The sequence below is a fragment of the Gossypium hirsutum genome, chromosome A01 (genome assembly GCF_007990345.1).
Source record: "Gossypium hirsutum isolate 1008001.06 chromosome A01, Gossypium_hirsutum_v2.1, whole genome shotgun sequence".
NCBI classification, from domain to species: domain Eukaryota; kingdom Viridiplantae; phylum Streptophyta; class Magnoliopsida; order Malvales; family Malvaceae; genus Gossypium; species Gossypium hirsutum.
This window is the reverse complement of record NC_053424.1, coordinates 115296407-115367986: the sequence shown is the minus strand read 5'-3', so window position 1 is coordinate 115367986 and position 71580 is coordinate 115296407. Positions and strand designations below refer to the sequence as shown.

The 71580-nt window shown below is 33.6% G+C and overlaps 5 protein-coding genes, 1 long non-coding RNA gene and 1 pseudogene across 8 annotated transcripts in view; 4 read left to right on the top strand and 3 right to left on the bottom strand.

The window, feature by feature from the left end:
• LOC107925677 (uncharacterized) overlaps positions 1–789 on the bottom strand; it is a 1685-nt gene extending 896 nt beyond the window's left edge. The window contains exon 1 of the mRNA XM_016856389.2: positions 303–789. Within this exon, the coding sequence (XP_016711878.1) occupies positions 303–614 (312 nt within the window). The 5' untranslated portion in view covers positions 615–789. The remainder of the gene's footprint in view (positions 1–302) is intronic.
• A 1196-nt stretch (positions 790–1985) lies between these two features.
• On the bottom strand, positions 1986–5588 carry LOC107925661 (uncharacterized). The gene is made up of 4 exons (XM_016856371.2): positions 4762–5588; positions 4161–4316; positions 3397–4062; positions 1986–3269 (listed from the first exon to the last, which is right to left on the bottom strand). Exons 1-4 carry the CDS (start codon positions 5098–5100, stop codon positions 2187–2189), a joined length of 2244 nt encoding a protein of 747 aa, XP_016711860.2. The 5' UTR covers positions 5101–5588; the 3' UTR covers positions 1986–2186.
• Positions 5589–42105: 36517 nt separating this feature from the next.
• LOC107925580 (UPF0051 protein ABCI8, chloroplastic-like) lies at positions 42106–44081 on the top strand (annotated as a pseudogene).
• Positions 44082–52749: 8668 nt separating this feature from the next.
• On the top strand, positions 52750–56135 carry LOC107925692 (50S ribosomal protein L22, chloroplastic). Of its 2 annotated transcripts, none has more exons than XM_016856408.2 (7): positions 52750–52919; positions 53090–53241; positions 53486–53565; positions 54020–54181; positions 55015–55125; positions 55370–55436; positions 55526–56135. In XM_016856408.2, the coding sequence occupies exons 2-7, from the start codon at positions 53115–53117 to the stop codon at positions 55810–55812; spliced, it is 834 nt and encodes a 277-aa protein (XP_016711897.1). In that variant the 5' UTR covers positions 52750–52919; positions 53090–53114; the 3' UTR covers positions 55813–56135. The 2 variants fall into 2 exon arrangements, with proteins under 2 accessions (XP_016711897.1, XP_016711898.1); XM_016856409.2 differs by having other exon boundaries at positions 52751–52919; positions 53085–53241.
• A 1451-nt stretch (positions 56136–57586) lies between these two features.
• LOC107925537 (iron-sulfur cluster co-chaperone protein HscB homolog) lies at positions 57587–61112 on the top strand. 2 transcript variants are annotated; one of them, XM_016856257.2, is made up of 8 exons: positions 57587–58217; positions 58304–58400; positions 58477–58566; positions 58959–59024; positions 59132–59200; positions 59818–59960; positions 60289–60357; positions 60791–61112. In XM_016856257.2, exons 1-6 carry the CDS (start codon positions 57763–57765, stop codon positions 59953–59955), a joined length of 915 nt encoding a protein of 304 aa, XP_016711746.2. In that variant the 5' UTR covers positions 57587–57762; the 3' UTR covers positions 59956–59960; positions 60289–60357; positions 60791–61112. The 2 variants fall into 2 exon arrangements, with proteins under 2 accessions (XP_016711746.2, XP_016711747.2); XM_016856258.2 differs by having other exon boundaries at positions 57730–58217; positions 59874–59960.
• Positions 61113–64120: 3008 nt separating this feature from the next.
• LOC107925508 (fra a 1-associated protein) lies at positions 64121–66062 on the top strand. Its single transcript, XM_016856230.2, has 2 exons — positions 64121–64408; positions 65512–66062. The coding sequence occupies exons 1-2, from the start codon at positions 64230–64232 to the stop codon at positions 65873–65875; spliced, it is 543 nt and encodes a 180-aa protein (XP_016711719.1). The 5' UTR covers positions 64121–64229; the 3' UTR covers positions 65876–66062.
• Positions 66063–66564: 502 nt separating this feature from the next.
• LOC107925512 (uncharacterized) lies at positions 66565–67895 on the bottom strand. Its single transcript, XR_001692018.2, has 2 exons — positions 67258–67895; positions 66565–66951 (listed from the first exon to the last, which is right to left on the bottom strand). It is a non-coding gene; the product is annotated as an uncharacterized lncRNA (long non-coding RNA).
• Between the last annotated feature and the right edge of the window lie 3685 nt (positions 67896–71580).

Genomic DNA, 71580 nt, shown 5'->3' with positions numbered 1-71580 from the left:
ACACTTTTACTGCTTGCTATTCTGGTAGCAAATATGATTTCTTTTCAATAGCAAAATGTGCAATCAGAACGGTATTGCTTTCATTGTTTTCTCAATTCTAGTCAACTAAGATTTAACTATTATCTCATTTTGCTTTTTTGCAACAAGCAAACACAAAATTGGACCATAAAGATCAAAGTAAACTTAAAAATTACATTAATTCTAATCCAAGGATCCTCAGATCCAATCATTCCAGAAATTCTAGTAATTGAATATTTCAAATAAATTATTAAACAAAGATAGAATAAGAGTGGATGGCTGACCGGAGTAAAAGAGGAGGTGTTAATGGTGAGGAGAGAGATCTCATCAACTTTAGGTCTAAACAGAGCGAGGCGAGAGTTGGCGTTCGACAGAGAGAGTCGGCGATCGCAAGGGGACAACTGAAGTGAGCTGTTGAAGAAGAATGATTGTCTCGATGCGAACGCGATTCCAAAAGTGAACCCATCCGAAATCTGGACTTTCGTGTCCGAACACGGTAAGTACGCGTGGTTCGTGTCGTCGCTTGACTCCACCAATAGTGATGGCGTCGCCGCCGTCATCAGAAAAAGAAGAAAATAAACCGCCGATTTCGCCATAATTTTTAGTAATTTGGTTTTTGGTGGATCTGATCTGATGAGTCGTTGAAGTAAAAGCTCTTTTTTCCAAAGAACCAACTTGAATGTTAGTTTGGATTTGGCCCGTTTGTTTAGATTAGTTTTGGGCTACGCATATCAAGCTTATGAGTATTATTGTATTTGGTCAAAATATGCTGTTAGTCACTCTACTTTGACAAAATTTTAAATTTAATATTTTTACTTTAAAAAATAAAAAATTAAGTCCTTTTAGTTTTTTAATTTAAATATATCAGTCCTATCATTAACATTTTTACTATTTTCCGTTAAGGTCTGTTACCTTATCATGTTGATTAGGCTATCCTTATAAATGTTGCATATACTCGACGGAAAATAAACATATTAAGATAACAAATTTTAATAGAAATTCCTAATTAAAGTTTTTAAATTGAAAAAGTAGTGGGATTGAATTTTTAAATAAATCTCAATTTTTTAAATAAAAGACTAAATTTTAACCTTTTATTTACTATATCTATATTAATAATATAATAATGCATGAAAAAAATAGTAATAGTAGGTAAAAATATAGATTTTTTAAAAGCAGGTAAAGTTATAGCTGGGTTAAAAAGAACGTGAGGAGTTTCTCTAAAGAGAGTTGTTTTTTATTTTAAAATTATACATGACAAAAAGTTTTTTTTATTATTTTAAGATATGAATTTTCAAGTTTTATTAATTAATTTGATGTTCGATTAATTCGGAATACCATATTTAATCAAGAGTTTTAAGTTATAAATTTTACTATAATGAGTTAAACAAATATAGGAGGTTATTTTTTTGGTTATTTTTGTTTAAGTTTACGTTTTGGTTTCTAACCTTATTTTATTTTGTAACAATTTAACCATCTTTTAAGAATGGGATGAAATCGAACATGGCAAGATGGCAACCATAAATGGCCATGACACCCGGTGAATATAGCTGCTAATTTCGCACGAAAGCAGGCTCATAATCTCCTAGAACGACGGGTTCTTGATAAAGACTGTATAATTTCAAATCTTATAGAATCAAAGACTTTGACCAAACATACAAATAGCGATGGCATGCGCCCCATCATTGTCAATACTTTTCTGTGTAAGGGTTACATGATTTACCATTTAAGTCAACCCAAAGTTGCTCAAATGTTGGCTAAAAGGAACAAGTCAAAAGCTTACTTTCGTCATGCCACATGAAAACTTAAACAAAAAAGAATCCTTTTGCTAAACAATTTGGAATAAGTATTCAACTTGGTCTCAAAGGAATCAGAAAGATGAACTTTTAGAAGCAAGTTTCTTGAAAAGTACCTCTATACCTTTGTGCAGGATACAGAAAAAAAGAAAAGAATATCTTGACACCAATTCATATGAGAAAGGTTAATGTTATATTTCCATTTTCCAGAAAACTTGAGACAAACACAAGTCCTTTTCGCCAAACTGATCGAAACAAGGAAAAAAAAAAAACTCAAATGGGTTCCTCTTTGTTAAACCCAGTTCACAAAACAAAAAGAAAAATGAAAAAGAACCAAGTTAGAGTAATCACTTCCCTAGAATTTACAGTAACTTCCTATGCAGTGACTTCAGTTAACTGAACTTCATCCGAGTGTGGCGCAGAAGATGTCTTGGGTAGTGGTTGTAACAACTCGGTATAGTGGAATTCAATCTGTAGTCGGTGATGTAGTGGTGTTGATGCCATTAAACCCTTCTTGATATCTGCTTGCAACTCCCTAATAGGTATAGCAGCCAAAAAGCTCTTTATGTATTCCTTGCAGGATTCCTTGCCTCGACAAACAACCTCCTCGTTGCCCTCAGTCTTGATCAGTTCCTCAGGTTTGGTAACTACAGCTCCTGCAATGGAACCATCCTGAACCTGTGCATTTTTTGGTTCAACAGCTGCCGTTGGTACCAGCTGATTGCCATTTGATTTATCATCTGACGGTTGAGCAACATTCGGTTGTAGCTTGTGGATTATTGTATCACGGTCAAATTTCAAGATGTAAGCCTGATTGCATCCCTCATAAAGCCTCTCTCCTAATGTGTCGATGATATAATAAGCTTCTGGTTCAACCTTCAGGATAAAAAAATGGTCATTCCAGCTAACAATGAAAACCTGAGGTTCAGCACTGTTCAGACATTCTGCACGACTAATCTCGTCCCAGATGTTATCGAATGACATTGCACAATGCAAAAAGTCAAATTGTCCCTCATCCATCCCCTCAGGATGGAAAAACCCGATAAAGGACTTCCTTGGCACTACGGAAAGAGGACGTATTTTAGCTTGTAGAACTGTCTCGAGATCGAAGTGTTTGTCAGGGAACCGTTCCCTATAGATTTCGTTTTCACAGAGGTACCTCCATTCCAATGAGCCTTCTCTTATCAAACTATCAAATTGAGACTTAATGGGCATCAAATCACAGTTTTTCTGAAACCAATCAGCGATAACAGCAACAAGGGCTGTACATGCACTTTCACCAGCGGCTCGCTCACTCCTTTGATCGATAGAAGCAAAGAAGACATGGGATTGAAGCTTCAAGAGTCCATCACGGCTTACCACTTCTTTCTGTTCCCAACTGCCAACCGCAAAATTGTCCTCCCCAAATTCAGAAACTGATGTACGGTTTACAGATGAATCTTCATCAGTTTTGTGCCACTGCCAAGACAAATGGCAGCTAAATTCAGAACTTAAAATACTCAACGAAATTCAGGATTAATAAGTTAAATGATGATCAGACAGTTTACATGTGAATTGAACTAAAATATCAATGAATTATTCTTACCCCAAGCGATTCATCAGAACTAAGCTGACGGCGGTCAAAATCAATGTCATCTCCACCTTCTTCTCCATAGGCTTTCTTTAACAGTGGTTCCCCTTTCACTTTAGGAGACCTGAAACTCAGCTTCCTTTTTCTCCAAGGCAAAATACTGCGCTTCGAAGTCTGCAGAAGCGATGGCTCTGACATCAATGCAGCAGAATCCTCAAAGTTTGAGCAGCCGACATCTGATTTCCGATTGCTGTAGTACACCCAATCCTCACTGATCCCCACGCTGGAGTAAAATGATCCCCCAGCATAATTCGAATGTGCCAGAGTACCATAACTAAATGACTTCCTAATGGTGGAGTCATCCTTTACCTCGTCCGATTCTACTTCCTCAAAATCATCTAGTGAATCGGTGTCCAGTGGATACTCACCATCATCACTACGAGCAGAACACCTTCCTTCACTACCTTCATCCTCTCGACAAGCTTTTTTTGCTCTCCTAGTAGAAACGTACTCAGTAAAGATTTTCACTTTTCTAAGACCAGCTTTAATCGCAGAAAGCTCATCCTTTTCCATTGTGACACTTTCTCCAGACTGAAGAGGTGATGCAATAGGCACTACAGCTCTCTGTTCCGGCTCACTGGTTTCTTGAGTAGTTCTTAGTTCCAACAGGCTAAGTGATATCTACAGGATGAATAACAACTTAATAATTATAACATGAAAAAAAAACATACATCTCCGAATGAAGAAAAAAAAAAGAAACTTTCGCAAGAGGCACATACGTAGAGTTGGGGACTTGGCTCAGCGGCACCAGTGGAAAGTGTGAGCGGTATTTTTATCTCAAACTCTTTATCTTCAGCCACAGATGCATATTCAGCAAGATTCAACGATGCCGTCCCAACAACAGTAGCCTTGTTCTTTGGTCCCTGGTTCAGCCCCTGTATCGAGAAAGATAACCTCTTGAAACGGACAACAGTACGATGATAAAAGAAAAACATAACCTTCCATAATTTAGACCAATCAAAAAGATCAGACAGAAGAATTAGTAAGTCAAACAAGAAAACCAATGATGGAAACAGCTGTTTCTGATGTTTCCTATGGAATAAAATTAGCAATGTTTCAGAACATGTCCAACTGTCCTATAGTCAACAGTCATAAGGAAACAAAACAATCAGATGAATAGCAAAACTGGTTCGAAACTAAATTCTATTCTATGGATTTGTATAAAAACATGGATCAGATAAAAAAAAATCTTCATTTCAATTTCAGACCAATTGAACAACCAAAATAACATACCAAACAAAATCAAAGAGTAATAAATTGAATACCCAAAAGGCCAAAAACACTTAACTCTTCAAAGAAACATGTTCTTGTGAGACTTACATTCAAGACAGAGAAAGCGATCTCCCAAGGATGAAAGACATTGTCTTTATAAGCCGATAAGCTACAAAGGGTTTGAAACTCTTCATCCCATATAATGACGCCGTTCTGGCCAACGCCGCCGTCGACTTCTTTAGTGAAATTCCTCTTAACCGTTCGCCTTAAAGAACCAAGCGAAGCCTTTGGACCTTTCCATCGAATCTCCACCGTTAATTTCTCCGGCTTCTCCTCACCTTCCCTTTTCAGATCCCACCCTTCTAATCTCCTTACAATTAACTTCACCTCGTACTTTTTCGAAACCAGAGGCGGCCATGGTCGCCACCTCATCATCTTCACCACCATTTCCCAAACCCAAAATCCAACAACAACAAAGAAACAACCTTAAATTCGTGGAATTGTAAATTTTCTCGAAATCCCAGAAATTATATATGTTATCTTTCTGGGTTTTTGAAATGTAAACCCCAAACTACCCAAAAAAAACAATCTTGAGGTTCTTGAATCAAAATAGAGAAGGAAAAGAAAGAAAGGTAGTTAAAAGAGAGATTAAAAAATGGCGATTTTAATAGTTAAAAGGGAAAATGATTTGATTTTGAAAGGAAAAGGGATTACTCTCTTGGGGACAGAGTACAGAGACAGAAGGGAAGGGGGTCCCTATTTATAATAATAAAAATGAAGGGAGAGAGTGGACATTGATGAAGGAAGAAGGTTGAATGAACTTAGGCTCAGGGTCCGGGGTTAATAGGGTAACTAGGGTTAAAAGTGGGGGAGGCCAACAAAGACAAAAGGGTTAAACTTTAAGTAAGCAGAGAGAGAGAGAGTGAGAGACAATGATTCTGGTATCGACGGGGGCACGATGTAACCGCGTAATAACGATATTTTTTTTTTCTACAAAAAGAAAAAATTAGAAACGCATACTATTGGTAACATTCACAGTCAACCTTTGAATCCACTCACAAACGCACACTTTGATCCCTCTTACTTATTAGAGTCAATCCGTCCGACAAAATTGATTTATTGTTTAGAAGCGGCTCAAGGTACATTTACTTTGAATTTTGATAAAATTGTAAATACTTCATTCATGTGTATTTTCACCCAGATAATTATCATAAATCTTTAAGATTAAAATATAGAGAATTTAAATACTTTAGGACTTTTTTATTGTAGATGTAAATTAATCTCAGCCATTAATATAATTTGATTTATATTTTTAAATTTAAGAAAGTTTAACTATAAATAAAAATTTAAGATTATGATCTTTCAAAAGTTAAACTGAGTGTGTGATTTGTCAAACTAAAGTTCTAAAATCGTAACATTAACCCTTACTGTTTTATCAGTATTCAACAAAAAACAACCTAGCGAAGGAGAACAACCTAGCGGAGGAGGCTTCCAAGCGATTCAATGAGGACCCTGATGGATACGTGAAACTAGGGATAGCCACGCTCGTTCAATATCTCAAATGAAATTTCATGCATATGCTAGCACTTCTTGTGGTGAACTCAATATTCCTTGAAAATTTTGCTTGTTCTGACACTTCCATAAACCCCATAAGATAAATGTAATCATATCCCATGGAAGCATTTGAAACTCAACAACTCCCTAGACCAACAATTACGTTCTAACCACTGCCAGAAAGGAATAAAAAAGAAATCTGATTGCATATTATTAATCCGCAAGGATATCTATACCTCTCTCGTAAAAGGACATATGCCTAAAATATGATCCATAAATTTCAAATCAAATCAGATTCCGCACAAAGAGCATTATAAGTAATATGCTTACGATATCGAAACTGATTAGAGTTGAAACAAAACAATTCTTGAGTCAGAAGATATATTTTATAAAGTAATTTTATTTTTGAGACTAATGAGATTTTTTTTCAAAAAAATTTATTTAATTACTTCATCAAAATTCTATTACTCGATGTAACAAGGTGCTTGAAGAAGCACATGACCTGGAAATGCAAGATATAACATATTATAAGTATTATTAAAGAATAAGAAAAAAAAATGTAAGAGTTTGAACATCCTTTAACATATCATGATAAAACACATGTATATGACCTACTCATTAATTTTGATAATCATATTCAAAAATAAAGATCATAAGTGTACTACCGGTAAAAGAAATATTAAAAAAATTCACAAGCAAATTTAAGAATTTTTAAAATAACTTTATTTATTATTATTTTTATTTCACTTGAATAACATAATAATCCACATATATATAATAGAAAATATTTGGTATAATGAATGTAAGATATAATAAATAAAAATTAAAAATAAATACATATATAATTTTTTTTAATGATATTGACAATATCCAGATATTAACCTATATATATAATTCAATGTCTATCAATAATCAAAAAATAGGTCATAAAATTAGGAGTGGCCCAAGATTTTGAAAGTAATATGTAATCAATAAAAGCATTCAAAATTGTGGGGGGAGTAGTGGCTAGATATGTACCCACTCTTGAAATTACATAATAGTAAAAATAACAGTAAAGGGGAAGTAGGGTCGAATCCTCAGGGATCGGATTGTACGAATTCTCGTTTCTTGAAATCCTGGACAATTTCTTGGCCAAGAAAACCTGCGTTCCTGAAAAATAAAAAAAATAAAATTAAAAATCTAGAAAAATAAAAATAGAATTTAAAGTGAATTGAAATTGCGAAATTAAATAAATTGCAGAAATTAAAATGAGGAAAAATAAATAGAGTTAGGAAAAAGAAAGTTTCTTATGTGGCGAGATTCCAGCCTCCGGTTGTCTCGTTCTGCCTTGGGTTCAATCATTGGCTTTTAAGTAAGCCTTCTCGAGCAAGATAAGTCAGTTATAGTGGAAGAGGACGCTTATGACCACCAGCTCCTAAGATTTAGACTTAAGATTTGGCAGAACCTGACTCTAACCAATGATCGCTTTTGTTGGGACTATCTTCTGCTAGATCACCACTTCCCAACGGCGAATACCACACCGTTTTGTCTCTTGGATTCGCCAACCTCTAACGCAGAAAGCCAATGAACCGACTATGTAATCTTCCCAAAACGTACAAAGCGGCCGTTCCTTGCACAAGTTGAAAAGATCACCTATTAAGGGACATGGACGAAAGCGTCAGCCCCGTAGTGCGGAGAAACAATAAATACCCTGTTGAGAAGGCTAAGCGCAGATTCTAAGCCTCATGAACCTTTTTGGGAGATTTTGACAACCTTCGGCTAGATTAGTTTAGTGGCTCATGATTTTTGGGGAAGAAATAAATAAAATAGATATGAGATTTTTATTGAAGAAAATATGGAGAGAACAAAAAGACAGAGTTTTTGGGAGAGGGAATGTTTACAGGAAAACGAGATGTCTAATATATGCCACTCCATCCCCTATTTATAGTACTAGAAAACCTATTTTATTCCTAATGAAATTCTAAAAGATAAATACTAATAAATAAAGATAATTAAAGATAAATAAAGATAAATGAAAATAAATCCTAAAATTAAATCTAAATAAAAATCCTTAATAGTTATCCTAATATAATTGAAATTAAAATAGAGTCTTGTGCTATAAAATCTCTTCTTTTACATTTTAGTCCTTAGGTCTTCCATATTTGCATTTTTGGCACCACTTCTCTCTTTCTTTGCATGTTGGCCCATTATATCTTCAAATTTGTACTTTTTGCCTTTGAATTTCCTCTTGCCTCCAATTTAATCCCTAAAAGATAAAAGACCACAAAATAATCCAAATTAGTAGGATCATACTCAAAATAATCATGCAATTAGCACATAAAATATGTCGTTGTAGAGTATTATCAAATCCCCCCTACTTAGCCCATGCTTGCCCTCAAGTATGGTTCGTGTCCACTATGAAAATTAAATCCTGCCATGAAAAAAATACTACTCCAAAGTTTTATAAAAATTAGTCAAAAATGCATATGAAAAATAAAGAGAACCCTTAGCTTGCTTTAAGTAAAATTGAAAAAAGTATTCCAATTAACACACACAAAAATTAAGATCGACTTGGATTATTTCATGAAAATTAGGTAATTTACCAAACTTATCAAGACACCCTATTCGTTTCTACCTTTAGTCCTTACACTTTATTAATATGTCTTTTTTTTCTTTTTTTCTCTTTTTTTAATAGAATTTTAATTTTATTTATTTATTTTTACTTAGGAATATATTGAACCTTTTGACGCGAAGAGAGATGACAGCCAAGCACCCCACCCCGGTAACTTAGCCTAACATACTCCTAATTTTTATTTTTCTTAAGAACATATCAGACCTTTTGACGCGAAGAGAGATGACAGCCAAGCACCTCACCTCGGTTACTCAGCCCAAAACATTCTTAAAAATTAATTCTGGTTAGCAGAGTTTTACCTAACACGTCACACAACCTTTTGACGTGAAATAGGATGACAACCCAAGCACCCTACCCCGGTTACTCAGCTAGTCACGTCTTAAGCTGCACTCATAACCATGAAAACATTATTATTATTGAACGAAATTTCAATTTTGGAGGACTTTGGAAAAACAATCAAGTGTCAAAAATAAGTTTCAGTAACCACCTTACTAGTCATAGACATATTTTAAGCATGCAATTGTATTAAGTGTCCTCTTGAATTTAGACTTAATCAAATTTACCAAAATCAAGATAGGGTTAACTCCATTAATCATAATCATTTAAACTAAAAGAAATAAAACAAGAGATGAAGTCTATCAAGCAAAATTATAATTAACTCAGTAGATAATAATCATGCATGTGGGTCAAACAGTGGGCAAGTCGTGGTCAAATTCTTGGGCATGAAAAGAGGCAAAATATTCTTTAAAAAATTTTTATATGGGCAACAACAACCCAATCAGCAATAACAACAAAAAATCAACATCTAAAATGACAGAAACAATGAGGACTCCCCCCACTTAAAACACATAATCCTCGATGTGTAATAAATAAAAGAGGTGAAAAAGGTGTAGAGGAACTCCCCGCGTTATTATTGTCGTTCGCGTATAATGGCAATAAGATCTGCTAGTTGCTGGCCAAAAGTGTCGAGCCGTGCCTCGATACGCTCAAAGCGTTGTTCAACGATCATCGAAGGTTGGGCTTGAGTGGGTGCGTTGTCATGATTTTACCGTCGAAAGACTTGTTCAGTTGGTGCGGCGCGAATGCCTAAAGGGACAAAACGGAAGGAGGATGGAGTGCCAAGAAGCAGTCCCATCGAGTCGAGACATCGAGCATCTAAAGGATCGACCTGACAAGCAACATGTAATTCTGAAACAGGAGCGTTAGTACCATGCAGAGAAAATAACGGCTGCGTAATAAAAGAGCCCAAAATTAGAGGTCGCTTTGCATTTATAACATGCTCGAATTGAAGCGCATACCAATAGCCCAAGTTTACCGGACGACCGGTATACATACACCATAACAAAAATAATTCCATCTTCGATAAGGTAGCTGGAGCATCTCGTCGGCCTGAAAAATTATAAGCCAAATAACGGTGTATGTAACATAAGGCGGGGTTACGAAACCACAAATCCTTTGAGGTTTTTGGGCTATATGTGGATTCGACATTATCAGTTAATAATGCAAAGGCCTCATTAGCTCTAAAATCTGTAGGAAAAATGCATAAGCTGTCTTTAAAAGTAGTAGGCATAGAATAATCCTCAGTCACAAAATCTAACAGCCTAATTTTTAGTGGTATCGGGAATAGAGATTTGAGATCACCAAATCCGACGGGTGAGTTAAAAATTTAATAAATTAATACCTATGAGTCAAATGCGAATATAAAAGCATTTTTGAATTAGTGAATTTGGTGATTTAAAAGAATTAATTAGGTAAATTGGGTCGAGAATGAGGTATCGAGACCTCGACTTCATAAATCGAGCCATAAATATTTTTAGAAATATTTATGGAGTGTTGGTGAGGTAGTATTAAAATTTAGTCAGAAAATTTTGACGTTTGGGTGGTTAATTAAATAAAAAAGACTAAATTGAAAAGGGTGTAAAGGTTGCTAGAAGGATTAAATAGCTCAATTGTCAAATGAGGAATGACCTAAAGTGAAAATAGTCCTAAAGGAGATTTGGGCAGCTATAGCTGAGAAAAATCAGGAAATGGATGAAATAAGGGCAAAATTGGAAAATTGCCAAAATTGGCTAAATAAAAATGGGACTAAATTGGAATATCTAGAATTCTCTTCATTTCTCTTCATATTCATTAGCTGAAAAACAGCCATAGTGGAGGGTTCAAGCTGGTTTTCATACTCTAGCTTACATGTAAGTTTAATTCTTGCTTTCTCCTTGAAATTTTTATGTTTTTGTGACTTTTACAACTAGGTCCAATTGTTGAATTCATTAGTTTTTGATTCTATGAAAGAAATTGAAAGTTGCTATGAATATGTTCTGGAAGTATATGATGATTTGGCATGGAATTAGAGCTTTAAATTATTTATATGCTGATTTTATTGAAAGAATTGAATAGAAAGTGAATGTTTGGGACCTAATTGTAAAAGAGTTTGAAGTTAGAGTTTCATATGGAAATTCTGAATTTCAATAGTTATGAAATAACTTATAATGTCTAGAAAAAGTGTTAATTGAGAAAATTATCTTAATTAAGGGGTTAATTGAGTAAGGACTGAATTGTATGAATTGTGAAATTTGGGGCAAAATAGAAATCAACATTTTGCACTAAAACTGTTTTAGACAGCAGCAGTAGTCTAACTTTGACAAATCACTAAAAATTATAGAAATCAAATTAGAGGATGAATAAAATATGAAATTAAAACTTATTGAGTCTAGTTTCTTATAAAAGAAATTATGTAAGCAATGGAATTGTAAATCATGAGATACAATAACTTTTGTGAAACAAGGTCAGAATAATTTCGAGTTCCCCTGTTCTGACTTTGGAAAATCATAAAAAATTTGGATAAAAATAATTAGGGGCATAAATTTATATGTTTAGAATCCTGAATGAGTCTATTTTCAAGAGAAACAAACGAGGACATCATTCGAATCCTGTACAAGAAGATAATTAATTTTTAGTGAAGAAGGGTCGGAACTGTCAGACAGCAGAACAGGGGAGACTTTAATGAATAAACTGTATTAATTGGCCCAACCAAAAATTATGAAATTTTTATGGTAAGAAGGTATATGAGTCTAGTTTCAGGGAAAATTAGAGGATCTTAATTTGGAGTTCTGTAGCTCAAGATAAAAATAATTTAGTAACTATGACATAGATGGACAGCTTGAATATTCATATAAGTAGATAGTGAAAATTATGGATAATGTTACCTACAAGTGTGTTGTTTATACTAAGGATGTGGAATGGAGAGGAGGAGGAGGAAAAATATGTATGAATATTCAGCTAGCATGGCTAATTTGTATGTTTTTGGCTCAAGGACTAAATTGAATAAAAGTAAAACTTTATCTATCGAAAATGACTAAATTGAAGCGAATGAATTGTTTTATTATCTAAATTAATAAATTGAATGAAATTATCAATTTAAGATTGGGTGAAATTTGGGAATATGATAAATTACCAATATGCCCCTAAATCTTGGTATTTCTGCAATTTAGTCAGGTAGGTTCGTATATCCTGCATGAGCATGTAAATATGAAATTTTAAGTATTGTATCGCATTTTATATGATATTTTGAATTGAATATATGAAAAGAATGTTACATGAAACATGAAAATGAATACTAAATAATATAAATTAATTGAAATTATTCTGAAAATCTCGGTAATGCCTCGTATCCTATCCCGGTCTCAGGTACGGGTATGGGGTATTACATTTAATGATATCAGAGCTACGGTTTAGTCGGTTCTCGGATCAAACGTAGTATATGTGAAGTCTAAAAACACATGTCATTAAAATATGTGATAGTGTGATATCTCTCGACTCTAATGAAATTTGTTTTACTTATAGAAAGAGATGTTTTATAACCAAGTTAATTCTGATAATGCTAAAAACGATACTCAAGTATACAAGTAGAAAGTTGATTATGATGAATCGGTAAAAAAAAAGGCATGAATAAAAGTTTTATAATACATGTCGATGATGAATATTATGTTATATGTATTATTAAAAGTAAATTATATTACTATATGAAATATTGTGCTGATGACTAAATTACAAAATATATAAATGTGATATATGAAGTACATGATAAGGATTATTAGAGAATTATGAATGAATAGTGAATTTTGAAATATATTACATGTATTGAAGATACAGAAGATATAAGCATATAAATTATTGGTACAAGGATTAAATTGTAAAGTATGTAAAAATATTATGCGAAAGGTGTAAAAGTGATATGCATGTATGAAATAATTTGCCCAAGTAGACAAGATTAGAACTACTAGGATGTTAAGGGACTTCAGCATGCTCTCTGAATATTAGCACGTCAGTGCTCTCTGATTAGCACATTTGTGTTCTCTGATATTTAGCACGCCAATGCCCTCTGATTAGCACATTTGTGCTCTCTGATATTTAGCACGCCAGTGCTCTCTGATTAGCACATTTGTGCTCTCTGATATTTAGCACGCCAGTGCTCTCTGATTACTAGCACACCAGTGCTCTCTGATATTTAGCACGTCAGTGCTTTCTGATTAGCACATTTGTGCTCTCTGTATAGCACTTCAGTGCTCTCTGTTCATTAGTGCATAATAATGCACCTCTGTATAAGTCCTGTATATCCGAAGTGTTCTATCTAGTCTACTGGGCCTTTGTTAAATAAAAATTAAACAATTTTCGTTACAAGATAAAGGATTATCCCTGAGTAAAAATGTTAGTTATGATGAAGCAGTACTCGTAAAAGTACGGATAAATGTTTTATAATACTTGAGAATAATAAATGTTATATGAGTAAATACATGAAAATTAAATTATGAGGCTTTACGATCTATACCCCTTTACTAATACAGTTATATGCAATGAATTTCATGAGATTTATATTGATTAAATTCAGAAGCGGAAAGTGAAAAAGTTCAATGGTTGAACAATTGATAATATAGTCGGAACTGAGAATGCGTTAATAGGTAAAGATGGGTTCTGAATAGAGAAATCAAATTTTTTCTGAAAACTAGCTGGGAGATACAGTACCACTGTTAAATAAAGAAGTTATTTATAGGAAAATCGATTTGTTCAAATATGGTATTTACAGAATGGTTAACTGAAAATTCCTTCCAAATTAATTTCTTGAGTGAACTGAATGATGTGAATTTATTGATGACTATACTAGTCAATAGATTGGTGAATAAATTGCAAAAATATTTGAATATAGCAGTTATAATTGGGTATATTATAGTAAATTTTTGGGATATTATGTGGGTATCTTATATGTACTGATATTTTCAGAGGCATATGCAATTGTTAATGTTTAGATGCTATAATAAATATATTAAAAGGTTAGATAAATATGCTAATAGATAGAAATTATCGCAAGTCTAATTGATTCACAAGCGGTACTACTCTATCTTTCTTTGGTTTTCCAAGCTAATATATGTGATAAAACACTTGATAATAAGATTCATATGATATTATCTTCTATCCCTGTTGGTAAAAGCTCTGAGAGGCAAATGTGAAAATTAAATTGAAAATAAAATGTGAAATGAAAGGATAGAAAATGGATATAAATGATAAACTAGGTAAATATGTGCAAAAAGAAACTATAGAATTATAGAAATAATGAAATTCATGATCAAAAGAAAATAGTGTAAAGTGTTTAGAGATACATGCCATATAAATCTGTGATAGAGTGATGCGTATAATCCGATCAAATTTTTATTTTACTTATAGACAGAAATACTTTTTTAGCGAGTTATTTCAGAAAGTGTTGAAAGTGACACTAATGTGTCTGAGTAAGAATGTGTTTATGATGAGTTGAAACTTGGAAAGGTATGAAAAGAGTTCATGTTATGGATGTGATGATGTATGAAATGAAATAAAAGTTTATCTTGTGATGAGCGCGCCTATGTTGTTTGGTATTTATATGATGTTATGTTGATTGATAAATGATATGTTAGATGTGTGCATATATATAAGAGCTAAAAGTCGAGGCTTTACAATCTTCACCCCCTATCATTATGGTATTATATAATAAAGTTTATGAAATTTATATTGAATAAGTTCACAAGTGTGAAACAAAAGAGTTCAAAAAAGTTGAATAATTAATAAAGTGGTCAGAGATAAGAATGGTTTAGCAAGTAAAAACGGTTCTGGAATAGATGATAGACTGTTTTGAAAATCATTCAAATTAAGTGATGCCACAGTTAAAGAAAAGGACAATCAACTTATCCAGGTATGATATCTAAATAATGTGTTATCAGGAATTCTTCAAGTTTTCTTAAGAAGATTGACATCAACAAAGTGTGGATTGTGACTGTTCAAGCTAAATTTTTATATTGATTTTCTTTTATTAGGTAATATTGATTAAGGTCAATGAGATAAATCGAGATGTGGTGTTTTGTTTGAACTAATGCCGTTAGTAAAGCTTTTTGACTAGCATGTTACGGAAATTTGTGAAAGATTATGTGATTGAGTTGTTCTAACAACTTGAAGAGGAAATTGTTTGAAAGGTTATTATTGTTTGACAGTTAAGATGGAATAAAATGTTTTAATCAAAACAAGTTATTCAGTTGGAAGGTAAATTGAGATATATGCATGTAAATCGATCATCGAGTTTGGAAATGAATTTTATGTATTCATGAGTAAATAGATGGATAGTCTGAAAAAAAAAATAAAAAAATTGCTACATAATCCCTGATTCCAAGAGTTTAAAGTGTCGAATATTACAGAAAAATTTGAATTTAAGACAGTAATGATGATTTGAGTTGTTGAAAGATTGTGAGTAGCTATCGATTAACCTTTGAGAGGAGTAAACGTAGATATGTATGCTCTGAGTAATGAAGTTTTGTTTACTTTGCGAGTGATGATTACTTAATTAATATTGTATAATGGCATTAAGAAAATTTAAAGTAATCGAGTACAGTGTAAGGTTCTTAGGCAACATTACAGGATGGAGGATTTATGCTGAAACCTTAACCTCTTTTCTGATAATATTTTCGGGGACGAAAATCCCTAAAGGGGGGGAGAGTTGTAACAGCCTAATTTTTAGTGGTATTGGGAATAGAGATTTGAGATCACCAAATCCGACGGGTGAGTTAAAAATTTAATAAATTAATACCTATGAGTCAAATGTGAATATAAAAGCATTTTTTAATTAGTGAATTTAGTGATTTAAAAGAATTAATTAGGTAAATTGGGTCGAGAATGAGGTATCGAGACCTCGACTTCATAAATCGAGCCATAAATATTTTTAGAAATATTTATGGAGTGTTGGTGAGGTAGTATTAAAATTTAGTCAAAAAATTTTGACGTTTGGGTGGTTAATTAAATAAAAAGGACTAAATTGAAAAGGGTGTAAAGGTTGCTAGAAGGATTAAATAGCTCAATTGTCAAATGAGGAAGGACCTAAAGTGAAAATAGTCCTAAAGGAGATATTTTGGGCGGCAATAGCTGAGAAAAATCAAGAAATGGATGAAATAAGGGCAAAATTAGAAAATTGCCAAAATTGGCTAAATAAAAATGGGACTAAATTGGAATATCTAGAATTCTCTTCATTTCTCTTCATATTCATCAGCTGAAAAATAGCCATGGAGGAGGGTTCAAGCTGGTTTTCATACTCTAGCTTCATGTAAGTTTAATTCTTTCTTTCTCCTTGAAATTTTTATGTTTTTGTGACTTTTACAACTAGGTCCACTTGTTGAATTCATTAGTTTTTGATTCTATGAAAGAAATTGAAAGTTGCTATGAATATGTGCTGGAAGTATATGATGATTTGGCATGGAATTAGAGTTTTAAATTATTTATATGCTGATTTTATTGAAATAATTGAACAGAAAGTGAATGTTTGGGACCTAATTGTAAAAGAGTTTGAAGTTAGAGTTTCATATGGAAATTATGAATTTCAATAGTTATGAAATAACTTATAATGTCTAGAAAAAGTTTTAATTGAGAAAATTATCTTAATTGAGGGGTTAATTGAGCAAGGACTGAATTGTATGAATTGTGAAATTTGGGGCAAAATAGAAATCAACATTTTGCACTAAAACTGTTTTAGACAGCAGCAGTAGTCTAACTTTGAAAAATCACTAAAAATTATAGAAATCGAATTAGAGGATGAATAAAATATGAAATTAAAGTTTATTGAGTCTAGTTTCTTATAAAAGAAATTATGTAAGCAATGGAATTGTAAATCATGAGATACAATAACTTTTGTGAGACAAGGTCAGAATGATTTCCAGTTCCCCTGTTTTGACTTTGGAAAATCATAAAAAATTTGGATAAAAATAATTAGGGGCTTAAATTTTTATGTTTAGAATTCTAAATGAGCCTATTTTCAAGAGAAATAAACGAGGACATCATTCGAATCCTGTACAAGAAGATAATTAATTTTTAGTGAAGAAGGGTCGGAACTGTCAGACAGCAGAACAGGGGAGACTTTAATGAATAAACTTTATTAATTGGCCCAACCAAAAATTATGAAATTTTTATGGTAATAAGGTATATGAGTCTAGTTTCAGGAAAAATTAGAGGATCTTAATTTGGAGTTCTGTAGCTCAAGATAAAAATAATTTAGTGACTATGACACAGATGGACAGTTTGAATATTCACATAAGTAGATAGTGAAAATTATGGATAATGTTACCTACAAGTGTGTTGTTTATACTAAGGATGTGGAATGGAGAGGAGGAGGAGGAAAAATATGTATGAATATTCAGCTAGCATGGCTAATTTGTATGTTTTTGGCTCAAGGACTAAATTGAATAAAAGTAAAACTTTATGGGTAATTTTGTAAAAATGTCGAAAATGACTAAATTGAAGGGAATGAATTGTTTTATTATCTAAATTAATAAATTGAATGAAATTATCAATTTAAGATTAGGTGAAATTTGGGAATATGGTAATTACCAATATGCCCCTAAATCTTGGTATTTCTGCAATTTAGTCAGGTAGGTTTGTATATCCTGTATGAGCATGTAAATATGAAAATTTAAGAATTGTATCGCATTTTATATGATATTTTGAATTGAATATATGAAAAGAATGTTACATGAAATATGAAAATGAATACTAAATAATATAAATTAATTGAAATTATTCTGAAAATCTCGGTAATGCCTCATATCCTATCCCGATCTCAGGTACGAGTATGGGGTATTACACAAAATTTAGTGCAATATTAAAATCAGTAATGGACAAGCGATGTAAGGTGCCTAGTAATCGAAATTGAACAACACTAGGTGTATCTAATGAAATATTACCGTGTCGCTGAAAATGAAATGTGGAGTAAAATTCCAATACCAATTCATAATATGCACAGTGAGTAATATCAAAATTTCCAGTCCAACCAACATTGCGAAAATAATTGGTAACATCAGGTCCAATACGTAAAGCATCCAAAACATGCAATGATAAACACTTGCAAGGTACGAGTTGTTTATGGCGTAAATAATCATACCTGTTTCGGCTAGTAGTAGTATCGAGGATTAAGTTACCCTGTAAATGGCACTCGGGTGGTAGAACAGATGCACGAGACCAGTAGGTTGGTCCACGAGTGGGCAGGGGTTGCTGGTCATCGCGACTTTCGGAGGAAGATCCTGTGGACTCCTCGGATAGTTGAGTCGAACGAGATGGTGATGAACGATGGGTCTGTCGTCGTGGGGGAGCGGGTCGCATAGGCCGTTCGGTTACATCGGCAGGGGTATGGGTGAAAGGACCCGTGAGCGCCTTTGATGGTGGGGTCGATCGACGTGGTTGACGCTGACAATTCTGGCGTCGTAGTGGCGTGGGGGACTCAGGTTCTGAGGAGTGGCTGACGCTTAACGTTGAACGAGTTGGTGGTAGGAGGCAGAGAATGGGTTCATCATGTAAAGATAGAGACGGCACCGGCGTCGTGCGAAGCAGAGAAGGGGAAGGGGAAGTTGCACCGTCATGCGTCGTAGTGTGCGATGAAGGAGAAGTTGGCTCGTGTCGGCTGTTGCAGCGGAGAAGAAGGCAGTGTTGATGTGCTGTGTGACGGGTCAGGGGAAGAGACCGGGGGCTGGCGTTCGACGGCGATTGGGGAGGGTTATATGGTGGAGAAGATGAAGAGGACGACACCCCGTCGATCAAACCGAATGCTTGGGGGCAGAGAAGCATCGCTAGCGGTGGTTTACGGTGAATGAGAGCTCAGCGGCGGCGCGGATCTTTATGCACACCATGGATGAATGCAAATCGGAGGTGAAGGGTGGGGAAGAGTGTTGCGGCGGCTATGGGAAAAATGTTGGAAAAAATGGGTGAAAAATGTTAGGGTTTGAGGTTTTTTAGTTGCTGAAAAGTGGTGTTTGGCTGTAAGTGTAAAGCTATTTGGCTGCAGGTTAGGGGTAGTCTAGGGCAGGAATAAGGCATTCTAGGCTGGAATAGGGCTAGAATAGGAGTTGTTTGGCTACAGGTGTGTCTTTCCTCCTTCCTCCCTATCGTGTCTTTGATTTACCTAGAAGAGAATATTATTAATATGAAAATAAAATAAAATTAAATTAAAAATTAAAGATTGGGTTGCCTCCCAATAAGCGCTTGTTTAATGTCGTTAGCTCGACACCGTAAATGGTTCTATGGTAGCTCTAACTGAATTTTTTTGACCGTGTGGGCCTGGAAATTTTCGTAAAATGGCTTCAACCGTTGGCCATTGACTACGAACCGCTTCTCTATTTCTTCACTCTCTATTTCAACTGCGCCATTTGTGAATACTTGGGTCATAATAAAAGGTCATTGTCACCGAGATCGAAGCTTACCTGGGAATAGCTTTAATACGGAGTTATAAAGCAAAACTTTTTACCCTTCCGAGAAATGCTTCTGAGCTATTTTCCTATCATGGAACAGTTTTGTTTTGTCTTTATAAATTCAAGCATTCTTGTAGGCAATATTGCAAAGTTCCTCCAATTCTTGAATGTCCAATTTCCTTGCCTTTCCTGTGGGCTCTAACTCCATGTTACATTGTCGAATAGCCCAATAAGCTTTGTGCTCCAGTTCTACTGGTAGATGACACGTTTTTCCAAAAATAAGTCGATACAGGGTCATGTCAATCGGTCCCTTATACGCCATTCGATAGGCTCAAAGCGCGTCATTGAGCCGAAGACTCCAATCTTTTTGGTTGGGCCGAACTATTTTTTTCCAAAATGGACTTGATCTCCCTGTTCGAAATCTCTGCTAGGCCGTTTGTTTGGGGATGGTAGGTTGTTGCTATACGATGATGAACTCCATATTTTGATAATTGTACCTCCATGACCTTGTTGCAAAAGTGGGTACCACGATCACTGATCAAAGCTCGAGGTGTGCCAAATCTAGAAAAAAATAGTTCGTTTTAAAAACTCCACAACAGTTTTAGTGTTATCATTGCGAGTAGGCTTTGCTTCTATCCACTTAGAAACATAGTCTACTGCAAGAAGTATATATACATTTTCAAACGAAGAAATAAATGAGCCCATGAAATCGATGCCCCATGCATCAAAAATCTCATACATGAATCGGGGATAGGGGCATTTGATTTCGTTTAGTGATGTTACCTGTATGTTGGCATTTATCGCAAGACTTACAGAAGTTATATGCGTCGCGAAAAATTATAGGCCAATATAGCCCACACTCCAATACCTTGTGTGTAACACCCCCTATTCGTATCCATTACCGGAATAGGTACGAGGCATTACTGGAGTTTACTGAACATTTTCAGATAATTCTGAGTCATTTATTATTCATATTTCAAAAATAATCATAACGTCTCTCTATTGGGACCTCGAAGCCTTAAACATACATTAAAAACCAAATGGAATTAAATCAAGATCATAAAAAAATTTCGCAAAATCTTAAATTTTATTTTCATCTAAGTACTTACCATTTCAATATTTCTTATAATTAAACATGTTACCATCCAATTAATAGTTTGACACTTGTCTAAGCATCAAACAACATCATTGTTAGTATACTTGCACATATTTCATATAAATTCAACATTAATATACTTATTTTCTCGACATATCATACTTGAGTTTAATAATTGTCTTTACTTACATAATTTCCTTGTATCAACATATCAAAGATAATCATATATGTACATGTCATGAAACATATCATTCTCTTACCGTTTCTTCATAAGTATATATCAATCATTTCATTATATCAATATTTCATGCTCCATCATTTCCATCTATTTTATATATATTTATTCTAGTAAAGTTTATATCAAACTTAACATAAATTATATTCCATGTACTTAATTCTTATTTCGTTTATCTATCTTAATTCTTATTTCGTTTATCTATCTTCATAATTATTTCATACAACTATTTTGTACATATATTTCCATATGACCAGTTCTTGTAAACATTTCACACAACCATTTCATATAACCATTCGTCATCTAATACATATTACCTGAATATCAATTGTTCAATAGATGTCATCGCGTCTCCCATCCACGGCCTTATTTATCTTTGACATGATGCCATAGTGTCTTTCAACTATGGTCTTACTCATTTTCTGTCATGTTGCCATGGTATCTTTCAACCATGGTCTTATTCATTTCATGTTACGTTGTCATGGTATCTTTCAACCATGGTCTTATTCATTTCCCGTCATGTTGCCATGGTATCTTTCAACCATGATCTTATTCATTTCATATCACGTTGCCATAGTATCTTTCAACCATGGTCTTACACATTTCATATCAGGTTGTCATGGTATCTTTCAACCATGGTCTTACACATTTCATATCAAGTTGTCATGGTATCTTTCAACCATGGTCTTACACATTTCATATCAGGTTGCCATGGTATCTTTCAACCATGGTCTTACACATTTCATATCAGGTTGTCATGGTATCTTTCAACCATGATTTTACACATTTCATATCAGAGAGCACACTCCCAGGAACCTCATCCTTACAGTGGGATTACCAGTCCAGGCTAAATCCCATGTAATATAAGCTCATAGAGTATTATCGGGATTACCAGTCCAGGCTAAATCCCCTGCAACGACAATTACTCTAATGAACTTGGATCTGAATTACCAGTCCAGGCTAAATTCAGACCCTAATTCAGATTATCCGTCCGGGCTAAATCCATTTACACGTATTCTTCGAGAGCGCTATATCAGGATAGGATCACCCGTCCGGGCTAGATCATTTTTACCGTCAATTCCTTTTCAGAGATCCATCGAATTTTCCTTTCATTCAACTGGGATTTCTTCCCCTTTTTATCAAATATGTTACTGTTTCATCAATTTTCATACAATGAACATTCAAATCATATTCATATAAAAAACATACATTTCAAGCATTTAAGAATATAATTCAAGTTATACGAACTTACCTAGCGAAATTGTAGAAATATCAAGATTCAAGGACATTTTGGTAATTTACCATTTTCCCAATTTTCACCCGATCTTAAATTGAAAATTTCATTCAATTTATTAATTTAGATAATAAAACAATTCATTCCCTCCAATTTGGTCATTTTAACATTTTTACAAAATTGCCCCCTAAAGTTTTACTTTTATTCAATTTAGTTCTTAAGCCTAAAACATGCAAATTAGCCATGCTAGCTGAATATTCATATATATTTTACTCCTCCTCCTCTCCATTCCACATCCTTAATGTATATCACACACTTGTAAGTAACATTATCTATAATCTTTATTATTTACTTTTAAGAATATTCAAGCTGTCCATCTGTGTCATAGTCACTAAATTATTTATATATGGAGATATAGAACTCCAAATTAAGATCCTATAATTTTTCCTGAAACTAGACTCATATATCTTCTTACCATAAAATTTTCATAATTTTTGGTTTAGTCAATAAGTACAGTTTATTCTTTAATTTTACCCATATTCTGTTGTCTGACAGTTCTGACCCTTCTTCACTAAAAATTAATTATCTCCCCGTACAGAATTCAAATGATGTTCCCATTTATTTATCTTGAAACTAGACTCATTAAAGATTCTAAAAATATAAATTTAAGCCCATAATTATTTTTTTCCAATTTTTGATGATTTTTCAAAGTCAGAATAGGGGAACCCAAAATCATTCTAACCTTGTTTCATAAAATTTATTATATCTCATGATTTACAATTTCATTGCTTACATAATTTCTTCTATAAGAAACTATACTAAATAATATTTAATTTCATATTTTATTCATCCTATAATTCGATTTCTACAATTTTTGGTGATTTTTCAAATTTAGACTACTGCTGCCGTCCAGAACTGTTTTAGTGCAAGATATTAATTACCATGTTTATAACACCCTTATTTTCTTTTTCTACACTATTTCTCATCACTTTATCTTATTTTCTCTTCACTAACATGACAAGAACATAAGACCATATATAAGAAAACTCTAAACCAACATCAATTCCATGCTTTTTCAATAATATTAAATTTAAAAATATATTGAAATCTTGATGTTCTTACCTTTTCTTATTGATTTCAATCTTTCTCTCTTGATGGCTGTGGAAATTCTTTCAATTTTTAGGTGAAAATAATAATTTTTTGGTGGAAGGACTAAATTGTAAAGAAAAAAAACTTCTTTTCTTCTTCTTCTCTTACGTTGGTTTGCATGGGAAAGGAAAGGTGATGATAATTCTTCATCTTTCCTTCCTTTTATAATAAATAAATAATAATATAATAATAATAAATATCTCATAAAAATATTAATAAAATAATATTTATCTAATTAACTAATTTAAAATATCATCAACATAATCATTACATTCTAGAATTCTCTCTCTTACTAATTGACCATTTTGCCCTTCATGATCTTTTAGAATTCCATCCTTGAGTCATCACTTAATTTGGTAAAATTACGATTTAGTCCATCATAATTTTTCACCTATTCAATCTGGTCCTAATTCATCAATTTTTCTTGGTTTCTAGATCATTTCACCCTTAAAATATTTGCACCATTAGTCCTTCAAATTTTTTATATTTACACTTCAACCCCTTAAATTTTGAGTATTTACTCTTGTGCAACAAGACTTTTCTCATATTTGCAATTTAGTCCTTTCTTGAATTAATATATCATAATATACTTCCCAATATTGACATAACTCAAAATTTCTCTTTTTATCACTTTATTTCCTTCTTTTACTATATCACGGATAATATTTTACTGTAAAAATTTTTGGGGTATTACATTGTGAGCTATCTGTTTAGGGCCGAAGCGACCTCCACAAGCTTCTGTATGAAAAAATGTAAGGATAGAGGTTCCCTCGGTTTCTGGAACACATCATCTTATTATCTGATCTGAACAGTGTTTCCACAAGTATGGGTCGTCCCAAATGTAATACCGAGCTTCCCATCTAAATTTGTCTTTCACGGAACGTGTTAACTCAGTAGGTAACGATCCTGTGGTTAAGAGTTTAACTATATCTACATACCATGGATAGTGAGCCTCGGTCGAAAATAAGCTTTCATCAGGAAACTCATCCTTTATAGGAACATCATCAAATGGAGTTTTTATCCTACTCAAGGGGTCAGCCACCAGGTTTTCACATCCCTTTTTGTCACAAATTTCGATGTCAAATTATTGGAGCAGCAGAATCCATCTAATGAGCCTTGGTTTCGTCTCCTTCTTTGCGATCAAGTACCTAAGAGCTGCATGGTAACAAAAAATAATCAATTTAGATCCCAATAAATAAGATCGAAATTTATCTAAGCGAATACAACTGTTAAGAGTTCTTTTTCCATAGTGGTGTAGTTGCTTTATGTAGCATCTAGGGTTTTGAAGCATAGCAAATGACATGAGGCTCTTTGTCTATCTTTTGCCCTAACACGACCCCCACACTGCGTTCGCTTGCGTCGCACATAATTTCAATGGGGTAGTTCCAATCTGGTGCTTGCACTATAGGAGCTATCACCAACTTCTGCTTGAGTGTATCAAAAGCCTCCTTACATTTTGGGCCGAACTCAAATTTCCTATCTTTCTACAATAACTCGCATAATGGTTCAGCCACTTTTGAGAAGTTTTTTATGAAACGCCTGTAAAATCCTGCATGACCAAGAAAAGAACGAATTTCCCTTACAGTAGAGGGATATGGCAAAGAATTAATAATGTCAATTTTGGCCTTATCGACCTCAATTCCCTTGGCAGAAACTATATGACCTAGAATCAGACCCTTGTCTACCATAAAATGACACTTTTCATAGTTCAAGACAAGATTAAATTCTATGCACCTACTCAAAATTATTGTGAGGTTTTTAAGGCATTCATCAAAACAGTTTCCATACACAATAAAACCATCCATAAAAACTTCAATAATTTTCTCCACATATTCAGAAAATATACTCATCATACATCTCTAGAATGTGGCTGGTGCGTTGCAAAGTCCAAATGGCATCCTTCTGTATGTAAAAGTGCCTAATGGGCATGTAAAAGTGGTCTTTTCCTGGTCCTCTGGTGCGATTGGAATTTGGAAGAAACCTGAGTATCCATCAAGACAACAAAAGTGAGTTTTACCTGATAAACGTTTAAGCATTTGATCTATAAAAGGAAGAGGGAAATGATCCTTTCTAATGTAAGAGTTCTACTTCCTGTAATCAATACAGACACGCCACCCATTTTGTACTCGAGTTGGTACCAAGTCACCTTTGGCATTTTTCTTTACTGTCACACCCATTTTTTTGGGCACGACTTAAACCGAACTTACCCATCTGCTGTCAGAAATGAGGTAGATTATGTCAGCATCCAGTAGCTTGATTATCTCCTTTTTTTACCACCTCCATCATATTCGGGTTTAATCATCTTTGGGCCTCTCACCTCGGTTTTGCATTTTCCTCCAAGTAGATTCTGTGTGTGCATGTCAAGGGGCTTATTCCTTTCAAATCAGCAATAGTCCAGCCAATCGCATCCTTATGACTTTTCAGTACCTAGATCAAACTTTCTTCCTCGAGCTTAGAGAGTTTGTTGGAGACTATGATTGGTATGGTATTACCTTTCCCCAAAAAACGCATACTTAAGATGTTCGAGAAGCGGTTTCAATTCTAATTCTGGAGCCTGCACAACAGAAGGTAAAATTTTAGTATTTTATGGAGACAATAACTCATTAACAAATTCATAGTCATCAGATATAAATTCAGATTTATCTTCATAAATCGACTAAAAAGTCTCATCTACTAATGAGTCGATTATGTCGACACGATTTACGCTCAAAATTTCGCTTGGATGACTAATGGCATCATAAACATTAAACTTCACGATCTCCCCATCAAATTCCATCGTAAGAGTTCTGCTTCGCACGTCGATCTTAGTGCTAGCGGTACTAAGGAAAGGTTGGCCCAACAGGAGGTCCGAAGATCCAGTAGTGTTGTCTTCCTCTATCTTTATCACATAAATATCTGCAGGGAAAATAAGTTCATTAACTTTTACCAGTACGTCCTCGAGGACTCCTTCGGGGTGCACAACAGACCTGTCTGCCAACTGAATTATAACACCTGTTTTCGTCAGAAAACCCGCATTAAGTGATTCATTAATAGAATAAGGCATAATGTAATAGGCTAAATTTTCAGTGGTGTCGAAACAGTGATTTGAGATCACTAAATCCGACAAATGAGTAGAAAATATTAATAATTTAGTGAATATAAGTTAAGTGTGAAGTTAGGAAAATTTTTGAAATAGCGAATAGTGTACTAGAAATAAAAATTTTAAAAATTAGAATCGGAAATGAGATATCGAGAGTTTGAAAATTTAAAATGAGCCATAAATATTTATAAAAATATTTATGGAGTGTTAATAAGTTGGTATTAAAGTTTCGTTAAGAAATTTTAAAGTTTCGATAGTTAATTGAATAAAAAGGATTAAATTGTAACAAATGTAAAATTATGAGAAATGATTAAATAGCTTAAATGATAAAAGAAAGAGGGTTTAAAAGGCAAATAGACCCAAGGTTTATTTGGGCTGGACGGCAAGGTGCATGAAATCAGCAGGAAAATTGATGAATTAAGGGCAAAATTGGAATATTGCAAAATTTACTTAATAAATTAGGACTAAAGTGGAATTATCTAGAATTCTCATTATTTTTCTGCATTCTCATCAGCAAAAACACCATAGAAGGGTTTTCTTAAGCTGGTTTTTCATATTTTTACTGCAAGTAAGTTCAATTCTTGATTATTTCTTGAAATTTTTGTGTTTTTATGACTTTTACAACTAGGTCCACTTGTTGAATTCATTAGTTTTTGATTCTATGAAAGAAATTGGAAGTAGTTATGAATATGTGTTGAAAGTATATGATGATTTAGCATGGAATTAGAGTTTTAAATTGTTTATATGCTGATTTTATTGAAAGAATTGAATAGAAAGTGAATGTTTGGGACCTAATGTTGAAAGAGTTTGAAGTTAGGGTTTTATGTGGAAATTATGAATTTAAATAATTGTGAAATAACTTATAATGTCTAGGTAAAGCATTAATTGGGAAAATTAGCTTCACTGAGGGATTAATTGAGCAAGGACTGAATTGTATGAACTGTAAAATTTGGGGCAAAAATCAAAATCAACATTTGCACTAAAATAGTTTTGGACAGCAGTAGTAGTCTAACTTTGAAAAATCACCATAAATTGTATAAATAAAATTATAAGATGAAAAAATATGAAATTAAAGCTTATTGAGTCTAGTTTCTCATAGAAGAAACGGTGTAAGCAGCAGAGTTGTAGATCATAAGATATAATAGATTTTGTGAGACAATGTCAGAATGATTTCGGGTTCCCCTGTTCTGACATTGGAAAATCATAAAAAATTGGAGACAAATAATTAGGGGCTTAAATTTATATTTTTAAAATCCTTAATGAGTCTATTTTTAATAGAAACAAACATGGACATCATCCGAATTCTGTACGAAGAGATAATTAATTTTTAGTGAAGAAGGGTCGGAATTGTCAGACAGCAGAACATGGGTGACTTTAAAGAATAAAATTTACTTATTGGGTAAACCAAAAATTCTAAAAATTTTATGATAAGAAGATATATGAGTCTAGTTTTAGGAAAAAATAGCAGATCCTAATTTAGAGTTCTGTAGCTAAAGATAAAAATAATTTAGTGACTATGGCACTGATGGGCAGCATTGGAATATACATAAGTAAATAATGAAATTATAGATGATATTACTTATAAGCGGGTTGAAGATAAAGTCAATACTGATAAGTGAATGATTTTAAAATGATAGATCGAGAACCCGAAGCAAGTCGAGGAAAAGAAAAAGTATCTGATTAGTCCCTGAACTTTCACAAATTTTGCAAATTGACCCAGGTAAGTTCATATGGTTGAAGTTTAATGATTATATGTTAATTTTATGAATTATATAATGTAATATGTATGATGAAATATATTTATTGATAAATAGAGAATAAAATAACAAAACGAGAATCGAATAAATGATTAAATTGAGCGGAATGTCGGATTTGAGTACTTCTGATCAGTGACAAGTGATAAGTGGTAGCCTCAGCTACACTTATCTGATCAGTGACAAGCGACAAGCGACAAGCGACAAGCGACAAGTGATAAGTGGTAGCTTTAGCTACACTTATCTGATCAGTGACAAGTGATAAATGTGATCAGTGTAAGACCGTGGCAGGACTATGACTTCAAAAGGTGATAAGTGATCATACGCAAGACCATAGTTATACTATGGCAAAGTGAAAGTGAAGTACTCAATTTTCTGTAACCATTCCCTAATTTGATGGGCCCAAAAGAATTAAAGGAAATGGATAAGTAGTAGTAAGTTTATACAAGGGAACTCACCAATGGCTGTGGTTAACAGGTGAACTTAATAATTGTGTATATTGTATAAGTGTATAAATATTTGGTAAGATTTATGTTTTATGCCTATGAACTTACTAAGCTTCTATAAGCTTACATGAGTGTAATCAATGTCTCTTGTAGATTGACGTGGAAGTATACGGAGGATCAGATCAACACAGAGGATCACACTATCCAGATTATCTCCGGTAGCTTTTGTAAATTTCTTTTTGATTTATATGGCATGTATAAGGTTTGATGATTATATAAATACTAAGACTTTTTTAAGAAATATACATTAAAGTAAAGAATGATGAATATGTTAAATAGTATAATTATAATAGTAGTATAATTTGGTATCAAATTGATTGAAATGAATTGGTTGGTTGGATTGGTCTCGGTTTTAAAATTTGCAGGGAAGGTTAGATATTTATAAAGGGGTTATATTGAGCAAAAAAAAAACTTTGGGATTTTGCGAAAAATTCCCTATGGTTTCGATTTAATTCTGGTTTGGTCTCGAAGTATGTTTTGGGCTTTGGAGGCCCATCTAAAGGACGTCATGACATGTTTTAGTAAATGAATAGTATTTAACTCGTATTAATGGAAAATTAATTCGGTAAACTCCGGTAATGCCTCCTACCCTATTCCGACGACGAATACGGGTAAGGGGTGTTACACATAACATTTATGGAGGCCCCTAAATCACACATGGCCTTCTTGATCCCCAAATTTCCTATTTTGCATGGTATAGCGAACATACCCCTATCTTTGCATTTTGCTGGCATTTTCCGCTGTAGCACTACGGATACATTCTCACTAACACTTACCTTTTCATTACCTGTTAGTTTTCGTTTGTTGGTGCAAAACTCTTTGAGGAACTTGGCATACCGCGGAATCTGTCTGATGGCATCCAATAGTGGTAAATTGATCTCGACATTCCTGAATGTTTCGAGGATTTCCTTGTCTTCCTTACTGTTTCAACACTGATTTAATCGTCCTGGGAATGGAGGTTGGATTTTCGGCAGTGGGGGTTTCGCTCGGACTTATTCGTCGTCTTCTGGTTTTTCCTGGGTGATTTCTTGGCCAAGATTTTTGCCAGGAATTAGTTCCAGTATCTTTCCACTTCGCAACTTTACTGCATTTGCATTTTGCCTCGGGTTTGGTTCTATTTTTGTGATGGCAGCTTCCCTTGAGAGTTCAACCTCTCAATTGATGTGGTCAACTCCCTTATGGACGTCTCGGTTTTTTGTTGGAAATCCTTTATCTCTCTTTGGAAATTAAGAGTTTGCTGTTGAAAATCAAGGACATTAGCTGCTAATTTATTAACCATGGTTTCTAGAGAATTACCTGAATCTCGAGGCTTTTGTGGAAACCGATTTTGGTTTGACTGGTTAAATCGTGGGTTGGCCCCATAACTTAAGTTAGGGTGATCCCTCCATCCTGAGTTGTAAGTATTAGCGTAAGGGTCATATCGCCTTTGTGGTAGCCCAGGAAAATTTTCCACAGCATCTAAACGAGTCATAGTATCATCATTCAACCTAGGACATGCATCAGTTGTATGTTCAAGGGTAGCACATATTCCGCATAACCGGGTTGTCTTTACTTTTTCTGCAACAAGAGAATTCAAAATATTAACAGTTCTATCAACCTTATCTTCTAAGGTCGAATTACTTAGCTGGTGAATCCTTCTAGGAGGTTCAGGATTGGCTCGAAATTGCTGAGAATTTACAGCCATTGTGGAGATTAAGTCTCTTGTTTGTTGTAGAGTCATGTTGACCAACGCTCCTCCACTTGCGGCATCTACCAGATTCATCTCCATGGGTTTCAGGCCTTCATAAAAGTACTGGAGCAAAGACTGTTCTGTTATACCATGTTATGGGAAACTTGCACACAACTTCTTAAATCGCTCCCAATAGTCGTACAGAGACTCTGCGTCTTTTTGCCTTATTTCCATGATTTCTCTTCTTAACTCGGCTGTAAGCGACGCTGGGAAAAACCTGTTGAGAAACAAACGAGACAATTTAGCCCAAGTCATTACAGATCCAAGAGGTAAATAAAATAACCATTCCTTAGCAGAATCTGCTAAGGAAAAAGGGAAAGCACGCAGTTTAATTTGATCCTCAGTTACCCCTTGAGGTTTCATACTAAGGCAAACCATATGGAATTCTTTCAAATGCTTGTGGGGATTTTCATTTTGTAACCCCCGAAAAGTTAGCAGTAGCTGGATCAAGCCTAACTTTAATTCAAAATCAGTATCCATAGTAGGATACGCGATGCATAGTGGCGGTTGTTCCGTCGGCGCTTCGACTAGTTTCTAAATTGTCTGAGCCATAGGTTGAGGTGCTAAATTAGGGTTTACGTTAACCCTAGCGTTAGGCACTTCTTCTGGGGAATCGACTTCTATTTTTTCGCCTTCAAAAGTTTGAGTAGGATTTTTGTTAACCCTAGACTCTGCTTTATCGTCGATTTTGATTTCTAGCAGTGGATTACTTTGAGTCCCAACCACCGCTGACTACTTTTTCTTTAGCTTTGTTTCCTTGCGATTAGCTCTCGTAGTCTTTTCAATCTCCGAATCAAACGTAAGAGTTCCTAGAGCAGATCTGGTCATAAGAAACAAAAAACAAGATTAGTACGTTACCGATCCCTGGCAACGGCGCCAAAATTTGATGCGGTCGTTGAGAGTACCAAAAATATCCTATTCGCTGTAAAATAGTAAAAATAACAGTAAAGGGGAAGTATGGTCGAATCTTCAGGGACTGGATTGTACGAATTCTCATTTCTTGAAATCCTGGACAATTTCTTGGCTAAGAAAACCTGCATTCCTGAAAAATAAAAATAAAAATTAAGAATCTGGAAAAGTAAAAATAGAATTTAAAGTGAATTGAAATTGTGAAATTAAATAAATTGCAGAAATTAAAATGAGGAAAAATAAATAGAGTTGGGAAACGAGAAAGTTTCTTATGTGGCGAGATTTCAGCCTCCGGTTGTCTCGTTCCGCCTTGGGTTCAATCCTTGGCTTTAAAGTAACCCTTTTCGAGTAGGATAAGCCAATTATAGTGGAAGAGGATGCCTACGACCACCAGCTCCAAAAATTTAGACTTAAGATTTGGCGGAACGTGACTCTAGCCAATAATCGCTTTTGTGGGACTATCTTCTTCTAGATCACCACTTCCCAACGGCGAATACCACACCGTTTTATCTCTTGGGTTCAAATTTTCACTTTTTTCCCTTGAATTTCCTCTTGTCTCCAATTTAGTCCCTAAAAGATAAAAGACTACAAAATAATCCAAATTAGTAGGATCATACTCAAAATAATCATGCAATTAGCACATAAAATATATCATTCTAGAGTATTATCACTAAAGCTTATCCAACCAAATCCTGTATCTTACAAACCAATGCTTATTAGCCATTTGACTTTGCATGTGCTCCATCTACATCTTATTTTTTATTTTGCTTCAAAGATTGGGTAGGCATAAATCCTCTTCCTTCTCATTTTATTTTAAACAAAAATGTTGCAAATATTACATTTATTATTCATTTTCTTCTCTTCTTTAAAAGACATAAATTTTTTTAAAAATATTTTTCATTTTTCAAAAAAATTAGTGAAATCGCCCAAATCCAACTTTATATTATGAGCTCTAATGGGGGGACAAGTCATTTGGCTATACAGCTTGGCTTTTGAAAACGCCTTAGAGGTTGGGCAGTGATTTGATGGTTGGGGTTACAAATTTTAAATGACAATTTGATGATGATTAGAAATGTAGATCATGTGTAATATGTAGGGTTCATTTTCAAAAATAGTTATAATTAAACACTTATGCTTTGATTTTCCTTAATTCCTATATTCCGAATATTGAATAAAAAGTGTCGTATTTCGCCATTTAATTAAATAATGTGTGACATTAATAATTAATTAGTAGATTAATAAAATTTTTAATGAGTAATAATTAATTTAAATAATTATTTTAATTAAGTAATTAAATTAAAAAAAATAAGATGACTAAAATAGGAGAGCTTAGATGTAGTTTACCTTAAAGTTTGATATGTCAATAATTTGTGTTATAGTTATTTTAAAGGCTTATATAATATATGAGGTCTACATATTCTTTTAGAATTTAAAATTTAGTGTATTTTAATTTGAAATGGTAAGTCCCCCTATTTTCTCGATTTAAAAATTTTAATCCTCTTGTCAAATATTATAATTATAAAAAAAATAAAATAATTTTTTAGCAGTCAATATTTATATTTTTTTATTAATTTGGGCCTTTCTCTAAAAGTACATAAAAATTATAAAATTTAATTTTTTTATATTTTCAATAAAAATTCAAAAAATTCAAATTTAATTTTTTAAATTCCAAAAATTATAAAAAAATTAAAAAAATATAAAAATATAAAAACTTTCAAAATTTCAAAAAATTGTGTTATCTTTTCAAAGATTAATATATTCATTCACATATTAGAATTGAATTTCAATAATTATTTTCAATTTAATTTAAAAAATTATATTAAAATCCAATTTAACATTGACTGAAGGTATCACTCAAACTTTGAAAAAAAAATATTACCATTTAAGTATATAACAATCAAAATAAAATAAAAAAAGTTATTCCACCTTTTTTATAATGCAAAATTAGATAAAAGGAATTGAGATTTTTAAATAAAATAAATAAATAAAATAAGGAGTAAATTATAAAATTTAAAAGAATACAACTGTGATTCACAGTTGTAGAGCCTGTTAACTAATTTCCTGACCTGATTTATTCATTTATGTTGTGCTTGATAGTCACAATGGAGTTATGGTTTATGGTAATGAATAGTATTTTGGTGGTGGAATCTGATACGAGCTCGTTTCGGATGTAAAGACGAGTCGTAATCTTTCCCGATCGAAATTAGGTAGTGTCGGAATTGAATCAAATTCAAGTCTTGGTGTTTGAAGTTGGATGGCTTTAGGAACAAAGGAGTTTGATGGGTTGTTGTTTGCTGGGTAATTCGATGAAACAAGATCGAACCCTTATTATCAAATAAGGACCCGGGCTTAAGGTTTCAAAGAAAGAAATGGAAATAGGATAAAAACCGAGACCCTCTATTTAGCAAAATAGGAACCTACGGTATGAAGAACGCCACACCAATGGGTGATAAGTTCGAACAAAGTCAGATTGACGCCACTCGTTGAAGATAAGTCAATTTGAGCTTTGGAGAATAAAGAGAGTGAATTTCTCACTAAAATTATATTTCATTCAGAAATTTGGCAAAAAGTCCTTTTACAAGAAATTCAAGAACTATTTATAGCTTAAGTGACTAGTAGCCGAATAGTCAAGTTCAATACTTAAAAACTAAGTAAACATTGAACTAATTTTGAGCTAAGATCCATGAATGGTCTTGAATCAATGTTCGGCTGAATATAGACCAAGGAAGAGCTTCAACGAACTTGGAAAATTGGCAGCAGCTACATTCGGCCAATGGAGTTTAATAAGGTCAATAATGAAGCAACTCTTGCTGAAAAATTACCATCATTAATTAGCAACTTGAACAGTCATTTGGAAGTGTGAATGGACGGTTTTGAATGACCATAAGGTGTGAACATCATGAACCGAATAGCCACAATGTACCCAGCAATGTGAAGGAAATAAATGGCAGCTTTGGAGAATGGAAAATCATCTCTTTTGGCCGAATGGTCACTTAGAGAACTTCAACAATCAGCACACCATCTTTAATATAGTCCATGCATGTATCATTTGGTGCATTGAACCCAACATGCATGCATCTTCACATCCATTGAATCTTCATGCATGAATCTGCCCAATGAATCTTCAAATTCGGTTGTACCTAAAAACACACATGAACTTAATTAATTTCAATCAAATTAAGCTGAACTAAGTAAATACATAATGTGAACATCCTAATTTAACATTGAAACAACTTAAATATTAATAAAGCATGACACAAATTCGGTTGAACAGATTTAAGACATGTAATAATTTAGACAAACTAAATGAAATCAAGACATCTTTAATGTAACTAAATTAAGACATATTAAACACTTATATTAAATAAAAACATATTAATAAGCTGTAATAAGACTTAATTAAATGCTTATTTAAATGGTTTAAAATCCAGCAGCAATTTAATTAGCTAGAACGAATTTCAACTTCAAAGAAGTTGAAAATATTCAGCTCGTCTTTAAGCTCTTTGCTTTCATTTTCCTCAATCCGTTCCACCAATGCTAAAATAGCAACTTTAAATCGTTTAGGTCTAGCTCGCGTTATTGGACCAATGGGCAGCTTAATAGCTTCTTGTTCGTTCTCCATTTGGTTCGTAGGCAAGCTCACATCATTCCCCTCCTCTTCAGAACGATTTGTCCTCAAATCGAAATCTGCATCAAACGGAGACAAATCAGAAACGTTAAAAGTCGCGCTAACATTATATTCACCAGGCAAGTCCAATTTATAAGAATTGTCATTAATTCGTTCAAGGACTTGAAACGGTCCATCCCCTCTCGGAAGTAGTTTAGATCGTCGTTGCATAGGAAATCTTTCCTTGCGCATATGCAACCACACCCAATCTCCCGGCTCAAACACAACTCGTTTACGACCTTTGTTAGCATGTTGTTCATAGTTCTTGGTCCTTGCCTCAATGTTTTCTCGAACTCGTTGGTGCAATTGCTTGACGAAATCAGCTTTACGCTTTCCATCTACATGCACAAATTGGTTAGAAGGCAATGGCATTAAATCAAATGGTGTTAACGGATTGAAACCATAAACGATTTCAAAAGGAGAAAATTTGGTAGCTGAGTGAATAGCTCGATTATATGCAAACTCCACATGTGGTAAACATTCTTCCCAAGCCTTCAAATTTTTCCGGATGATAGCTCGAAGCAATGTAGACAAAATCCGATTGACCACTTCGGTTTGGCCGTCCGTTTGCGGATGGCAAGTGGTTGAAAACAGCAACTTCGTTCCAAGGCGCCCCCATAGTGTCCTCCAAAAATGGCTAAGAAACTTTGCGTCTCGGTCGGACACAATCGTCCTAGGCATGCCATGCAACCTGACCACTTCTTTGAAAAATAAATTAGCAATATTCACGGCATCATCAGTTTTATGACATGCTATAAAATGAGCCATTTTTGAGAACCTATCTACAACCACAAATATTGAATCTCGGCCATTTTTACTCCTCGGTAAACCTAGCACGAAATCCATTGAGATATCAGACCAAGGGGTTTCGGGAATAGGCAATGGCTTATACAAACCATGGGGCTTAATTCGTGACTTAGCCCGTTTGCATGCAATGCATCGATTACAAAACCGTTCGACATCTCGTCGCATCTTAGGCCAAAAGAAATGTTCGTTGAGCATGGCTAACGTCTTTGCAACTCCGAAGTGCCCCATTAATCCTCCACTATGAGATTCTTCGATCAACACTTCTCGTACGGAACCTTGGGGTATACAAAGCTTTCCTTCTCGGAACAAGTACCCATCATGTCGATAGTACTTCTCGTAAGCTCCCTTTGCGCATAACCTAAAGAATTCACTAAAGTCAGCATCGTTGACATATAAATCTTTAAGAAATACAAACCCCATTAACTTAGCATCCAAAATATTTAACAACGCATACCTTCGAGATAGTGCATCAGCCACTACGTTTTCCTTACCTTTTTTATATTTAATAACATATGGAAAAGATTCGAGAAATTCTACCCACTTAGCATGCCGCTTATTCAACTTGTGTTGACCCTTTAAGTACTTCAAGGATTCGTGATCGGTATGTATGACGAATTCTTTGGGCCAAAGATAGTGTTGCCACGTCTCTAAGGCTCGAATCAACGAATAGAGCTCCTTGTCATAAGTCGGATAGTTTAAGACGGCACCATTGAGTTTCTCGCTAAAATAGGCAATAGGCCGTCCATCTTGCATCAACACGGCTCCAATGCCTAAACCTGAGGCATCACATTCTAACTCGAAGGTTTTATCAAAATTAGGCAAAGCTAATAACGGTGCATGAGTTAGACAATCTTTAATTTTCAAAAAGGATTTTTCTTGTTCCTCTCCCCAAACGAAGTTGGAATTCTTACGAATAACTCCAGTCAAGGGTGCGGCTAAGGTGCTGAAGTTTGGCACGAATCGACGGTAAAAACTTGCTAATCCATGGAAACTTCGGACTTGGGAGACATTCGTCGGACGGGGCCATTCTTGGATCGCCTTGACCTTCTCTTGATCGACTTCAAGGCCCTCCGAACTAACAACGAAACCTAAAAACACAACCTTGTTAGTGCAAAATTCACATTTCTTTAAATTAGCATACAAAGTTTCTTTCCTCAATACTTCCAAAACAGCCTTCAAATGTAAAACATGATCATCTAAATTTTTACTATAAACTAATATATCATCGAAGTATACGACGCAAAATCTACCAATAAAAGGTCTTAGAACGTGATTCATAAGCCTCATGAACGTGCTTGGGGCGTTCGTTAAGCCAAATGGCATAACGAGCCATTCGTAAAGCCCATGCTTCGTTTTAAATGCAGTCTTCCATTCATCACCCTCACGCATCCGTATTTGGTGATAACCACTCTTAAGATCAATTTTTGAAAACAGACTTGCGCCACTTAGCTCGTCAAGCATATCATCCAATCGTGGTATAGGATGACGATACTTGATAGTTATCTTGTTTATAGCACGGCAGTCCACGCACATCCTCCACGTTCCATCCTTTTTCGGGACAAGCAAAACAGGCACGGCGCATGGACTAAGGCTTTCGCGCACATAGCCCTTTTCAAGGAGTTCATTTACTTGCTTTTGTAATTCTTTCGTCTCTTCAGGATTGCTCCGGTAAGTAGGTCGGTTTGGAATCGCGGCTCCCGGCACAAGATCTATTTGGTGTTCGATTCCACGAATAGGTGGTAACCCACTCGGGATTTCTTCCGGGAATACGTCTCGAAATTCCTGCAACACAGACAAAATAGAAGAGGGCAACTTATCATCAAATTCGTTAGTGCCAAGCAAGCTCTCCTTGTACAAAAGAACCAATAATGGTTGTTTCAATAACATCGATTTTCGAACTTCTCTCTCTTTTACCAACAAATTCTTTTTTTTCATTTTCATCACTCGTTTCTTTTTCTTTTGAATCACTCTCTCTTTTTTTATCACTCATCTTTTTGTTTTTCTTCTTTTCTTCACTCTTTTCTTTATTCTTTTCATTTTTTTGCTCTCTCTCGATTTCTTTTGATTTTTCAATCGAACTCCTCATTTTGAGTTGATCTTCATACACTTGTTTCGGTGATAATGGAGCTAACGTCACCATTCGTCCCATGTGTTTGAAAGAGTATCGGTTTGTATATCCGTCATGAATCGCTCGCTTGTCGAATTGCCAAGGCCGCCCCAAAAGAAGATGCCCCGCATGCATTGGTACGACGTCACACATAACTTCATCTTGATACTTCCCAATTGTAAACGAAATCAACACTTGCTTCGTTACCTTCAATTCTCCACCATCGTTAAGCCATTGGAGTTTATACGGATGGGGATGTTTAATGGTGGCCAATCCGAGTTTCTCCACCATCATTGAACTTGCCACATTTGTACAACTTCCCCCATCAATTATAACGCAACAAATCTTACCTTGCACTTGACATCGCGTATGAAAAATGTTTTCGCGTTGTTGATCATTTTCGGCACCTTGCAAAGTAAGGCTTCTCTTCACCACCAATATTTCTCCATTTTCGGCTTGTTCAACATCTTCTTCATCTTCGGTTTGTTCAATGGCCTCCTTCTCTTGTTCACTTTCAGATTCAATCTCGCCATCGTCTCGAACAAACATCACATTCCGATTTGGACATTGGCTCGCGATGTGGCCCCTTCCAAGGCATTTGAAACATTTTATGTCTCGAGATCGACTTGGTTGGGCTTCCATCTTTCCTTTACTCGTTTCGGCAATCGGTTTGTTGAACTTGGTGGCACCACTTACTTCTTTGTTTCGGCTTGGTATGTCACGTTTGTTGGTCCCTTGCCCCCACCTAGGCATAGAAGAAGTGTTAGAGAAAGTTCGTGACGTACCTTTTCTTTTTAGTTGTTTTTCGACCTTTATGGCCATATGGACCATATCAATAACCTCAACATAGTGGTGTAGTTCGACGATATTTGCGATATCTCGGTTAAGGCCGGCGAGAAATCGAGCCATGGTGGCTTCTCGATCTTCCTCCACATCGGCGCGGATCATGGCCACTTCCATTTCTTTGTAATAATCCTCCACGCTTCGTTGGCCTTGAGTTAAGCTTTGGAGCTTTTGATACAACTCCCGGTGATAGTAAGAAGGAATAAAACGCTTTCTCATTATTGCTTTCATTTCCGCCCATGTAGACACGGGACGTTCTCCATTGCGTCTTCGGCTCAACGTGAGTTGATCCCACCATATTATGGCATAGTCGGAGAATTCTATAGCAGCTAACTTCACCTTTTTGCTTTCCGAGTAATTGTGGCACTCGAAAACTAATTCCACCTTCTTCTCCCATTCAAGATAGGCCTCGGGATCCGATCTTCCTTGAAAAGCAGGAATCGCCATTTTAATATTCTTTAAATCATCATCGGGCCTCTCTCGATCTCTTTGTTCTCGTGCTCGATGACCTCGTCTCCTTGCACTTTGTCGTGAACCTCGATCACTTTCATCGTCACTTTGTTCATATAGATCATTTGCATGTTGCCATGGACGTTCTCGCTCTCTTCTCGGAATAGGAGGGGTGTTCGCACGTTGGCTTTGTTCCTCCATTTGTTCCATTCGTTCATTGAGAGAATCGAATTGGGGTTGGAACAGACGAGAGATTTCTCGTACGATTGCTTGGACTTGGAGATCGGGCACTCCACCTCCGGGAACGTTTCTCCTCGGTTGAAGGTTTACTCCTCCACCAACAGCATTCGAAGCTCCTCCACTTGTTGCTCGACGATCCGGACTCCTAGACATGTTTAGAATAAGAACAAAATATTTCCTCACCACAAAAACCTCACAAATTCGCTCACAAGAAAAAAATTCACTCCTCTCGTGTTTCACTCTATTTTCGGCTTTTATCTTGATGTACTCTCTTGCCTTTTACCTCTCAAATCCAACTCTCGATATTCTAAAAAGCTACCTTAGACTTATCCCACTTGTGGGTCGGCTTCAAAGGCTAAACAAAGGAAAATCGTATGGTTTAGGGTAGGCTCGAAAGAAAGAAAGGTTTAAAGATGTGGTGTATAAAATGAATTCACGAATTGAAATTTTTTTTTTAATAGTGTGAAATTTCACTCAAAGGGGTATAAAAGGGTGTATAATATGATTTCGAAAAAATTTTTGTTGAAGTGTTTCCAGCCTCTTTTTTTTTTTTTTTTTACGGATATTTCACGTTCTTTTTGTACGCACCTAGACCGTATGCAATTTTTTTTTTGCAATTTTTTTCCTTCTTTTTTTTTGGATTTTTTTTTCGAAACTTTTTTTTAACTTCTTTTTTTTTCGAAGCTACGATTTACGTACCTAATTTAGCTAGCTCTGATACCAACTGATACGAGCTCGTTTCGGATGTAAAGACGAGTCGTAATCTTTCCCGATCGAAATTAGGTAGTGTCGGAATTGAATCAAATTCAAGTCTTGGTGTTTGAAGTTGGATGGCTTTAGGAACAAAGGAGTTTGATGGGTTGTTGTTTGCTGGGTAATTCGATGAAACAAGATCGAACCCTTATTATCAAATAAGGACCCGGGCTTAAGGTTTCAAAGAAAGAAATGGAAATAGGATAAAAACCGAGACCCTCTATTTAGCAAAATAGGAACCTACGGTATGAAGAACGCCACACCAATGGGTGATAAGTTCGAACAAAGTCAGATTGACGCCACTCGTTGAAGATAAGTCAATTTGAGCTTTGGAGAATAAAGAGAGTGAATTTCTCACTAAAATTATATTTCATTCAGAAATTTGGCAAAAAGTCCTTTTACAAGAAATTCAAGAACTATTTATAGCTTAAGTGACTAGTAGTCGAATAGTCAAGTTCAATACTTAAAAACTAAGTAAACATTGAACTAATTTTGAGCTAAGATCCATGAATGGTCTTGAATCAATGTTCGGCTGAATATAGACCAAGGAAGAGCTTCAACGAACTTGGAAAATTGGCAGCAGCTACATTCGGCCAATGGAGTTTAATAAGGTCAATAATGAAGCAACTCTTGCTGAAAAATTACCATCATTAATTAGCAACTTGAACAGTCATTTGGAAGTGTGAATGGACGGTTTTGAATGACCATAAGGTGTGAACATCATGAACCGAATAGCCACAATGTACCCAGCAATGTGAAGGAAATAAATGGCAGCTTTGGAGAATGGAAAATCATCTCTTTTGGCCGAATGGTCACTTAGAGAACTTCAACAATCAGCACACCATCTTTAATATAGTCCATGCATGTATCATTTGGTGCATTGAACCCAACATGCATGCATCTTCACATCCATTGAATCTTCATGCATGAATCTGCCCAATGAATCTTCAAATTCGGCTGTACCTAAAAACACACATGAACTTAATTAATTTCAATCAAATTAAGCTGAACTAAGTAAATACATAATGTGAACATCCTAATTTAACATTGAAACAACTTAAATATTAATAAAGCATGACACAAATTCGGTTGAACAGATTTAAGACATGTAATAATTTAGACAAACTAAATGAAATCAAGACATCTTTAATGTAACTAAATTAAGACATATTAAACACTTATATTAAATAAAAACATATTAATAAGCTGTAATAAGACTTAATTAAATGCTTATTTAAATGGTTTAAAATCCAGCAGCAATTTAATTAGCTAGAACGAATTTCAACTTCAAAGAAGTTGAAAATATTCAGCTCGTCTTTAAGCTCTTTGCTTTCATTTTCCTCAATCCGTTCCACCAATGCTAAAATAGCAACTTTAAATCGTTTAGGTCTAGCTCGCGTTATTGGACCAATGGGCAGCTTAATAGCTTCTTGTTCGTTCTCCATTTGGTTCGTAGGTAAGCTCACATCATTCTAACATGATCCTACTGGGATGGGATGGTACCGAGTTATGGATTTAGGTATCACTTAGATGAAAATTGAAAACGTTTTGGGAAGCCATGACAGCTTAGATGAAAGAACTGGTAGGCAAATTAGATGATAGTCACCGCTGACCATTCACTTTCATCCTCCTTACGGCCATTGCTTGTTTACTTACCAGGCTTGCTTCTTACTTTCAACTTCGGCTTATTCCTGTTTTCTTTTTTTTGTTGTTGGATTTCTACTTTCAACAAAATGGGTTTTTTTGTTGGATTTCTATTTTCTAGTTTTTGGAAAGCATTGGTTTTTTTTTAGCACATGCAAAGCATTATTCTTGGTTCTTGTATTTGGCAGTAGGGATAAATTAACTTTGTGGTTGGCAGTAGCCATGTTATTATGTATTCTTTGAATTTAAGAACTATACCTTGATGTTTTAGGGACAAAGCTTCTAATGGGTGCCTTTTCCTGGTAATTGGTGTGCTTAGTGAGATTGGTTCTGGCTTGGGATAGATATGATCAAGGTGATTATTATATCAATTATTATTTGGGAATATCTTTATTTGTTATATGCATCACATAGAAAGTCTTAAAGGACGACTGTTGGGGTCGTCTTTAAATCTATTAGAGACAAGTTTTAGAATTTAAAGGATGATTTTAATTGTTCCCAAAGCTACTAAAATCCTGATGAGGACTTTAATGTGATTTTATTTCAATGTTTCAGGTTATTATCTTTCTCATGCAATGGCTTCTGTTGATGGTGTTATCTACAGTTCACGATATTGAACTCATTCACTTTCAGAATCAACAAAACCATCAAGTCTGTCTCACTCAAAACTGGTAACCTTAAAGAACTCTTAACAAGTTTAGTTTCTGTCATTCTGTAAAAGCAAATGTTGATAGTGGTTGTTGTGAAAATCAGGAATTGTTGAAAGACCAACGTGATTATAAGCGGGGTTCTGTGTCAGATATTGAATCCTTTTCAATACCTAAAGGACTTTCAGAAGAAACTATTAGAGTGATTTCTTCAATGAAAAAAGAACCATGTTGGATGCTTTAGGCTGTCTTGTCATAAGTTCCGTAGTTTAAAAGAGCCTAGGTGGTCTGATAATCAATACCCGCCCCCCCTTTGATTTACAAGATTTGTATTACTATTCAGAACCTAAGTTCATAAAAACTCCAAACTTGCAACAACAGGATCGTTTGTTCAGAGATTTTCATAGATTAGGTATCCCTTTGAATGACAATAGAGGAGCTTTTATGTCGTAGTAGATAGTATTTCCATTACCACAACTCAAAAGCAACTATTAGAAAAAGCTGGGGTGATATTTTGTTTGATTTCAGTGGCAATTAGAAAGTATCCGGATTTAGTCTGAAATTATGTAGGGAAACTAGTTTATTAAGCAGCTTTGAATTCTGCAGTCTTTTCTGATGGGTCCTTTTGTTATATACCTAAAGACACAAAGTGTCCATTACCACTCAACTCTTTATTCTCGGATTAACGCCCTTGAAAGCGGGCAATTTGAGAGGACACTTATCATTGCTGATGAGACAAGTGTTGTAGAATATGTAGAGGCATGTACAGCTCCACAATCTAGGAAAAACCAACTTCATGCTGCTGTGGGTTGAGTTATATTGTGCTGAGGATGCAGTGATTAAGTACTCCACCGTACAGATTTGGTATGCTGGCAATTCGGAAGGCAAAGGAGTGGTTTATAACTTTGTGACAAAAAGGGGACTTTGTTCCTGGCCTTGCTCAAGTATTTCTTGGGCCCAAGTTGAGACAGGGTCAGCCATCACATGGAAATATCCTAGTGTTGTTTTAGAGGGTGATGGATCAGTAGGGGAGTTTTACTCTGTAGGCAGACACAGGATCCAAGATGATTCACATGGGAAAGAATACAAGAAGCAGGGTCACGTCGAAAGGTATTTCAGCTGGAAATTCAAGGATTTGTTATAGAGGCCTTGTTCAGGTTTTGTCAGAGGGCAACAACGCTTCGAAACTCCTCACAATGTGGCTCGTTGCTTATCAGTGACAATGCTGCTGCCAACACCTCCCCTTACATTGAGGCATTAAATTCCCAATTTTTGTCTTCCTGCTACTTCGTTTTTTATGTTAACTTGTTAATATTCTATTCTTATTAATCCCCTTGTAGGTGAAGAACCCATCAGCTAGTGTTGAACATGAAGCCAGAACCTCTAAAACTGGTGCAGATATGCTACTTTCAACAAAGGGGAATTGGTCCATAGAAAGCTATGGCAGCAATGATCTCTGGATATTGTGAAGATGTCTTCAATAAACTTCCATACGAATCTAGCAAGGATGCAAAGCAGATCTTAAGTTGGAATTTTGGTGGATCCATTGGTTAGGCATTAAATGTCTTCTACTAAAATCGAGAAACCCATCTTTCATACAAGATTGTAAGAAGCCTCTTATATTATTTATGTAAGTTTGCAATTTAGTGAAAGTCTTTCTTTCAAGTTAGTAGTACATATTTGAAAATCGAAAGTCAACTTAGTACTTGACTAATAGAGTTAAAATATATTGATGTAGTATTGACCATCGATAGCAAGATAACAATTTGATAATTTCCCTAACAATTAAGCAATTTCAATTCTCTCAATAATTACAATAGCAATACAATTTTAATAGTTTAATTGAATAGCATTATGTTAACCAAATTAATCTGTTTATTAAGTCATTTCTTTTGCCTAAGTAACTCTAGTAGGGAAAACCTTTGAACACACAAGTTTCCAATCGAACTACCATAATCAATTAATAAGGAATGGCACAAATAGTAACAATGGCAATACTCTCGTACACAATAAACGCAACTTTACAATGCCAACCAAAACATCAAATGTGTGAAACGTAGCAAAAACAATACTTCTAGATGTTCAATGTTGTTCATGCAATATACAATGAAAATAATGAGATCTTTACATTCTACAACATGTCAATTATATCCTACAAATTCCGACTAAATTTACTGAGCATTTTACTTATTAGCAATTAAACAATTTGACAATAGAATTTCAATGTAAGCAATTAAGTTAAACTAACATATCACAAGGTAATTTAAAAATGAAAAGAATCACAAAACCGAATTTTTTAAGCATTTAATGCTTAGGAACGTTCATTCATTTTGTACAATCCCTTTTGTCTTTCGCTATTGACGACTTAGTAGTTAAGATTTTAGTGAAAAAATTAGTTAAAATTTTAGAAATAAAATTACTCTTAAGATTTTAGTTAAACTTTTAGAAAAACTCAAGAAAAAAAAATTAAATATATATTTTAAAGAAATTTAAATTTAAAAACTTAAATTAAAAGTTGACTCAAGTTAATCAAGCATTGACCAGAGTTTGATTGACTTTGACCAACATCGAACGATGTTAATTGAGCATTAACCAGATATTGACCAGATTTCAATCAGTGTTAACTGATAATTGATTAAAATCTTGTTAATGCTTGATCAATGTCAGTCAACACATGTGAAAGTTGATCAAATTATAGTCAATTCCCCGTTAACTTTTAATTTGTGTTTAAATTTTTAAAATTTTTTAGAATATATATTTTTAATTTTTTTTAAAATTCTTAAATTTTAACAATTTTTTTAAACTTGATTGTTTAGAATATATATTTGTAATTTTCTAAAATTTTAATTATTTTTTTATATTTTTAGATATTTATATTTTATTAAATCTTAAAATATTTAAATATTTTTTAAATTCTTAAATATTTAAATAATTTTTATTTTTATAATTGTTCATAGAATTTGAATTTTTTTACAAATCTTAGACGGAATTCAAGAAATAAGAACTTGTAGCAGGTATACTATGCCGACAACACAGACCATTCCTCTTGGTTTTTTTAAACAGGCACTGCCTTTTAGCTACAAATACTTAGTTCAAGAAACTTCTGCAATTCTCAATAATATTGACATCTTTTGATCAGAGTTTTAACATTTTTGATGTGCAAGATCTATATATAGCAAGCACAGAGCATACTTTATTATAACTCTATGATTTAACTTATATATTCATCCCTGTCTAAAGGAAAATTTAGAGAGAAAGAAAGGAAATTTAGAAGGCCATGGATAAAAACACACTGATATTTTAGTAGATAGAAAACTTGATGATTCTACAAGATAGAAAACATCCCCTTTTATAGATGTAGGAGATAAGAAACAAACAAAATAGCTACACTACTAGAACATAATTATTAAAGCAAAAGCAAACATAAAGGACACAAACAACAGTGACGATTCTTAGTAGTACATGACACACTCAACAGTAAAGATTCCTAATAGTACATTTTTTGATATAAGGAAAAGCAAAAGCATGAGATTCTTTCTGAGTGCTTTAGCTATTGGCATTGGAATGAGGAAATTGTGCACTGTTAAGAGAGCTTTCACCGTTATCATCTTTACACATATCCTCATCTTCAGACTTATCTTCTTGTTCATCTTGGATCCTTCTCTTATTAAGATTGATTTGACTATAAGACCAAGGATAATCTTGAGACCATTCTGATAGATCTAGAATATTCTCATAGTATTCTTGGATTGCCTTCAAAATCTCTTTATGATAAAGTTTATATCGAACTGGCCAAGTATCCCATGGAGCAGTGACATCTGGAGGAGGCCATATTTCAAATGGAACAATCTTGTTAAGCTGGCAAAGGAACTTTTGGATTTCTCTATAATGAAAATCAGAATTTATGATATCATCAAGAAAAACCTTGTGTATCCAAGCAGTAGGAAAAGATCCTAGCTGAGTTGATTTTCCACATTGCATAAAGTATTGGGGCTTGTAAAAGATAATTATCAAGTAAACTCCCCACTTTTCATGATAAAACTGATTTATCATGTTTAGCCATTGTGGTAATGGATGAAACCAATTGAGGAAGGTGAAGAAATTCTGATGTTCTGGTTCAATATTTCCCCAACAGCCTTTGTGAGATAGTAAAAGAGATCAAGGACAAGGAATTGTATGGCAATAGGATGAAGATGTGTGAGATACCATAAGAACCATTTTATTTCTTCTAGTTGTTCAACAAACTCAAACTTGATTGGGTGTATGAATGGATAATTTGGATGAACACCCTAACTTTTAAAGACCTGAATCTGATATTGAAACATCATTTCTTTAGTCTTTTGGTGAAAGGTTTTTTGATGAACAAGATTCGTAGCTTCTGGCGGGAATTCTAGGTTGAGGTTAGGAGCAACAGGATAGGAGGTATGAAAGGTTGAGGATGAAGAGGCTGGTCTATACATCATTATAGATCTGGGCCAAAAAGTTCTTTTATAAGCAAAAATTTCTTTCTTAGGCCTGGAAAGAAAATCAGCAAGGATATTTTCCTTTCCTTTGATATATTTAGTATCTAAAGAGAATTTTGAAAACCATTCAGCCCATTTAAGAAGCTGAAGATGTGAAATTGTCTTTTGTTTGAACTTGAGCATTTGAGGGAAGGATGACATATCCATTTCAACAAGAAAATGATATCCTGCAAGATGAAATTCGAACTTTGAAATACCTTTTTTGACTGTTAGAATCTCTTTGAAAGTGGAATGATAATAGATTTCTGCTTCAGAAAATCTTCCACTTTTGAATCCACAAAGATGTTTTTTGCCTTATTTTTCTTCAAATAATATTACACTTTAGTATTTATCACTAGAGTCTGTCTGTAAAATTATTTTTCCATCAGAGGAAATATGAAGTGGAGGCAAATCTTGTAGCATTTCTTTTAGTTTTTATACTGCTATCCTCTAAAAAGATGACCATGTAGGAGGCTCTTTCTTAAGCATTTTTCTTAAAGGATTAATGTACTTAAAAACCTTAGGAGTAAAGTCTATAAGATAATTAACAATCCCTAAGAATTGTTGTACCTGTTTTTTAGATAGGTTTTCATCTAGAAACTTAATAAGTTCTTGTGAAATATGATGCCCTGGAGAGTGCTGTCCATCTTTTAGCTTTATCCCCAAAAATTCAATTTCTGGTTTATTTATTTGCATCTTCTTTCCTGAAAGCATTATCCGATATTTAAAAATAAGGGATTTGAATTCTTCTAAAAACCCAGCATGAGATTCTTCTTCTGGGTTATAGAGTAAAATATCATCAATGTAAATCAAAACATTTTCCATAAGGGGTTGGAAAATCTTTATCATTGCTTTCTAAAACAGAGAATGAGAGGTCTTTAATCCAAATGGCATAACTTTCCACTGAAAATGTTTGTTGGGATTGCAAAATCCCGTATTTACTCTATTATCAGGATGAATTCTTAATTACCAAAACCCTACCTTGAGATCAAACTTGGAAAATATTCTTGCTTTAGCCAAGCTAGAAAAAAAGAGAATTTCTATTTGGCAATGGAAACTTGTCATCTTGAAGGAAGTAATTAAGGGGTTAGTAATTAATAACCAGTCTTAATTTTCCTCTGATTTGTTCTGATCTCTTGTTTACATAAAAAGCTTCACATGCCCACTAGGAATTTGATAGTTCAATCAGATCTTGTTGTTGGAGTTGTTTCATTCTTGTTCTGCCAACAATAAATGTTTTGGATTCATTCCCATATGGCTGGATTTTGTAGGGTTGATGTCTTCATTTTTCTTGAACGGAAGGGTAATAAAAAATTCAGAATTTTTCCACAAAGAGTTTGGGCATTTGAGTAGAAATTCTAAATGAGAATATGCACAAGATCTTTTTTTTAGCTCTTGGATGGTTTGTAGGATTTCCTGACTGGATAGGAAAAAGCTTGGGTGTAGAAACAAAAATTTGAAATAGATTTTTGAAACGAACTCCATCAGGAAGGATTCTCAAGTATTAGGCTTTTGTGTAGAGGTCAAAACCTACTACAATATCTTTTCCTGGGAGTTTTGAACCCAAAACTGTATTCCTAACACTACATCCTGGAAATAGTGATGGGTTTACTGATCAAATGAGTAGCAAAAAGATGATCTGCAGCAGAATTGAAATATCTAACATGTGCTTTCCACCAGTCTAGAGGTAACACATCTGGATTCATGATTGTTTCAGCTGTTCTAGTATCTATAAAGACAATTATAGTAATAGATTTACTATATTTGTCTAAATAGATTTTCACAGTAATATAAGGGACAGGCACAATGCTGCAATGGTTTTTCTGAACTTGAGCTTGTAGCTTAAGAACATCTAAGTAATCTAATTTTGAATCTAAAATTTTATCAGAATGAACAAGAATAGCACAAATAGTTCTGTCTGAAGTTTTATCTTCAATAGAGCGAACAAACTCTATATCATCTTCCTTTTGAATCTTTATTCCTGATTGTTGGATCATCTGGGCAATCTTTTTTGCTCTTTTCTTGCTCTTTGGACAGTCTTTAAAAAATGTCTTTTTTTATTGCAGGTATAGTATCGGTCAGACTTTGCTGTTGATAGTCGCTTCTTTCTGAGATATCTCCATTATGGTTTTTTTCTTCTTTTCCATCTTGAAGAAGTTGTGTTCTTTAAAAAAATATTTTTTAAAATGCTTATTTTTCTTAGAATGACAATCACAAAGCTAGTCTTTAGAGCATTTGTATTTCAGATGAGATTCATCACATGATCAATCAATTCTTTTATCACCATAAAGATAATCTTTGAATATTTTCCTCCTGTTGCAAATATCTTCCAAAGCAATAAATACTTCCTGTTGAATTTCTCCGACTATTAATTGAAGTATGTCTCTATTTTGTCTTTGAAGAGCTTGATTAACTGCAACCTGGAGAGGATCTGGAAAAGAGGAGAGAACTACTAGCTTCAGATTTGAATTTAGGCCTAAAACACAAAATAATTTAGTCATTATTTTAAAGTGCTTTGCCAAATCTCTTTTTCTATATGAACAACACTTTCTTTTGTAAAACTCTCGTCTTTTGAGGGTTAGGAGATCATTTGGATTGCCCATAAAGTGATGATGAATAATTCAAATTAGCTGGGCAAGATCTTGAAGAACCATAAATTGCATTTGAGATTGTTAACTAATAGAATTCCACCAATCTTGTAGCATTCCAGTAAATCTGGATACAAACTCCATGATGATATTAGAATTACTTTCTTCAGTAAGCTTGCGAGTTTCAAGCCAAGAATGAAATTCTTGAATTCTATCTGGCAATTTTTCTTGTGGAATATCATTAAGGGTAAAAGTGGTTCTTCCAATAGAAGGTTTTGGTGTAGAACATTTATTATGATGAAGATGATTCTGGCACTTTTGGCATTTCTTCATCATCTGATTGTTCTACTTTTGGATGAGTTTGTAAAACCTTTGAAAGGTTTTCATCTTTAGATTGACTTTCTGATGATAGCTCTGATGATTAGCTAGAATCAAACAAATCACTATTAGTATCTGATTGTTGTTTTTGAAGCTGTAAAGCTGAAATCTTTAGAATCACAGATTCTTTATAATCATTTAAGAAATTTGTCAAAGGATTTTGATTTTGTTGTATCATCAGAGACTTAGAAGCTTGTTTTGGATGAGGTGACTTTGGAGGTGAATTATCAATAATTGGCCTTTTGCCAAGTTTGATTTTTTCTTCTTTCTCAGCTATTTCAGATTTTTCAGTAGCTTTTTTCTTTTTCTTTTCAGCTTCTCTTCTTTTAATTTCCAGAAATACTTCATAAATACTTGGCTTGGTTCTTTCTGGGAATTTTGGGAAGTAAATACGAACTCCTTCAGCTGGAAGAGGATTTTTTTGTCGAATTGAAGGAAATAGCTCCACTATTTCTAATCTTGGAGATGGTGCTGGAATTTTCCCAGTTTCTTGGAGTGTCTTGATTTGTTCTTTGAGATTCTGAATTTATTTTTCTCTTTGCGCCAAATGAGAAAAAAAATCTTGACCTGGTGCTGCTGGTTCTTTTGCCATAGCATATATCCTTTTTTTGCAACAGGTTGATTAGCTCTTTCACCATTTCCATGTTGTCATCAACTTTAGCTTCAACAACTGAAATTTTTGAATCAATCTTTTTTAATGCATGATTCTGAGCCAAAGCATTCTCAGTTTGCCAGTTGAGAGTGGCTTCTGCAACACTTATCTTTGCAGGTGCATTAGAAGGGGATTTTTGGTACATGAGTGTAATTTTTCTCAGTGTATTCATCAAAATAAGGAAACTCCTTGTCATATGATGTTTTTTAGTAGGTTGCAACATACATACAACAAGAGTTATTTTTTGTTCAGGCAAAGGATTTTTCTGAACCCATTTGTTGATACTTTTATAACATGGCTGAGAAAATGGTTTTGGTTTTCTTTGAAAATTAGTATTTTGTGGTTTAGGTGGCTTTTGATTTTGAAGAGGGGGTTTGCAAGGTTCTAAAGAAACCTTTTGAATTGGTGATAGTAGATTTGCTGAATAATCTACAAGGTAAATAAATTTACCATTATCCTTACCAAGCGGTCCGATGTTTGGATCTTTTGTAGAATTCTGACAGAGTGGACTTTTTGGTCTTCTTTTCTCCTAGTTTTGAGGCAGAGTTGTCCATTCCATCAATCCATGCACTCATTCTGTCATCAGCACATAATTCACATGAACAATGTAGATCCCACAGACAATGTCTAGTGTTTTCATCTTTAAACATATACAAAAGTTTTCCATCAACAGAAAAACTTTATATTATATTTTTTTCTAGACTAGGCTCACAAAGGGCACAACAACATTCTAGGTCTTCACCAGTATGATCTGCCACCGAACTCCCTATTGGTTGCATCATAAGTTGTGTAGGAAAGATTAAAGGACCTTTAGGACTATGAAGATGGCCATGATCAAACTTTATTTCTGTAGTTCCATCTCCTTTAGATGTAATCTAACTTTTGGTAGACTGAATGGATTGACTATGCTCATGAAGTTGTTCATAGTTAGTAACCCATTTTTCTGGGAGAAGCTTAATAAGCTCCTTCTTGGGGATTTATCTTTGAACATGAACACAATGAGGTTGATCATTTGTGTTAACAGAGATAAGCAGAGAATCTCCTGTTCCATGTCTTGATAAGTTGAAAGCATGATCTTGAACTCTGTAAACAATCTGATAGTGCAGAGTTGCAACTATGGCATACGGCACTTGAGGTGCTCCAGCAATCTGGATCTGAACTTTGAGAGCTTCAAGCAGATTTGGATCTGCTAATGCCATCATGAAATTTGGAAAAATAGTAACCATAACAAGGCCAGAATTTAGGGTGGCTTCGATAGTAACAATACAAGCATGCTGATATTCCAGATATCTAGAATCCAACAAAGCAATTCTTGCTACTACAGGTTTGCCTTCTGTACCATGATAATTTAATGCAAGTCGGACTGCCCCAAAATGGATATGAGGGTAACCTGCTTGTATCCATTCTCGAGGAAATTCTGATGGGATTTCAAGAGTAACAAACTGTTCAGAAGAGGAGGTAGAAATAGGATAGCTATCAAACCTTGAGGCTTGAATATATTCCTTTACTTGCTTAGAAGAGCTGTGCATCAAAGTCTTTATAGACTTAATAGGAGAAAAAGGGGATTCAAGAATGAATGCCACATATGTAAACGTCATCTAACTCATTTTGATAGACCATGTGTCTATTCGATTTTTTAACACCATTTACTTCAAAAGCTAAATCACTAGGGATAAAAATGGCATAGTTGGTTAAATCGTAATTAAACTATTAGTAAATTTATTTTTTTCCTTCAATTTTAAAAAATTATAAAAAGATCATTAAGTTTTTAAAAATTCTCATTTAAGTCATTGAATTATTTGAAAGCTTTTATTAAAGTCACTAGGCTATTTTTATTTTTTAAAGTCTAGCTAGTGAGCTCCAAGCAACAATTTCGACAATCAATACGGTGGATCAGTACCCATTGATGAGAGGAAAAACATAACTTAAATTCAAATTGATCAATGTCTAATATCAAAGAAGAAAGTTGTTTAGATTTTGACTCGCAAATTCTTGACGTTCATAAAAAAAAACTGAATTGTAGAAAAGAAAAAGAATGAGAGCTTTTGATTGATACAAATGGTGCGAACATAAAAGGCTATACAACAACAATTTTAACAACCTAATGACTTAGATGAAAACTTTTGAATAGTTTAGTGATATTTTTGTAACTTTTTGAAGCTGAGTGGTAAAAACATAAACTTACTAATAGTTTAGTGACCAAGGAGGCAATTTACTCTTAATTATAATCCAAACCCGAGAACCCGCTACGTTTCAATCGGGTTTTCTCTCTCGCCTACAATCCCAAAACCTGGTGTGTTTTTTAGGGTCTTATTTCCGGTCGAGTCCACTGCCGCTTTCCCTTCAAAGCCGACTCCTCATCTCGCTCTCGTTCTCAGCTTCATACGCAACCAGTAAGCTACCGATCTCTTATAATCTTATTCTTTAAAATTTTAGATTCTTTTTCTTTTTTCTTTTTAATTTATTTTTTCATTTGATCTTCATGGTTTTTTATTTGGGTTCTTAATTCTCATTTATACTAATGCGTTTTCTTTGTTGGTTTTTGTTTGGATTTTGAGGAAAGTCCTAAAAGATAAGATCTTTTGAACATGGTGGGGTGGCAGAGACATTTACAATGTGCACTTCGTCAAGTTGGGAGAAGATTAGAACATAATTATACTCATTCTACCAACTATTCTTCTTCTGTTTCTCGCTTAAGCTCCCCTGTTTTACCTCGTTAGTTTCTCTCTTTATCCCTCTTTTCTTTTTATTGGATGATCATAAAGTTAAATTTGGGATTGATACTGAGAAAAAAAAAGGGGTATTCTTTGTTTTATGTCGAAAAGCTGAATTTTTAACTCACTTGGCTGTTAATACTTAATATGTTCAGCTTCTTTCATGCTCAAGGTTCCTCTCTTATACTTCAGTTACTTTTATTTATTGTCTTTCTATTGCAAATGCATATGTAATGTTTATGCAGGTGAACTGCCTAGTTATCAGAAATTGTGGAAATCTCCTGCTGGTATCTCAACGCCTTTATATAGATATTTCCAGCAGTTGGTAATGCCTACTTGTTCTTTTCACTTTGATATGATTTTGATTACCATTGTTGTGAAATAACCTGCATTTGATAATGCCCTTGTTTTGTGGTGGTTTCAACTTATTGAAGATCACTAGGATGCTTCTAAGTAATGAAATAACAAATTTTCGACAATGTTACATGAGGTCCATAAATGAATCATCTATATTTTGTTTGTCCCACATGGTTGTCTTGTTGTGTGCTCTTATAATATTTATTCCAGCTGGTCGCATCAGATTAAAGTTATTTAAGCAACACTTTTCTCTGTATATCATTAACTGATCGGATCGAAAGGAGTTTATCTATCCAATAGCTTCGTTTTCTGTTCTAAAATATTTGGAATTCATTGCAAACTTTTTAAAATTTCCCTTATTCTTTGTATTTTATGTTTTTGTTTCTCCTTGCTTTAAGTTGTCTTATGTTTTACTTGCATAGGGAATTTCCACTTCAAGGAAGTTACTAGCAGGTTCATCTGAAGAGACACCAATTGCATCACCATTAACCCCTGTTTTGGCAATAGATAGTGGAAAGACTGAAGAGAAGAAAGTTGTTCCCAATCGGACAAAAGTTCAAGCAGTGTTAAAGAAAATAAAACAGGTTACCTCAAGAACGATTACCCAAAAATTCTAATTTTGAACTTTTTGCTTATTTCGATATTTGAAGGCAGTCTCACTTGAAGGTAAGAAAAGGGTCAGGTGATTTATGTGATGAAAATATAAAGAGACAGTAAAGTTTTGTAATTTCCATGACCAATGATCCTCTAACCTGTAATAGTTGCCAATTTTCAGTAACAACATGAAAATTTTTCCTGGCTTTGGATTTTTAATAAATGGAGGATACTTTTCATGCTATGCCCTTTCACATGAGACTTTTGCATTTGGGAAACCACTTTCTTGAGTTATGCTTTAGAGCACACTTGAGCTGAAACAGACTTGTCACTGATTTTTGTTTTTGGTATTGTGCTTGAGAACTTATCATAGAACGTCGAGGCAACTAGTTGATAATTAAATGTCTTTACGAAAACTGATGGAGGCCGAATCAGAGCTATGCAAGAAATAAAAACAGAGAAACTGTTATTGCATCTTTAATATGGGTCCTTAAATTACCTTTATGATGCTACATTGCCATGCTTCTGGTGTTGCTTATCTGGTAGGATTAACTTATGTGCTAACTTGACTTGTCACTGACTTCTGTTTTTGGTGTTGTGCTTGAGAACTTATCATAGAACGTCAAGGCAACTACTTGATAATTAAATGTCTTTGGTGAAACTGATGGAGGCCAAATCGAAGCTATGCAAGAAATAAAAACAAAGAAATTGTTATTGCATCTTTAATATTGATCCTTAAACCACCTTTATGATGCTACATTGCCATGCTTGTGGTGTTGCTTATCTGGTAGGATTAACTTATGTGCTAACTTTCTTGTTTTAGAGTCCTAAGAAGGTCAACTTGGTTGCTGCATTAGTTCGTGGCATGCGTGTTGAGGATGCATTATTACAGTTGCAAGTGACAGTAAAGCGTGCTGCTAAAACTGTCTATCAGGTAATTCAACCGCTCTGCCCTATTGATGAAATATAGTTCTTTTTGAAGTAGTTGTGTCGCTTTTGGTTGAAGTGTCTGGTCTGGAATCTAGCCAAACTCGTCCTAGTAAGCCACTATAGCTATTGGCCACCGAAGGAAACCCAGGAAAAGAAACCTAAATTTGTACCAGTGCAACTATACTAACTTGGAAAGCATTAATGGAAAAGAAAGATACAGTTTATAATTATAAAAACTTTCAATGCAGGTTATTCATTCAGCTCGAGCAAATGCTACCCATAATCATGGATTGGACCCAGACCGTCTGCTAGTTGGTAAGCAGTGAAAGTGAACTTCGTTATATCACTTGGGAGTGCTTGTCTTGTATTCATTCTGCATTTTTTTTTCCTTTTATTTTAAACAGCTGAGGCATTTGTTGGGAAGGGATTATTTTTGAAAAGAGTTTCATATCATGGTAAAGGGCGATCTGGAATTAAAGAGAGACCCGAGTGCCGACTAACTGTTGTAGTGAGGGAAATGACCCCTGAAGAGGAGGCTGAGTTAGCCCGACTGAGGGTAAGCAAATTTCGCAAGCTTACTAAGCGCGAAAAACGACTTGTACCTCATAAACTTATTGAAACCTCTCCTATTTGGAACCGCAAAGGCAGCGGCAACGGCAGGACTCAGGAACCAAATGGTATGGTTGCATGAGATTTCTCACTTTCGTAAAAGCTAGAAAGTTTTGAAGTGCTAAAAAGTTTGTAGTCTTTAATCATTTTTTCTTGGTACATTACAAATTGGAGTAGAGATGATGTTGCTAGGGTTTGAACCGTACACCTCGAGGTGCCAACAGAGACTTTTTAATCACTTGGTCCTTTGAATTGGCACATATGGGTGCTTTAATATAGTTTTCAGTGGCTGGAAATGGATTTTAAAATGTAGAATTTCTATTTCATCTTTGTCCTTTATCCTTTATTTCTTGAAAAAGAAGAAAAAGAGAAAATATTGGAAGAATAAATTTTTGAATTGATTTATCTGTCGAATTTTGCATTTTTTATGAAGTGAGCATACGAATGTTGTACCTTAGAATGTAATATTACAAGGATGCATGATTTATAATAAAAGAGGTAAAATGGTAAACGGATTATAAAGGCTCTTGTATTTACATTAAATTAAAGAGTATATAAATCGTTTTTATTAAAATTTTTATTTATTTGTATTGTTAAAAACTGACGTGATTGATAGTTTAATTAGAAAACAACACATGCCGGTGTGGTTGATGGAATAATTAAAAAGTAACACATGGTGTGTTATATGTATTTTATGTTGACGTAGATGATCAGTTTTTAACAATTGAAATGAATGTATTTTTTTAACAGAATGATCAGTTTTCTGTTTGATCTAACGTAAAAAGAGCATTTTACCCTTTTTGTAGTAAAAGGGATAAAATACAATTCAACTTGTAATACAAAAGCTTCTATGGTAATTTTACCAAAATAAAACTCACTTTTTTATTGAAAGGGATGTTTTGTTAAAAAAAAAAAAGTCACCACAAGTCAAAAAATTAATATCTATAATTAAATGCCTTAAGTTCGATTAATATTTTGATTATTAATTTAAAAGTTTGAGTTCTACCATATGTAAATATGATTCATATTTTGATTATTAATTCTTTTTTTTTGCATATGGATATTTTAATGGTTAAATTCTATCATTAGATTCTATACTTTGTAAAATTGTGGATTTAGTATTTATATTTTAATTTGATCAATTTTAGTTTTTATATTTTTTAAATTTTAAAATTTTAGTCTTGACCTAACGATAACAATTAAATCTATTTGGTTAAATTATATCATTACTCTTGTAGTATGTCTAAGGTTATAAATTTAGTCCAGTTCACCAATTTGATCATTCTTAGTGGTTTTTTTTAATTTAAAATTTTAGCATTAATGCAAACGACAATTGTTAAATCTATTAATTGAATTTTTTGTGAATAATATGCGAAAATAACAAACAAACATAATATTATATATGTAATAATATGTTTGACACATTAAATTTTAAAAATAATATAATTTAATGAATGTAATAATTATCATTTGGTTAATACTAAATTTTCAAATTCTAAAAGTACATGGGCTAAAAATGACCAAATCAAAATACATATACTAAATTCACATCTTACACAAATTACAAGATCTCATTGGCAGAATTTAACCAATTTTAAGTGTATTTGTTGGTTGATTATGATTGTAGTTAATATAGACATTACTTATTGTAACAAAAAAAATACAGAAATTAATAATAATTACGATTCTAATGTTACTAATAACTAATGGAAAAAAAAGTAATGAAAATACAAAGGGTAAACTACATCACATTTCATTAAATTATTAATGTATTTACATTTTAGTCATTCAACTTTAAATTTTTATATTTAAGTTAATATGATAATTTTGTAAAAAATTTTAAATAGTAGAAGAGAAGAGAACGGATAAGATTTGATTAGTGCAGAGAGTATAAATAAAGAAGACCATTGAATAACTATTTTAATAATTCAGTGGCTTGAATGAAAATTTTTAAATAATTTAATAATTTTTTATAATTTTAAAAGTTAATGGCGCTTCCAGTTATCTCTGTACTTTTTTTTTTTAAACATAAATGAAGAACAAGGAGGTCTCGACCAAAAAAAAAAAAAAAACAAGAAGAATAAGGAGGACGGTTATCTCTCTACTTCTTTTAGAAGTAGAATCTAAACGAAATATGTACAAGACAAAGAAGCTATGCGCTCCTCTCTCCACCATTTTTCGCGGAGTTCTTCCAACAAGACGCCGTTTGTCTCCTTACTTATCAAATTCACAAATTCCATCTTTATCCTCTCACCTCCAATCTTCTTCTAGGGTTCCTCCAAGCTACGCTCTCCATTTTCTCCTGAATTCAAACTTTTCCTTTCAAAATTTATGCTCTCAATCCGCCGCAAAGCTCGATTCTTCAACAAAAAGGTGTTGGAACTGCGTCGCCGACAAGACTGGAACGACGCCGTTCCTCTATTGTGATTCCTGCAGGAGCATTCAGCCCGTTGATTTATCCATCGATTACTTTCAGATTTTTGGGCTGTAAGTGTTTTTACTTTTTTTTTCCGCTAGTATAAAATTTTAATTTACTTTTTTGTTCCGTAATTGTTTTTTTTTTAAATTAACAGAGAAAAGAAGTATGAAATTGAGGTTGACAGTTTAGAAGGGAAGTACAAGGATTGGCAGAAGAAATTGCATCCTGACCTTGTTCATTCAAAATCCGAGGTTTGTTCATTCCAAATGAATAATTCGGCTTTGAATACATTTTTTTAGGATTATAATTATTTTCTGTATTTTTTAGAAAGAGAGAGGATATGCTGCTGAACAATCTGCTCGTGTTATCGATGCATATTGCACGCTTAGCAAGCCGTTGTCTAGGGCAATATACATCGTAAGTGTTGCTTTAAATCCTAATTAATGCGCAGTTATTTGGTTTCTGAAGTTCTATTAACACTCCTAATCCTGTTATTTTCATTTACATGAAGTGATTGTTTTATATAGAAATGTCATCAAGATGTTTTAGAGTGAATAGTATTAGTGTTACTGAGAAAAGCTGTAGAATACGACCTTAGATCGAATAGCCTTATTGTTGAATCTTTATATTTTTATAAATTTAATAAGTTGGTTGATCTGAGTGCGTATGTTTCATGGCCCAACCAGTTTGAATTATGCTAAAAGGAAGTAATTTTTATTGATTTGGCTCTCTTTGGAACCCCTTTCTCTAATTGTTTTTCCCATATTTGAATTTTTTGTGAACTTGAGATTTGGCATTTTCATTAACAGTTGAGGCTTGAAGGAGTAGATGTTGATGAAGAACAGACGGTTTCTGATCCAGAGTTGCTCACTGAGGTAATTAAAGCATCTTCAGAAATTATTTTATTCCGTCTTTCTTAGATGCTTAACTTTCCCTTGTGATCTAGAAAACTAATGTATATTTTGGAGTTCTATATATACAGATTATGGAAATCAGGGAAGCTGTAGAAGAGGCTCCAGATTCACAAGCTCTAAATCAGATTCAATCTAAGGTATGATAAAGAGTTCTCAAGCTTCATGCATGTCTTATGGAATAGTTTTGCTGCATCAGCATTAGATAATCATGATGTTTCCCTCTAGCTATCACTTGGGTTGTTCATTTTTAAGCAAGACTGATTGCAGTTACCTAAATGGCAATTATTAATAATCTGTATGTTCTTAAACTCTAATACTTTTGGGCTACTAGAGGAAGAATGGGAGATAAGAGCTAGTTCAAAAATCTTGAATACTATACAATAAACTTATTGGTTCTTTAGATTTCCTGCATAGGACTTCTGCCTACAACTGTCCCAAAACATGCTCAAATCTTTGGAGTTCTTTTCCAATATGAGTTTTGCTTTCTGCATATAACCAAATATTTGATCCAACCTTCGTTTTCTTCCTGTGAGGGGGGAAAAAGAGCAAAGTGTGCAAAGTTGGTGCCTGGCATAGGAATGCTGCTTAAAAGTGCAAAACCTTACCTTTTACAATTTTCGTTTGCTTAAACTCTATGCATCAAGCGTGGTGTTCAAACATTTTCTGTCCCATTCAAGTGCTACTTCATTGGAAATTTGTATACTGAAACAATTGTTAGCAAACTTGTGTATTTATTTCTTTTTTGGTCTTTCAGATGGCGGAGAAACTGGAAGAATCATCTAACTCGTTTGTGAATGCATACCAAAGCAGGAATTTTGATGAAGCTGTGGCTTGTATCCAAAGGATGACTTACTATCAGCGTGCAAGTGAAGAAATTTTGAAGAAGCTTTGATAGAGGTAATTGATTCTTTTTCTCCCTTGTTTTTATGATTGGCTAAATGCAGAGTTTATTGTCTACTCCAAAATTTATATTTTGTCTACTTAGATGGATACATTAAAGAAATCTCGGTCTGGGACAAAATGTCTCTTTCTTCATGTTTTGGGTCTGATCTTCCATATTAAATGACCGAGTATTAAGTGATCATGAGTTCCATGACTGAGTTATCCCTTTGAGCTTTGGTTATAAATCTGATATATGGTTGGAAATTTTGGGTCTTATCTTTGTAAACCACCATGTTCCAAGTTGTTTTGGTAACACTTCAAAGTCATTTCATGTTAATTTCAGGTTCATACTGCTCTAGCAATGTTATTATAGGGTCAGCAACTTTAAAGATTTGAGGAGATGACAACAGATGTGAGTACATTTTATTTTAGTAGTAGCCACAACTTGGTTTCAATATGCTCCACCTCTGCTTCTGTTCATGTTTGCTAGTTGATATGCATCTTTGTAGTAGTAAGAAGGAAAAAAAAAAGGACTCAGTTGGCACTCTGTGTCACTGGCTATAGGGTCTCATCATAGTTTAAGTTCAAAAGATTCAATCACTAATCCATTAGCACTCATCTTGCCTGAAGTAGATTGCTTATAGAACCATGTGCTGATAACTAGGCTCATGCCGCTTATCATAAACAAGAGTATTATCAGCATTTAGAATTAGTTTCTACACTGGAAATTTCCAACTCTTTTACACAAGGATAGCTGTCATTGGCCTGGCATTCATATGTTTTGCTTCTCACTTCTAATGGTTCAGTATGATAATTGATTATTAATCATTGATGGATTTTTTCAGGTATGATTTGATTGAACATCTGGTTGATGACTCCTTGATGCTATGTAAGTTAAACACATATGCACATGAAGAAAATAAAATATAAAGGCCAGGTCATGGTTGATTGAATGCTATTATAGTGGATAGTTCAGAGCTGGACTAGTTGATTAGGCTCTTGGTATTTGTTTGGCCTAGCAAATATCCAAGTGCTGATAAGTGCTTGTGACAGTAACGGATAATTTCTTGGAATATTTTAATGGCTTCATATAAAAATGTCATTATTCCCTTTGCAACTTTACTGAGCTCCTTAATGAATATGTTTTACAAGTTGATACGTGCCCAATGCCTACTTTGTCGTCTTAATTGTGTTTGTTTCTTTTAGTTTTTAATTAGTTGCTAGCTTATGGCTGAGTCATTGCATTGTCATTTTAAGTAAAGGCATGCAATTGAACACTTTACATGCTTCAGATATATGCTTTGGGCGAACATGACTGCCACCATGGCCATTATTGCAGCATTATGAGTCTTCTAGCAGCGGATGACCTTTGATGAGAATCAGTTTTAAGCTTTCCTGGTTCTTATGATTTAGTCATAGTGATACTTTACGAAGTTAATTCAATTGTATAATACTGTTAAATCATAGATCTGCATATCTATAATTCAATAATTTATATGCAACGCACTAATAAAAATCAACAACTAATAATCTATAGGGTAAACTATAAAAATAGTCATTTTTGTATACCTCGGATTATATTTTAGTCACTTATGTTTGAAATGTTATGTTTTAGTCACTTATGTTATAGTTGTGACAGTCTAAATATGTTTTAAATGCCGATTTGGATGCCCAACTAGGATAAGAATAGGTTTTTAATTAAATAAATTTAATTAATTACATTTTGAACTGAAAAAGAAAAATGGTTTGTCTCTTTTTCTTTTAATTTTTTTTTCCATTTTGGCTGAAAAAAACTATTCTTATCCTAATTGAACATTCAAGTTGGCATTTAAAACCCATTTGGATTACTGCATAAGATTACTGCATAAGATTATCGTTAGGGAGGTAATGGAGCTTAATGATAGAGTGATTACTTCGTAACAAAATAATAACATAAGTGACTAAAACGTAATATTAAGAGTTGACTTTTAAGTATGCAACAAACAAAATTTAAGTATGTGTGTGTAGAGAAGTTCAAACTTTAATAAATTAAAGTACAAAGAGATGACTTTTAATTATTAGTTGGCATCAGTATTATTATTAATGTAATAGGATATGGATTTGTGTGCGTAAAAATGTATTTATTTTCATATTTAAGAGTTGAAAAGACGTAGTGATTAATTTTAAAAACCACGTCAATCAATCAGGATATATTATGTGTACATTATTAACTGTTGATTTGACTGTTGATTAATTGAAAAATTAATTAAAATGTAAAAATAATAAAATTATTACAAAATTATAATAATTAATAATAAATATTTAACAAAAAATCTTATTTCATTTCCCCTCCTGTTTTCTCAAGAAAAGCACCCAAACACTTAATCTTCTTATCTAAGTAACGAATTTCTTCTTCGATCGATTACTCTTTTTCACCACTAACTGAAGTCAAGATTTGTTCTAATTCCAAGAGAGTTTTCAAGTAGCTAATCATGAAGGGTAAGGTTTTACAGTTCCAGTGGCTAAACCACTGATTGATGCCGTCGCTGCCTTTACCATCGCCGTCAGATTTCGGCGTCTTCTCCGGTGAATATCACCCTTTTACGATTCCTCGAAGCTTAAAGCCGAAAAACCTTTGAGTTCCTATTTGCTACCATTTAGACCGCCGCCATCCGGCGAGCTTCCATGTTTTTTGCTTATCTGCCGCCATTTACATCGACTTTCATAAACTCTTATAGACTCAAATAACTCGTTGTCAGGGGAAATTGCTCCAAATGTGTTGCAATTTTTAATTTGGAATTTAAAGCTGACTTTGGTTTTGATGATAGTGGCATGAGAAGATGAATTAATACTAGCCAATTTCTTAGCTTTTTCTAAAAAGTGGGTATCGAATTGGGAACATCTATTCCTTTAAAAGAATGGTTTCAGGTATCAAAGCCGTAAGAACAATGGACTTGAATACTGGCTGAAGTCTTGTAGAGAAACGATCTACCCGAAGGCCCACTCGAAAAATGAGAGGATTCGGGTAAAAATATAGGCCTGAATTATGAATTTGGGTAAAAAAATGAGGTTCGTTTAGAAAACAGGCTGGGCTCGGGTAAAACTTTTTTAGCCCAGACTCGGCCCGGCCTGAATTATATACTAAATATATATTTTTTATATTTTTAATCATATTTACATTTTATTTTCAATTTTAATATAATTACTTTTTATTATATTTTCAATTTGTGTATTGTTTTAAGAATTATTTTAGTATCATTTTTTATTTGTTTATTGTTTTAATATTTGTTTTAAATGGATTTGATTTATTATATTTTAATTTTTTTTATTTAATAAAATAAGCTAAAAAAAATTAATATAGGTCGGGCCGAGCGGGCTCGAGCTTAACAATTTTATTTTGGGCCTGGCTTGGACAAATTTTTAGGTCCATATTTCGGGACTAGCCTAGCCCAGGCCTAAAATTTTGTCTGGGCCCGGCCCGGCCCATACACACCTTTAAATTATATAGTTTTTAGTTTTTAGTTTTTAAATTTTAAATTTTTACTACTTTTTAATTTTTTTATAATTGTTCAATTTTTCATAATGTTTAATATTTTTACAGTTTTTTTTATAATTTTATGATTTTTAATAATTGTTCAATTTTTTATAATGTTTAATAAATTTTACAATTTTTTCTGTACTTTTGCTCTCTCTTTTTTACAATTTTGTAACATGTTATTGCAATTTTTTATTTTTTAGAATTTTTACAAATTTTTATAATTTTTTAAATAAATTTTACATTTTCCTTAATGATTTTTTGACTGATGAACGCACAGTCAACGGCCACATCAGCAGTCAACAGCCACATTAGCAGTGTAAATGTGGCGTGTTCTGATTGGATGACGATTTTTTTTCCCGCATTCAGTGGAACACAAGTTCAAGGATCTATGTTTAAAAAAAAAATTTAAGTATCAAAATGGAACAAAAAGAAATTTAAATACCAATGTGAAAAAATCATGGGCCAAAAGTGAATAAAGCCGAAAAATTCATTTACAAATTTGAAAATCGGGCCAATTGGTAAAAACAAAACTGGAGAATCCCAAGTAAGAAATTGTTGGGCCAGTGCCTTTGTCCAAAATCTCAACCATTCAGGCTCTTCAATGGTCCTGACCATATCATTTTTTGGGCCGGTTATCGCCACATGCCACAGGGAGTATAACAGCATCGCTTTCCTTGCCGCAAAGGAAACGTAACAGCGAAATATATAATAGTAAGGTCTAGAAACAGCAACGCACAATAGAGAAGAAAGACAGAGAAAAAAGGAAAATGGGTTGGGTGTGGAAAGACGAACCAAATGACGCCGTCGAATCCTCTGCTCGCGACGGCGATCATTGCTCAACCAGAAAGGTGGTCCAATCGAAGTGCAAGACCGAAGAAGTCGAGCCCGGAAAGCTCGTTCGAAAGTGCGAGAAAACTGAAGAAGTTCTTAGAGAATGCTTTGGAAGGTAAAACCAATCCCAACGTTTAACTTCTCCTTTTTCTATTTGATTGTTATTGCAAATTTTTTAATGTAAAATTCTCAATCTATTGTAATTATCAGAAAATAACCCTAATTTTACGTTAATTAATTGAATTACGTGAACTTGATATGCACAATTATTGTAATTATATGAGGTTACGTTTGAGATCTTGGATTTTAAAAACTAGCGAAGTAGTGCGATAAATATTCCAAATAATTGTGTTCTATTTCATTGTAAATTTGTTGGCCTAGAGAAAGATGATGATTTGCTTATAGGTTATGATTATAGCATTTGCTATCATTCCAGCTTTTTTATCGACGGAAGAGGGAAGAAGAAGGGCAGTGATAGAAAACAATGAAAATTTAAGTATATAAGTCTTGTCTAGAAGGAATTATAGTGATGGGTTGATTACATATTATGTTAAGTTGATGGTACATTTTTATGTCAAGCAGCTATTCCTAGTTCAATATGAAATTGAAAATTACTTTGATTAACAAGTTCAAGCTGTTTTTATTCTTAACTGGTTTCTATGGTCATGTTTGCTGTTCCAACTTTGGAGTTAAGACTGTAAATTCTAGTTAACTTTTGTCTAACAATTGCTTTACATATACCTAAGAGATCATCTATCAGAGAATGACCTCTCAACCAATTTTTTCATCCGTGGAAGAGATGGAGGAAAAAGAAGAGGGGGGAGCTGCATGGAAATTTTAACTGTGTTTAGTTAATTGACACCTTTAATGCATGTATGCCCATTCATCTCCACCTAATTAATGATGCTTCGAAGTAGATGAATTGCAAATATCTGATTTCTTGTTTGGTTTATTTAACTTATTTTGTGATGACAGTAGATGCTATTAGTTCGCGTCCACTGCATTCTTTCTTTGCATATGATTCATGGAATGATTTAGTTTTATAAGCAAAACTTAATTGTTCTTTGTGGAGACTGCTGCAAAACTTCAGTGGAAATGGCTAATATCATTTTCTTTTTCTGTAGTAACGGTTAATATCCCTTTTAACTACTCCATTTCTGTTTTGGATTGATCACCGAATGTGATTTCTTACTACATTTTTGTGTATTTCTGTATTAGGCCGGTCGAAGTGCTGCAATCAACCAAAGAGTATACCGAAGATGATGTCACAGAACAAATGCTAAAAGGGAGTTTCTCATCTGGATCACACGTAGAAGGTTCGTTTGATTTTCCCGGGCTACGTAGTGACATGGAGGCAATCGAACGCCAGTTCTTTGGTGGGATAAACCGTTTCTTTGATGCTGCTGAGGAGATGAAAAATAATTTCTTCGACATATTCGGAGATGCTTATGGCAGAGGATCATCATCAGCACCATCTACAAGGCGAGGAATACCCATTGAAGATCACAAACAAAAGGAAGATTCTCCTAAACCAACTGAATCTGGGCATATTGATTTGTCGGGTTTAGCTAAAGATATTTGAAGTGGTTTCGTATTTGTTGTCTTCAAAATTTCTTCATTAGAAGTAGCATAAAGAAGTGGATCTTGATGTTTTCTTATGTAGATATGGATTGGTTTAAGTGGGAGTTAGCTCTCTATGCATTTGCCTCATTCCTCTTATAAATATGCATACTTTTGAGCTTTATAATCAACTCTGTATTTTCTCTCCATCTAAGCTGCTGGTAAGTCGTAATTTCATTAATACGCAAAATTAGATATGTTCATGAGTTAGGCAGGCCCGTCTGAATAGTGAGAGTATTTTAATAAAAATATATGTTCAAAAAATAAATTTAGGTAAAAAATAAGTTTCGTTCAAAAAATAGGTTAGTTCTTGAATAAGGTATTTTTTGCTTTAAGTTCAGCTCGACTTGAATTTACAAAAAGACAAAAAAAATATGTTATTTTTTGCCGTGTCAATATTATTTTCTTATTGTTTTAATGTTATTTTTAAATTATTAAGAAATATTTATTTTAATATTTTTTGTTTTTTGATGTATTATATATATTTAAAAATTATATAAAAAATTTAATTTGAATGGATTGAGTTGAGGTTTTAACATTTTTATTCGAATTAAATTTGAGTAAAATGTTAGGTCTATTTTTTAACTTAGACTTGAACTTAACAAATAGACCTAAAATTTTAGTTAAACCCGGACTCAGCCAATTAAAGACTTCTATGCAAAACCATTAGTTGATTAAACCCATATACAATTTCGAACTAGAAAAAACTATTACTGCTGTAATAGGCCCATTTCGCCTGGGCCCGTTAAAATCCAAAAGAAACAAGAAATTAAAAAAACATAAATAAACCGAATAAATTAAAATAAAAGCCGAATAGAGTTCACAGATTACAAAAATTCCAATTGAACCCTAGACCCGACTCCAATGGCCCAAACCCAAAACCCAGATGAGCCCAACATCGGAAAGGCACCAGAAACCCTAGAGGCTTCTGGAACGTCAGCGCCGCAACTAGCCAGAAACGGGCTCCCACGAGTGGCCTCCCATGAACGGCCTCCACACGAGTTGTTTCTTCTCCGTACGCCCCCACGTCAACAGAACCTTCGAGAAGGAAAATAAACACAGCAAAGGAATGCACGAGAAACAACAGAATACACAAATGACAACAAAAATATTTTTATTTTTCGCTATTTATTCTGTAAATTTGGGCTATAAAAAGCCCTCGCTTGTACTATGAAAGGGGACGCACACTGAATATTAAAAAAAGAGCATTTCGAAAGCATATTTTTAAGGTGATTTTTTTATTTTCTAGTCGCTTTAGTTTTCCATTGAATCATCTCATTTCTTTTTCAATCATTCGCTGTTGTTTTTAAAAAATAAAAGAGCAAGAGAAAAGCGGGGTCTTACCTTGCGAATCTGCCATTGATTCCTCTTTGCTTCGTCGAAAGAGGAATCCGAGGCTATAAATCGTTTTCAAGGGCGAACGCGCCTGTTGTTGGCTGCGATGGAGTCAGGCAAGTGATTAGGCTTGAGTCGGCTGAAAGTTTGAGAGAGCAACATGGGGTTTCATTTTTTTAATGGCTGCGAACTTCATTTTTAGGGTTTGTTTTGTGATTATAAGGACTCTTGGACGTCACCGTTTTAAGCCAATATTAATGGCCTCAAAATGGCATCATTCAAGGAGCTGCAACCCAATGACTCAACCTGCACACGCTCAAGATCCACATGTTTGGTCATTGAGGGACATTTGAGATATAAGTCCTTTCCCTTTGCGCTGCAGTTCAATTAGTTCCAATTAGTACTTCGGTTGTTTTTAAAATTTTTCCTAAAATTTGTGTGTTGTTGTAATTTAACCTGCGTCTCAACGCAGCGTTTCGGGATCGGGGATATTTTAACTTTAGTCCTTGTGAATTCGCACGCGTCGCACATGGGTCCCTATTTTAATCCCAACAATTTATTTTATTTTTAAGTTATTTCTCTTATTTTAATTCAATTTTAATTTAGTTTTCTATTCGTATAACTACCATTTTAATACATTTAATATTTTTATATATGTTGATCCGTTTTAATAATCTTATTTGTTTTTATTTGTACAATTATTTTGAAGTTTTTTTCATTAGATTATTTTAACGTTTTGTACAATATTCCTTTAGATAATATATATATATGTACATGAATTATTTTAATTGAGTTTTTGATTTGTAATGGTTATTATTTTAAAGTTCTTAACATTTTTATATATGTGTATATGTGTTGACCTATTTTAATAACTTTATTTTATTTTTATAAAATCATCATTTTTAAGTTCTTTATTATATTATTTTAACATTTTACGTAATATTTCATCCAAATATTATATATATATGTATGTACATATATGATTCATAGTAAAATTAGTTTGATTCTATATACATATTAAATTCCATATTATTATTTTTCATATAGTTGCTTTTAAATTATTTATATATATATATTTTTTAAATCTATTATGTATATAATTTATTTCCTAAAATCATTCTTTATTATATACCTTTGCATGCCTTTTTATATTTCATACGTTATTAAATTTATCTTTATTTGTGTATATTGTCAATTTTAAATAAATGTATTTTTCTAAATCATTTTGCATGTTATTTGATTCAAATGTCTTCATTTTGTAACATCTATTTTTAAAATTATTTACCTTCTTAGTTTTTATAAATTATCTTAAATTCTAACATGGGTTGTTTGTTCACCAATGCATCATTCTTTAGAAGTTGTTTTGTATCATATTAATTTTATGTTGTTTGGTATCTCATGGGTTAATTGTTTTTTTATATTATTTCATGTATATTTGTTGCATTGTTATATCAATTGTTCTCTATCCATGCTTAAAAGCTTGACTACATTTTTCTTAGATTAGTTACACTTAATTATTTATTTTGTTAATTGGTTAAATAAGGTTATATTATATTGATTCACCAAGTATTGTATTTTATGTGTGCATATTATCCCATGTTTTTATTTTTCCTTTTAGTCTACAAATGTTACATTATAATTTTCAACTTTTTAAAATCAATCGTTCCATTTTATTTCAAGTAAAATTAAAACGTTTTGAGCTAATTTATAATGGTTTATTTAAAGGTTTTCAAATAAGGCAATGTTCAATATTTGAAAATTCGAAGAATCGTGCCCTACCATACTGGGTTTCGATTCTTCGTTGGACTAAATCATGGGACATCCTTTTGTAATTTTCAACGTACAAGCTTTCGGGGGTCAAAAATCAATCGTATTTTCAAATGTATGGAGAATCGTGTCCAATCATGCTGGATGTGGTGCTACGTACCTTTGAAATGAGAGAATTTTGATGATCAACTTGAACCACACAAATGCTTTTTTAAAAGGGAACCATATTTCAAAATATTTTTCTAAAATCTAGACATAAGGACATCACTTAATCAATCTGGTACCAATTTTTGGGCATAATGAGGGTGCTAACCCTTCCTCATACGTAACCGGCTCCTGAACCCATTTTTAAGTTTGCGTAGACCAAAATTGATTTAAATGTAATAAAATGTTTTATTAGGTGATCCAATCACACCTAAACAAAAAGATTAGTGGCGACTCCACACTTTGTTTTAAAGTCGATCCCCGTTTTTAAAAAAATAGTTTCGACAGCTGCATTTGTCTCTTCATCTAAGATGGTACATTTGTCGGGGACTTGTGGTGGAAATCAGCTGTTTAGTAGTTTATATGCAATATTAACCCACATCAACTTATATGCATGCAATAAATTAGTAAAAATCTTATCAACTAATTTTTCAAATTTAGTGAAGGAATAACTTATAACATGTATTTTAGTTGATTTTAATTATAAAATTATATGTAAATTGTAAAACTAATTTAATATTAAAAAGTTTCAAAGGCCTTACAAGTTAGATTGGCCACAAGTACAATTTTTTTTATTTGATCTAATTGCATATGTAAACTTTTTTATACGAAACAAAAACTATATTAAAAATCAATAGTATTACATAAAATTATTTTATATTATATTGTAGAAGAAAAATATAAGTTACATGCATTAAAAAAGTAAAATGTAAAATTTGTCTTTATCGTTACAAACTTACAATGGTTTTAACTTTTTTAACGCAATGAAAAACATTAATATACCAATTAATGTAATTATATCATTTAATTGACTGAAAAGGTAAGAAAGATACTAAATTGTTGGGTCAAATTTGAATTATACAATGAACACAAACGAAAATCGAGAAAATTGGATACAAATATTTACGTGGAAAATTCCTTTTGGAAAGGATAAAAAACTACGGGCAAATAAAACTTCACTAAAACGGCAAAAAACTAAAAAGGGGAGTACAAAACAAATAAACCCTAAACCCGAAATACAAAGATCCCCTAAAATTCTCACAAACTCTCTTAATTTTGTTGTTGTTATTCTCAACTATCTAGGGTTGCTAAGAGGCCTATTTATAGGCTGAATTTCGTGTACAAATATTACGAAAATATTCCTAGAATAATCAGAGTTAGAATGAGAAAATATAATAGATTTTAACTAGGAGAAGAAACTCGGTTGAATGGGCAACACGTTGTCACGTTGTGACGTTGTAATCGAGTCATCAGGGCGACGACTCTTCTTGGTCACGGTGTCAACTCTATTTCATCTGAAATACAAGGCACACTCCACAAATCTCCACATTGACTCATATTTCAGAAATGCATTTTTTTTTGGAACCTCGCCAAGGGCCTAACTCTATTTCTGTCGAATGCTTATAAAGTCCAAACAATGCCTGAACTTGGAAATTGGAAGACTCTTCGTCATCATGTCTGCTGGATTATTCTCTATGCCAATATTGAGAATCTGAATATCTCCTTGCATGATCACCTCTCGAATAAAGTGGTACCGAATATCTATATGCTTTGTTCTTTTATGATGCATCGATCTTTCGTGAGATGTATCACACTTTGACTATCGCAGTATAAGATAGTTTTATCGTTTTTATCAACTTGCTCCCTAAATAGACCTCTCAACCAAATGGCTTCTTTCATAGCTTCTGTGATTGCTATACTCAGCTCCTGTAATTGATAAAACCATAGTGGTTTGAAGAGTGGCTTTCCAACGAATAGTGCAATTTTCAAAGATGAATAGATAACTTGTAACAGATTTTCTTTTGTCTAGGTCTCCAACATAATTTGAATCTACATAGCCGACTAGATCTTCTAAACATCTTTTGAATTCTAAACAAGTATTAGAAGTCCCTCTTAAATATCTTAGAAATCCACTTAACAACTTGCTAGTGTAATTTTTCAGTTTTGGCCATATATCTACTTACTACACTAAAAACATGTGAAATATCGGAACGAGTACAAACCATTGCATACATTAGGATTTTGACTGTACTAGAATAAGGAACCAAGGACATGTACCTTTCTTTGTCTTCAATTTGTGGTGAGCCTAAAGTCAAAAGTCTAAAATAAGAAGCTAAAAGAATACTAACTGATTTATAATCTTGCATTCCAAACCGCTCGAGAATCCTTTCAATGTTTTTCTGTTGTGGCAAAAATAACTTTTCGGAGTGTCGATCTCTTGAAATTTTCATCCCTAAAATCTTATTGGTTACACCAAGATCCTTAGCCATTCAATTTTGGATGGATCCTTAGCCGCAATTAACATATCATCAACATAAAATAGCAAATAAATAAATGAACCATCATCTAAATGTTGTAAAT

Excerpts from the sequence above, each read along its gene's own strand:
- LOC107925661 (XM_016856371.2), bottom strand. The coding sequence starts at position 5,100 with ATGGTGGTGAAGATGATGAGGTGGCGACCATGGCCGCCTCTGGTTTCG. Across the intron at positions 4,317-4,761 it reads TCGCTTTCTCTGTCTTGAAT|GGGCTGAACCAGGGACCAAA; the intron begins GTAAGTCTCACA and ends TTCTCGATACAG. Across the intron at positions 3,270-3,396 it reads GTTCTGATGAATCGCTTGGG|TGGCACAAAACTGATGAAGA; the intron begins GTAAGAATAATT and ends TTGTCTTGGCAG.
- LOC107925537 (XM_016856257.2), top strand. The coding sequence starts at position 57,763 with ATGAAGAACAAGGAGGTCTCGACCAAAAAAAAAAAAAAAACAAGAAGA. Across the intron at positions 58,218-58,303 it reads TACTTTCAGATTTTTGGGCT|AGAAAAGAAGTATGAAATTG; the intron begins GTAAGTGTTTTT and ends TTAAATTAACAG. Across the intron at positions 59,025-59,131 it reads ATCCAGAGTTGCTCACTGAG|ATTATGGAAATCAGGGAAGC; the intron begins GTAATTAAAGCA and ends CTATATATACAG.
- LOC107925692 (XM_016856408.2), top strand. The coding sequence starts at position 53,115 with ATGGTGGGGTGGCAGAGACATTTACAATGTGCACTTCGTCAAGTTGGG. Across the intron at positions 53,242-53,485 it reads AAGCTCCCCTGTTTTACCTC|GTGAACTGCCTAGTTATCAG; the intron begins GTTAGTTTCTCT and ends ATGTTTATGCAG. Across the intron at positions 53,566-54,019 it reads ATAGATATTTCCAGCAGTTG|GGAATTTCCACTTCAAGGAA; the intron begins GTAATGCCTACT and ends TTACTTGCATAG.
- LOC107925508 (XM_016856230.2), top strand. The coding sequence starts at position 64,230 with ATGGGTTGGGTGTGGAAAGACGAACCAAATGACGCCGTCGAATCCTCT. Across the intron at positions 64,409-65,511 it reads CTTAGAGAATGCTTTGGAAG|GCCGGTCGAAGTGCTGCAAT; the intron begins GTAAAACCAATC and ends TTTCTGTATTAG.